The sequence below is a fragment of the Leptodactylus fuscus genome, chromosome 3 (assembly GCF_031893055.1).
Source record: "Leptodactylus fuscus isolate aLepFus1 chromosome 3, aLepFus1.hap2, whole genome shotgun sequence".
Classification (NCBI taxonomy): Eukaryota; Metazoa; Chordata; class Amphibia; order Anura; family Leptodactylidae; genus Leptodactylus; species Leptodactylus fuscus.
Window position 1 is genome coordinate 220729601 of NC_134267.1, and position 72089 is coordinate 220801689.

Below are 72089 nucleotides of genomic sequence, written 5' to 3' on the forward strand. Positions count from 1 at the left end.
AGAACCCCTGTGCAAACTCAGTTCACGCTAATAGAATGCATTGGCCAGCGCTGATTGGCCAATGCATTCTATTAGCCCGATGAAGTAGAGCTGAATGTGTGTGCTAAGCACACACATTCAGCACTGCTTCATCAAGCCAATACAATGCATTAGCCAGTGCTGATTGGCCAGAGTACGGAATTCGGCCAATCAGCGCTGGCTCTGCTGGAGGAGGCGGAGTCTAAGGTCGGACCTGAATGGAGACTGGTGTGGAGCGATCTTAGACTCCGCCTCCTCCAGCAGAGCCAGCGCTGATTGGTCGAGTTCCGTACTCTGGCCAATCAGCGCTGGCCAATGCATTCTATTAGCCCGATGAAGTAGAGCTGAATGTGTGTGCTTAGCACACACATTCAGCTCTACTTCATCAGGCTAATAGAATACATTGGCCAATCAGCGCTGGCCAATGCATTCTATTAGCTTGATGAAGCAGAGTGTGCACAAGGGTTCAAGCGCACCCTCGGCTCTGATGTAGCAGAGCTGAGGGTGCACAAGGGTTCAAGTGCACCCTCGGCTCTCCTACATCAGAGCCGAGGGTGCGCTTGAACCCTTGTGCACACTCTGCTTCATCAAGCTAATAGAATGCATTGGCCAGCACTGATTGGCCAGAGTACGGAATTCGGCCAATCAGCGCTGGCCAATGCATTCTATTAGCCCGATGAAGTAGAGCTGAATGTGTGTGCTAAGCACACACATTCAGCACTGCTTCATCACGCCAATACAATGCATTAGCCAGTGCTGATTGGCCAGAGTACGGAATTCGGCCAATCAGCGCTGGCTCTGCTGGAGGAGGCGGAGTCTAAGATCGCTCCACACCAGTCTCCATTCAGGTCCGACCTTAGACTCCGCCTCCTCCAGCAGAGCCAGCGCTGATTGGTCGAGTTCCGTACTCTGGCCAATCAGCGCTGGCCAATGCATTCTATTAGCCCGATGAAGTAGAGCTGAATGTGTGTGCTTAGCACACACATTCAGCTCTACTTCATCGGGCTAATAGAATGCATTGGCCAGCGCTGATTGGCCGAATTCCGTACTCTGGCCAATCAGCACTGGCTAATGCATTGTATTGGCTTGATGAAGCAGTGCTGAATGTGTGTGCTTAGCACACACATTCAGCTCTACTTCATCGGGCTAATAGAATGCATTGGCCAATCAGCGCTGGCCAATGCATTCTATTAGCGTGAACTGAGTTTGCACAGGGGTTCTAGTGCACCCTCGGCTCTGCTACATCAGATTGCTACATCTGATGTAGCAGTGCCGAGTGTGCATCAGATGTGTAGTTGAGCAAAACTGACTCAGCACTGCTAAGTCTGCATTCGCATAGGAATGCATTGGCCAGCCTTCGGCCAATCAGCGCTGGCTCTGCCGGAGGAGGCGGAGTCTAAGGTCGGACCTGAATGGAGACTGGTGTGGAGCGACCTTAGACTCCGCCTCCTCCAGCAGAGCCAGCGCTGATTGGCCGAATTCCGTACTCTGGCCAATCAGCACTGGCTAATGCATTGTATTGGCTTGATGAAGCAGTGCTGAATGTGTGTGCTTAGCACACACATTCAGCTCTACTTCATCGGGCTAATAGAATGCATTGGCCAGCGCTGATTGGCCGAATTCCGTACTCTGGCCAATCAGCACTGGCTAATGCATTGTATTGGCTTGATGAAGCAGTGCTGAATGTGTGTGCTTAGCACACACATTCAGCTCTACTTCATCGGGCTAATAGAATGCATTGGCCAATCAGCGCTGGCCAATGCATTCTATTAGCGTGAACTGAGTTTGCACAGGGGTTCTAGTGCACCCTCGGCTCTGCTACATCAGATTGCTACATCTGATGTAGCAGTGCCGAGTGTGCATCAGATGTGTAGTTGAGCAAAACTGACTCAGCACTGCTAAGTCTGCATTCGCATAGGAATGCATTGGCCAGCCTTCGGCCAATCAGCGCTGGCTCTGCCGGAGGAGGCGGAGTCTAAGGTCGGACCTGAATGGAGACTGGTGTGGAGCTATCTTAGACTCCGCCTCCTCCAGCAGAGCCAGCGCTGATTGGTCGAGTTCCGTACTCTGGCCAATCAGCACTGGCCAATGCATTTCTATGGGGAAAAGTTAGCTTGCGAAAATCGCAAACTGACAGGGATTTCCATGAAATAAAGTGACTTTTATGCCCCCAGACATGCTTCCCCTGCTGTCCCAGTGTCATTCCAGGGTGTTGGTATCATTTCCTGGGGTGTCATAGTGGACTTGGTGACCCTCCAGACACGAATTTGGGTTTCCCCCTTAACGAGTTTATGTTCCCCATAGACTATAATGGGGTTCGAAACCCATTCGAACACTCGAACAGTGAGCGGCTGTTCGAATCGAATTTCGAACCTCGAACATTTTAGTGTTCGCTCATCTCTAATGGGGATCCAATAATAATAATAGTAATAATAATAAATGTTATTTCTATAGCGCCAACATATTCCGCAGCGCTGTACAATTTGTAGGGTTCAAATACAGACAGATACATTACAAAGAAAGTCATTTCACATAATGGGACTGAGGGCCCTGCTCACAAGAGCTTACAATCTATGAGGTAGAGGGGGTGACACAAGAGGTAGCAGGGGCAGCATTGCTTATACAGAGGTCAGACAATGTAATAGAGGTGACTGTCATTACACAAACAACACCTGTTGCCCCTACTGATCAATGGTTCTCAGCAGAGATGACAGCAGGAAGCAGACAGCACTGTTCTCTGTGTAGTGGCTGAACTTAGTTACTGCAGCTTAGGCTCTATCCAAATAAATGGGAACTGATCTGCAGTACCTGATCTGGCCACTACACCGAGAGCAGTTTAGAACACTTTTTTTTTTTTTTGTTATAATAAAAATACTTAAATATGACAAACAATCACAAACTACAGATATTGTGTATTTCCCAATGTAGCCACTCATCCTATAAAAATAATGTGTCATATATCCTGCGTGGTATCCTAAAAAGTGACCTAGTCTTCCTATCCCAAACTGGTCTCAATAAAAACTAAAGCTCGTCCTCATACGATGTTATGGCTCTGAAAATATAGCAAAAAAACCTATATATGTGCCGTTACTGGGTGGGTAGTATTATCATTTTTATAATTTTATTAACTTTTACAATCGACTGTTACGTATTGTCTTATTGCAATAAGTACCGGAGAATAATTTACTCATCCACGCAGATTTTGACGTTTTTGACAAAATTTGCCTGCAAAAATTGCTCCCATTGGCTTCAATGGGAGCCGCTCACTTTTTTTTCCCGCTAGCAAGAAGCGAGACGTCCTATCTTGTCACAGATTGAGACACACTCCTGTTTAGGAGCCATTCATTCTGGCCTAATCAGGAGCGGGATGCCATGATGGAATGCCGATGCAATGCCGTGTGAACCATTTTCCACCGTGTGAACATAATGGAACCAGAAAGTCCACTTTTTTATGCAGATTGTGAGCCACAATGTACATTTTCCCTACCAGTATGCCTTTGGAGTATAGGAGGAAATCCACACAAACACGGGGAGAACGTACAAACTCCTTGCAGATGTTTTTCTTGGCAGGATTCAAGCCCAGGACTCCAGCGCCGCACAGCTGCAGTGCTAACCACTGAGCCACCATGTGGCCCCGAAGGTTTCACTTTGTGTGAAAAGTTTTGCGGGAAAAACCTTTGATGCATTGTCGCCAGCAGTTTTCCCATAGTGCTTTTTTGGCTGCGGGATACTACAGGGGGCATTCACCTTTGATTCACCTATCTGCGGAACTGAGCTGATATAATTAGAGATGAGCGAGTAGTTAAATACTGGATATTCGATATTTGTTTCGAGTAGCCCCTCAATATTCGACTATTTGAATTGAATATTGAATCCTATTATAGTCTATGGGGGAAAAATGCTTGTTTCAGGGGTAGGCAACATTCGATCAAACTGAACTTACCAAGTCCACGAGTGAGGGTCGGGCTGGATTCTCCGAGAAGTCTACTCCGTGCAGTGTCCCTGCGTTGTCATCCGGCAATGAATTCACTCTGCTAGGCATCGGGCCTGGGCAGAGACGACTGCGCATGCCCGCACTACAAGAAAATGGCTGCTTACAGTCAAAGCGGCCATTTTCTTGTAGCACGGACATGCGCAGTCGGCTCTGCCCAGGCCCGATGCCTAGCAGAATGAATTCAGAGCCGGAAGACTTCTAAAGGTAGTAGAAGAACCAGCCGACTGTATAGCATTCGGCCAATCAATGCTGGTTCGAACTTTTCCATTCGAATAGCAAGTGGTACTCAATCGAGTACGAGTATTTCGAATATCATAGTATTCGATCGAATACCTACTCGATCGAATACTACTCGCTCATCTCTAGATATAATGAATCCCTTTAAAAAGTTACGAGGAGTCTTCTCCAGCCCCACGTTACAATCCCATAAATAATTCTATCCTAATTCCCATCAACCATAAAACGTCTGATGGCAGAATCCTTTTAAGGTCCATTCTAGTTGAAAAGGTTTGTGATCCCTTTTAGATTTGATTCCATATTTTCCTCCAAACTCTGTAACACTTTACTTTTCTTCTTTGTATTATAAAAACCAAATGTGCGGTTATGTTCAGCGCCGTCGCTTGTTCCACCTTCCCATTATGGAAAATACTGTAAAAACCTCCTAATAAACACCGCGCGGTCCTTTTAGCCTTTACGGGAACGTAAAGCACAATAATAGCAGACAATGCTCCGCGTGCTGGAAGTTTCCGTACCTTGCCAGATGATTTCCAGGGCTCCCTATGAAAGCCTGTGTACATGCTAAGCGCAGGTTCACCCAGAGTACAGAGATTAATAAAACATTGGGAACACGTTTTTGAAAGGTTATTTCAGTATGCCATCATGTTAATCCTGGTGTGAAATGACACAAGTGACTCCATGTGCATTTACGATGAACTGAAAAACACATTTGGCTAAAAGTAACTAAAAGCCGCCCCTCTCAACTTTTAACCGCAGATTTTTTTCTATTGACGCCCCCTATACTCTGTTATATTATATCCAATACAACTGCACTGGATTTACATCATTACGGATTTATTCTACTTGTCTGTACAATATTGTACAGCATAGATGTCAAACATAAGGCCGTGTGGTTTGTTGCCCATGGCTCGGGGTCGAGACGGCAAAGAAAAGACCTCAAATGCCCCGTTATTGCATGAACTGGAGGGTCGTGGCTGATAAGTAGCGGACGACAATTTGCTCACTCATTCACGTTCTTGTCTAGGCCGGTGAGTAAATTATCGGCCACTACCTATCGAAATAATTGTATCACATACAATCCATGGAAGAGGTGTGTGGCCTGGACTCTATGTGATGTCATTTGAGGTGGGGTGGGGAGAACTATTATCTGTGGGGGTCACCAAGATCTATGTGGGGACATTTAGGACAGGATTACCTATATGTATACCTTTAATGCAGATTGAAGCTCAAGAACAGCATAGAATGAGTAATGTGAAGCGCAGCTCTGGAGTATAATACAGGATATAACTCAGGATCACTACAGGATAAGTAATGTAATGTATGTACACAGTGACTGTACCAGCAGAATAGTGAGTGCAGCTCTGGAGTATAATACAGGATATAACTCAGGATCAGTACAGGATAAGTAATGTAATGTATGTACACAGTGACTGTACCAGCAGAATAGTGAGTGCAGCTCTGGAGTATAATACAGGATATAACTCAGGATCAGTACAGGATAAGTAATGTAATGTATGTACACAGTGACTGTACCAGCAGAATAGTGAGTGCAGCTCTGGAGTACAATACAGGATGTAACTCAGGATCAGTACAGGATAAGTAATGTAATGTATGTACACAGTGACTGCACCAGCAGAATAGTGAGCACAGCTCTGGAGTATAATACAGGATGTAACTCAGGATCAGTACAGGATAAGTAATGTAATGTATGTACACAGTGACTGCACCAGCAGAATAGTGAGTGCAGCTCTGGAGTATAATACAGGATGTAACTCAGGATCAGTACAGGATAAGTAATGTAATGTATGTACACAGTGACTGTACCAGCAGAATAGTGAGTGCAGCTCTGGAGTATAATACAGGATGTAACTTAGGATCAGTACAGGATAAGTAATGTAATGTATGTACACAGTGACTGTACCAGCAGAATAGTGAGTGCAGCTCTGGAGTATAATACAGGATGTAACTCAGGATCAGTACAGGATAAGTAATGTAATGTATGTACACAGTGACTGTACCAGCAGAATAGTGAGTGCAGCTCTGGAGTATAATACAGGATGTAACTTAGGATCAGTACAGGATAAGTAATGTAATGTATGTACACAGTGACTGTACCAGCAGAATAGTGAGTGCAGCTCTGTGGTATAATACAGGATGTAACTCAGGATCAGTACAGGATAAGTAATGTAATGTATGTACACAGTGACTGCACCAGCAGAATAGTGAGTGCAGCTCTGGGGTATAATACAGGATGTATCTCAGGATCAGTACAGGATAAGTAATGTAATGTATGTACACAGTGACTGCACCAGCAGAATAGTGAGCGCAGCTCTGGAGTATAATACAGGATGTAACTCAGGATCAGTACAGGATAAGTAATGTAATGTATGTACACAGTGACTGCACCAGCAGAATAGTGAGCGCAGCTCTGGAGTATAATGCAGGATGTATCTCAGGATCAGTACAGGATAAGTAATGTAATGTATGTACACAGTGACTGCACCAGCAGAATAGTGAGTGCAGCTCTGGAGTATAATACAGGATGTAACTTAGGATCAGTACAGGATAAGTAATGTAATGTATGTACACAGTGACTGTACCAGCAGAATAGTGAGTGCAGCTCTGGAGTATAATACAGGATGTAACTCAGGATCAGTACAGGATAAGTCATGTAATGTATGTACACAGTGACTGCACCAGCAGAATAGTGAGTGCAGCTCTGGGGTATAATACAGGATGTATCTCAGGATCAGTACAGGATAAGTAATGTAATGTATGTACACAGTGACTGCACCAGCAGAATAGTGAGCGCAGCTCTGGAGTATAATACAGGATGTATCTCAGGATCAGTACAGGATAAGTAATGTAAAATATGTATACAGTGACTACACCAGCAGAATAGTGAGTGCAGCTCTGGGGTATAATACAGGATGTATCTCAGGATGAGTACAGGATAAGTAATGTAATGTATGTACACAGTGACTGCACCAGCAGAATAGTGAGCGCAGCTCTGGAGTATAATACAGGATGTAACTCAGGATCAGTACAGGATAAGTAATGTAATGTATGTACACAGTGACTATACCAGCAGAATAGTGAGCGCAGCTCTGGAGTATAATACAGGATGTATCTCAGGATCAGTACAGGATAAGTAATGTAATGTATGTACACAGTGACTGTACCAGCAGAATAGTGAGCGCAGCTCTGGAGTATAATACAGGATGTAACTCAGGATCAGTACAGGATAAGTAATGTAATGTATGTACACAGTGACTGTACCAGCAGAATAGTGAGTGCAGCTCTGGAGTATAATGCAGGATGTAACTCAGGATCAGTACAGTATAAGTAATGTAATGTATGTACACAGTGACTGTACCAGCATAATAGTGAGTGCAGCTCTGGAGTATAATACAGGATATAACTCAGGATCAGTACAGGATAAGTAATGTAATGTATGTACACAGTGACTGTACCAGCAGAATAGTGAGTGCAGCTCTGGAGTACTACACATTATATAACATGATCAGTACAAGTTAGGTAATGTATAGTATACACAGTAGGGGAACTTTATTGTTGCAAGGCACATTATATTATATTGTATTATATTATATTAACTCTGTATTTGGAATACGAAACTTCTCAGATACCAATGTCAACCTGACTCCAGCACCTAAGTGATTTTACTTAGTGTATAGGCTCATTGTGGGGTTCTAATGGGTTACCACTGTAGGTGGGAGCCTAACTGCAATTCCTATGTCTACAATGAGCCAAACCAAATAGACTACAATAACAATGACAAGCCTAATACATGGCAACTGCCAGCAAAGACTTCAGCTTCAATCGAGTGGAGGACAGGGAGTTATCTCTGAAATGGTAGAATTTACGTTAGTAAAACTTTGGGGATTCGTAGAACTGCTCTGGATTTCAATATGACCCGAGATACCATCTACCTGAAGTTCATGGGTATGCCAGAGACCTCACCAAGCAGAGCTTTTGTTATGGGTCATAACAGCTTTAAGGTACATTTGGGACTGGATATCTTCAAGTTTAGACAATACCAAGGTAATGATATAACAAACATCCATCAAAATATGTTTAATTATTACAAAGTAAGAAGCACTTTCGGAAGTACAGAACTACTCATCTATCTCTTCCTGGAATACTTATTAGAATCCGCTATCGATTATACATGAGAATGAAGCCTTTGCATATTCTATCAAAGCCTTCAGGGAATTGGAATCAGAAGTTTTACATTTCTTTTTAATTCTATCTAAAAAATTTATTATGTTAATGTTACGATAAAGAACAAATACAGATGAGAAGAACTTACCAACAGAAACAGACGAAGACAGAGAGGAAGGTCGTGAAGATCACACATGAAAGGACCTTCAATGGATGGATAAGAATCTAAACTTTCCGTGTGAGGCTATCATTTATCAATTTTACCTATTAAACTTTTAGTCTGAGTAAGTTTCCAGAGAGTCAGAAGATTTGGTAAAAAGTGGGACAATGTAATATGACATTTTAAGGTTTTATGAGCTAACAGTATATAACCAAAAGTAGGTCCTCAACATTATACCTATAGAAGATGAATATGTTAGGTACCCCCATACCAAAACTATGGACATTGTAATGGGCAGCTGATGTAGACCACTGTGCCGCCAAACCATAAAGGATTTATGTAAATCCCAGGGGTATTGCCTAAGTAACCTTCCCAATAACTCCCATACAGGGATCTACTCTCAGAATGGTCCTGGTGTATGTTTAAGATAAGACAATCCTTTAATAGTCCCACTGTGGGGAACTTTCAGTCCCGGGCTCTCACATACTGAGGTCGGTTTGTGAGGTAGTCTAGGATCCAGTTGGTAAAAAATAGAAACAAAGACACCGAGCTTTCTAAGTGTATTACCACCAAATGAATGATATAACTTATAACTTATAGAATAGATATATGACCAGTAGGCCCCTCACCTGGCAGGGTTGTGATGAAGTCACAACACCAATAACAGCATTGGTCAAATGAGTTAACTAGGTTGAGGGTGGCTGCGGTTCCGTCTGTAAACACCGGGATCCCGGGTAATAAATGTGAAAGTATCAGAGGTCAGGGATCCGCGCTCCAAAGGTCGTAGAAAAGGAAAATACCCCAAAAATAATTTCTTTGTTAAACAAAAGGAGATTTAATGAAGATAAAAACAGTAGGCACAACGCGTTTCGGATTATCCAGAATCCTTTTTCAAGTGCGTAATTCACAGATACACGTCGGGCGGGATGCAGGGATCCAGTTGGAGAGGTGATGGTCCATTCCAACAAGGTTCAGCTTCTCCCTCAGTATCTCCAGTTGAATGGTGTTGAACTGAAGAAATCAAAGAAAATTATTCTCGCAGTGTTCCCGCGTTTCTCCAGGTGAGAAAGAGCTCTGTGAAGAAGGTGGTTGATGGCATCATCCACCTAAATGCCCGGCTGGTAGGCAAACTGGAGGGGGTCCAGACTGGAGCTCACTAGAGGATGTAGGTGTGTCAGGACCAGTCTCTCTAGGACCTTCATCAGGTGGGATGTCAGTGCTCTAGGTCGGTAGCTGTTGTAGTCCATCGGGTTGGGTTTCTTTGGGACTGGTACCACACAAGATGTTTTCCACAGTTGAGGTAACAAGGACACGGAACAGAAAAAAACACTGATTCACAGCACCAAAGATTCAGACAAAATGTGGTTAGATATAAGCCAAGGAGTCAGTATCAAGTAGATGAGGATATGCAGACAAGTGCAAAGTAGAACAAGCCAAAGTCAGTAAAATATATCAGGCAGATATGGATGAGCAGACAGATACAAAGTCAGGACAAGACAAAGTCAGTAACAGGATGAACAGACAAGTGCGGAGTCAGCACAGGATTAAGTCGGTAACAAATTTCAGCCATATCTGGATGAACAGAGAGGGATAGAGTTAGGACAAGACAAAGTCGGTAGCAGGTGTCAGGCTGATCTGGATGAACAGAGAAATAATGTTTCAGACAATAGGAGAAGAATTTATGCATCAGATACCCTTTCAGAAACAAGCTAAGCTGTGAACCTATATTACTCAGATAAGGTGTGGCTGTTGAAGCAGACCTTTATAGACCCTTTAGGTTGCAGGACGGACGGGAACATCCACTCTATGAGCAGGACCAGCAGCAACAGCAACAGAATTAAGTGCACAACACTAAGGAGGGGCAGGAAACGCAGAGGGTGCAGCAAAGGTAACCTGCCAAGAAGATTTTTTACTAAATTTTGAAGTGCGTCTGTAGTAATCTGTTCTCAATAAACCTAAATCCCATTAGTATTGTAGGATAAAAGTGAAGTATATCTGGGTTGACTAAGAAATGAGAAAATAAAAATATTCACAATGGTAAAAAATGTGCACTGGAAACAAAGAGTTAATAAACCAAATAGTACTTAATGAACCGTTAACTATATGTCTATAATAAATTAATGAATGTCCAGAATAAGTTGTTCTGATCTATAAGAACATTTCCATTTTTTAGAGGCTTATGCATGAAATATAGCATGAATCTTAAATCAGAAGAATTTGCAAATTGTACTTAATGAAAGTAAGGTCAAATAAAATAATTTCATTCGGAAAGTGAAATGAAATAAACTGTCCTGACCCTAAATAAATCCATAATGCTAAAGAGTGATGGTTGTACAAATGACTTCTTAGGATGTCGGGTCCATCATGTTGAGACGTTGGGATAACAATGTACATTTTTTTTCCTATCAGTATGTCTTCGTAGAATGGGAGGAAATCCACAAAAACACGGGGAGAACATACAAACTCCTGGCAGATGTTGTTTTTGGCAGGACTTGAATCCAGGACTCCAGCACTGCAAGGCTGCAGTGCTAACCACTGAGCCACCGCATTGCCTGATTCAACAGACTACTATGTCAAGTTAATTTGGAACACTAAACTACCTATAGGTCCTGATGGGCCAGTAGTTCAATATCCAAAATAGCCCTATTTTAACCCCATTGAAAAAAAAAACAAAACCAGCCCCTGCACTCCTAGCGCTTGTATAGTTCTTCCCTGGAGACTGGTTTCAGTGCGCATGCGCTGGACCGAGGGTTCATGTGCAGTGAAACTGAGGTATACGTCTCCAATTTCATTAAAGGGGTATTCCCATGAGGCTTGTTAACTAACCTGCAGGCTGTTGTGTTCTCATCACTTCCTGCTTTTCTCGGCACATAGGTGGGCGGGGTTTCACTTGCACGGGATTGGTTGTAAATGAATTACCACAGTGTGAAGCTGATGTAGCAGAGCTGGATTTGAGTCAGTTTTCATTACATACAGAGGTAACGGACTCCCTATCTCAGCCCTTATCAACCAAATTCAATTAAACCGACTGATAAGAGCTCAGAAATCCTGGAGCTCTCACCTTCCCTATCTGAGAAGCTGAAAAGACACAAACAGCTCAGAGCTGCTCCCAGCCCTTCCCTCCCCCCCTGAGAGCAGGCAGCTACATCACTTGACAAATGAGCAGATAATCCCAAGGGCCATAGAAACTGAGTGCAAACAATGAAGTGAATATATTAAGATAGCGGCCAAACAAAGCAGTTTTGATAAAGCAATGCATTTAGGAAAAGTCTTAAATCCACATAAACTAGCAGTATACATAGGATCCTTGTGATGGGACAACCCCTTTAAATAACTGCACAGGCATCGGCAGCACAAACTATGGGATAGAGGCTGCATGGTGGCTCAGTGGTTAGCCCTGCAGCCTTGCAGCATTGGAGTCCTGGTTCCGATTCCAACCAAGGACAACATCTGCAAGGCGTGTGTATGTTCTCCCTGTGTTTGTGTGGATTTCCTCCCATACTCCAAAGACATACTGATAGGGGGTAAAAATGTGATAGGCTTATTTGGGACAATAAACCAATGTTCCATAAGGACCTGCCGGTGGTTAAGTCCCAAATAGATATGTCAGGTCCTTAAAATCAGTCTCGCGGACAGCATGGTATTCCAGACACAGTGGTGGCACATAGGTCATCTGTAGCTATGCAATATACAGATTTACAGATATGCAGCATGGCAGAAAGTTATCACGCTGCAGAAAGTCAAGATAAACAATGCTATATCTGTGCGGCCCATGTCAAAGCTCAGGAGGGAGGTTGTTCCTGCCATCTTGAAAGAACTAAGAAGAGCACAGATCTTCTGTGGATGTAGGCTTGCTCCAATCCTTCTGTCTCTTCATGTCATCCCAGACAGACTGGATGATGGTGAGATCAGGGCTCTGCAGGGGCCGGATCATCACTTCTAGGACTCCTCCTCCAAAGAGCAAAGGTCACACCAAATATTAATGGGATTTAGATACCTCTTTCCTTTATTCTGTTAGCTATATAAACTATTAACCCTTCTATTTCTGAAACCATTCTTATTAATGCAGCATTTTTCCCCGTCTGCCTAAAACTTCTGTATAGTAGTAAGACCCCCTAAGTTTTCATGATGCAAAAAACCCCAAACAGTTCATTGAGACATTCAGTTCTGCTGCATCTCCCCATTACATTATGCAGACTAACAATATCTTGAAGCCCCGTCATCACTTATCACAGCGCCCTGACTCCTTGCAATGGCTTCTCTGCATATTTAGTATAATGTATATAATTGTGTGTGATCCTACTCACGACATTAACATCTTATTGGGGATGTTTGCATTACTGAGTGTGTTATAGCGATGGCTCTGCACAGAAATTTACATCAGAATTTTATTAACATATTGTCTGGGACGTCTGTTATCGCGCTTCTATTTATTCTCTGTAATTATGTGGCACATCTCTTTACTAGAACTCAGTCGCATAGAAACCGCGCTCTTAAAAATAGTATTACCAGAACCCTGCTATTATGTAACCTTGTAAAATGTAATTCCCACTGCTTAATTGTATGAGACGCTATTTTATAAAGATGCTTCGAGCGGTGGATTTCTATTTGGCGTGGATGTGATATACAAATGACACGTCTTGCATTCCAAATCTATTTAGATATTTGTGGAAATAGTTATAATCTGGTGTACGGGTACACTGATTATGTGAAAGGGATAAGGAAATCAGGATTTTTAATTCCAGTATAATATGTGTTACTTAGATTAGAAGCTGTGACTATCTGCAATTGAAGGGTGTAACACTCTGCAAAGCATCGCAACGCATTCAATGATTGTGTTAGGGTTGTGACGTTTAGTATGGCCCCTTTAAGTCTGCCAGGTCCACAGAGTCCAGTAACTTTGCTTTAATTTATGGGCCGGTCTGGGTCTTTATAATCCGCTCCATTTCTCTCCTCAATGCCAGCTATTGGTTTCACCCTGGATTTAGCTCCCTTCCCTGTTGCTTCCTATTCCTGATTGTTGTTTGTTTTTCTCTGGCTCTGGCCATCGGACTTCTCTTTGGATTGAGACTCTGCTGAACTTACTCTCTCTGGAATTTGACTACAGCTACGTACCTCCACCTCTCTTTCTGTCACTCGCTCCTATCTCCATTTCTGACACTGCTCTGTTGTTTACTCTTTGTCTGGTGAATTGTTCTCTGGCTTCTGCTCCTGGTTAATCAATTTGTGGCACATTCCTTTGTGTTGTCAACTCTGGTCTGGGTTTCTGCCAAGTCCATCTCCACCACTAGGAGCTCTTGTGGAAAGGTCCTGGGACTGGTTTTGGCTCATACTGGGTGTGTAGCAGTTTGGTTACGGTTTCTCAATTCAATTTCTGGCTCGGACCTGTGGTTCGCCAGCCAGGAGTCTCTATATGTTCATAGTAGCGGCACATACCTTAACCACGCCCCGCCAGGCACCGCAGGACATCAAAAATGGGTGCAACCTATGAGATCGCACCAGAAAACAAAGGAGGCGGACCGGGAGCAGGAAAACACTTTGAAAGCCTTGTATTCCGCCGCGCTCATCAGCAGTACTCTATAGTACTGAGCCCTACCATCAGGGGCGCGGTTTTAACCACAAAACTTTTTTGTTTTCCACTCGGGGCATTGAGACTAATCCTCCTGATGAGCTGTACCTATCATATGTCCAGTGAAATGCGTTGAGAAGATAGACTAACCAGCTAAGGATAGGATTAGCATTCCTCTTTTGTAGTGTTAGAACACTGTAAGGCCTTGTTCACATCTGCGCCCGTACTCCGTTCTGCAGGTTTCCGTTTCCTGCACAAAACAGGGGCAGGAGACGGAAACCTGCCGACGTGTTTCAAGCCCATTCATTAGAATGGGCTTGAAAAGTCTCCGGCTGTGTGCGCCGGTGAGCGTTTTATGCGCTCCGCGGTGAAATCGTTTTTTTTAAACCGGACACAGAGTCAGACATGCAGTACTCTGTGTCCGGTTTTAAAAAAAAACAGTTTCGCCGCGGAGAGCATAAAACGCTCACCGGCGCTCACAGCCGGACTCAACATGACAGATTTCCATCATGAAAACGGAGTTCAGGCGCTGGTGTGAACCCAGCGTCAGGAATATTGTTGTATCATAGATCTGGGTCTCCCCCTATCCGCAAATAGATTCCACCCCATGACGTTTACTCTATTGGGGTTGTCAATCTGGATAGGATCAGCGCAGAGGCGTAACTAGGAATGGCGGGGCCCCGTGGAGAACCTTTGACATGTATATTGTATTGTATTGAAGGTGGTTCATTGTATTTGCTGACCTTTACACCAGTGGGCCAGTGATATATTTGGAAAACATTATATCGTTAATGGGAACGATAATAACTGAGACTGGTCAATATACTACCTCAGTTCCGTATCTAATGGATCACCCCATATTTGTATTTCTACAGTCACATGGGGCACATCAATGTTTTATTTTTCATTATTTTGCATTAATGTTCATGTACCTATGATGTATCCTACTGACCTAAAGAATAAATCTCATTTATACAACATACTATTTTTTTTCATTGGAAAAAGTCTCCAGAAACTTAAGGCTGCAAATAGATGGGTCCATAAGGGGTTAATAGGCACTGTATCCCTAATTCATACATTGAGCGTAGATCCAATACATAATGTATTGTTTGTTTTCTTTTATTTTCTTCACTTTACGCCTTTTGGAACCAAAGCAATTCCTTTAAGAATTTGACCTTTCCTGATGTTATTTTAATAAATTCTGATAATGCCTCGCAAAGCATAATTTTAAGTCTACGGGATATATTCATCATTTATTTTTCGAGTTTGTATATAATTATAAAGGATGACTTTTCGTTAGAACAATGACATTTATCGTAATACCACTTTTTTTTTTTTCCTGAGGGCTTTTTATAGTCTTAGATAGAAAGATACTTGATTTGATTTATATTCGTTTTGGCACTTGCACTGATTTATAAATTAGTTACTCTCTTTTTATGGACTGCAATATAATTTCACATTTGGAAATAAAAAAACACAACATAAAATTCTTAGATGAGCGCTGCATATAGAATAAGGGCACATATGGAGTTACTTGTTGAAAATGGAATACAACATAATAGGTCAGCACTTGTTATCCCAAGTCTCGTAAGACTAGTTCAAAGTGGCGAAATAATTTGGAAAATACTCCACGCCTAAAATAAAATAAATTGACTAATGTAGTAACTGTGGTTAGGGTTGAGCCGATCTTGACTTTTCAGGATCGATTTTAAAATCCGATTTCCGATCATTTTTCATTCGAACCCAAACTCGATCCCAATGCAAGTCAATGGGATTTTTTTATTAATCGGAGATTGGATTTTAAAAACAATCCTATTCACTATACAGCATGGAATCTAACAATTGAACGCTTTAATTGTTAGAATCCACGCTGTGTAGTGAATCACTAAGTAGCCAGAGGATTTTTTTTTAATCCTCTGGCTACTTATTCCCCCCTGGTGTCCACTTACCTGCAGAGATGGCTGCTTTGGTGCCCGGTGTTCTTCTTCGCCTCGCTGCCGCTCCACGCTGCTCTTCTCGCCTCACTGCCGCCGCCTCCCAGATTAGGAGAGTGTGGGTGGGTACTGGGAGGGGATACGTCACATCTCCCCGCCCTGTACCCGCCCACACTCTCCTAAGCCGCAAGCTCCGCCTTCCTAGCTGTTTAAACACTAACCTGGGAGGCGGCGGCAGCGAGACGAGAAGAGCAGCGTGCAGCGGCAGTGAGGCGAAGAAGAAGGAGAACACCAGGCACCAGAGCAGCCATCTCTGGAGGTAAGTAGCTACTAGAGATGTTAGTTTAGTCTCCCATTAGAATGAATGGAGGCAGCCGGCGTGCAGGGGGTTAAGGCTGTGTGCCGGCTGCTTCCATTCATTCCTATGGAACCGCAGCGGAGCCTTCACACTCAGTGTGAAGGCTAAGCAAAGCATTGTGGGAAATAGTACCGATCTCGATCCCACCTAAATAGATCGTGTTCAGAATTCCGATCACGATCGTGAAATTTTCTCGATCAACGATCGGAATCCAATCTTTTCTGAACACGATCGCTCAACCCTAACTGTGGTATAAAGAAGAGAATGTTTGTTTTTGTATCGTGTTAGCCAGTGGGTATGAAATATAAAAAACAAAAAACTTGAGAGTCTTCAGTAGGTGATACCTTTTTTAATGGTTAACTCATAATGATGACAGAATATAACGTTTCGAAGCTCTTTGGCTTCTTCTTCAGATGTAACTAAGAACAATTTCTGGCTGCATATTTATGTACAACAGGACACATAGGGATAGGATTTCAGGAGGGAGGGGGATGAGGAGAAGAGGCTTATTAGTATATACATGTAAACAATTCACAGTTCCCAGGTTCTTATCTTTATGGCTGTCTTAGTTCAATGATTTCTATAGCATGACATGAACCCATGTGAGACAGTCATTCCATTCTCCAGAGTGTTAAATAAGGTCATGCACTTGTATTCATGAATTCGTCAGAGACCCTACACTCTGGAGAATGGAATGACTGTCTCACATGGGTTCATGTCATGCTATAGAAATCACTGAACTAAGACAGCCATAAAGATAAGAACCTGGGAACTGTGAATTATTTACATGTATATACTAATAAGCCTCTTCTCCTCATCCCCCTCCCTCCTGAAATCCTATCCCTATGTGTCCTGTTGTACATAAATATGCAGCCTTCAGAAATTGTTCTTAGTTATATCTGAAGAAGAAGCCAAAGAGCTTCGAAACGTTATATTCTGTCATCATTATGAGTTAGATGTCAGCACCAGCAGTCTTCTCTGATGCTACGGCCCCGCAGCTGAAAAAATTTGATTTTTTTTCCACAGTTTTTCCATGTGATTTTGTTGCATTTCTCTTCTCTTGTTAAACACAAGCGTTTTTTCATTTATTTATTTTTTTTTTTAACGAGTGGATGGGATTAGCCAAAATCTCATTAAAGCTAAAGCCCCACAGGGGCCACACAGTGGCTCAGTGGTTGGCACTGCATCCTTGCAGCGCTGGGTTCAGGTGCTCAAATCCCACCAAGGGCAAAAAAAAACCATCTGCAAGGAGCTTGTATGTTCTCCCCATGTTTGCATGGATTTCCATCCCATATTCCAAAAAGACATACTGATAGGGAAAAAAATGTACATTGTGAGCTCTATGTGGGGCTCACAATCCACATAAAAAAAAAAAAAAAAAAAAAAGCTAAAGCTCCACATTGCGGAACTGCAGCGTTTTGTGTAGCAGATTTTGCTGTGGTTTTTTTGAGCCGAGGCCAGGAGTGGATTAATAAAAAGTAGAAGTATAAGAACTTCCTACATAATTCCTATAACTTTTGTAGCCATTCTTGCCTTTGGCTAAAAAAAAAATACAGAAAAATCTGCATCAAAAAGAGCTGCAGCTTCTCAATGTGGGTCTTCAGCCAAACTTTGTTGGTATTGTAATCTTCCATCCACTGCAGTAGCTTTTGTCTGCTGGGACAGCTGATTTGTATGGTGTCCCAATGGATAGATCACCAGTAGTGAATATGCATTTGTGGCCAGAAAACCCCTTTAGGCTAAGGCCCTACGGGACGTCCTGCAGCAGAAAAGCGCTGCGGGAAAAACTGTGGCAACGCATTGCAGTTCTTCCCGCAGCGCTTTAGACAGAAGGTTCGCAGAGTTTTCCTGTTACAATTATACCTATGGGGAAACCACTGTAGGTATAATTGACATGCTGCAATTTCCAAAACCTCACCAGATTAAGAAATCGTGGTGTGTCCGGATGGCAGTTTTTACCGCAAAGTGGGCAAAGGATTCACTTGAATTCCATTTCACTTTGCTGCAATTTTTCCCACTCAGTGTTTCTATCCAGTGGGGCCCCGGCCTTAGGCTGAGGCCTCACGTTGTGGAAATGCAGCTTCTTTTGTTGCAGATTTTGCTGCAGTTTTTTGAGCCAAACCTAGAAGAAAAAAGGAATGGGAAATATATAGGAATCTCCTATACTTCTACCATTCACTCAATCCACTCCTGGATTTGGCTAAAAAAAACCGCAACAAAATCTGCAACAAACAAAAGCTACATTTCCACATTGTGGGGCCTTAGCCTTAGAGCCCCACTCAGGACAATTTATTATAATATAGTCAATGGCAGAATAAAATCTCAATGTGTCTCGGTTTCCAATCAGGGGCTGGGGCAGGTCATTTTAAGTCTGTTGACAGAAATCAGGGAGTGTCCTGTGCAACATTGGAATGGGAGCTGCAGGGGCTCGGAGAGGTGTGTTGATATTTTTAAAAAAAATTTGAAAAAATTCATCAGGTTCCAGCTGCTCATGCAGAATAAAATCCCAATTGGGTCCCTGATGAGAGAAAGCTTTATGACACCAGGGAGTTACCAGTGCAACAATGAATGGAAGCTGCAGGTGTTTATTGCTTTTATTTTTGTTTAAAGGGATTCTACCATTAAAAAACTTTTTTTCTAGATAACACGTCGGAATAGCCTTTAGAAAGGCTATTCGTCTCCTACCTTTAGAAGTGATCTCTGCCGCGCCATTCGTTAGAAATACCGGTTTTTACCGGTATGCTAATTAGTTCTCTCTCAGCGACGGGAGCATCCCCCAGCGCTGGAAATGCGATGGAGGCGTCCCCACTGCTGCTGAAAAACCGGCTCCAGTGACGCCTCTTTCTTCTGCTGGATCCTCCCCTTCCTTCTTCGTCTTTTTTTGGCGTTACGTCGGACGCCTACACAGTTGTCTCCTGCCAGTGAGACACTAGTAGAGCCGACTGCGCATGCGCGGCCATAGTTTCGAGGCCGCAATTGCGCACATGCGCAGTTGGCTCTACTAGTGTCAGAGCCGACAGAGGTGACGCCGCCGAAGAAAGAAGGGGAGGATCCAGTAGAAGATAGAGGCAGCGCAGGATCCTGTTCTCGGGCAGCGATGGGGATGCCCCCATCGCTGCCAGAGAACTAATTTACATACCAGTAAAAACTGGTATTTCTAAGGAACAGCGCGGCGGAGATCCCATCTAAAGGTAAGAGACGAATAGCCTTTCTAAAGGCTATCCCGACGTGTTATCCACAGAAAAAAGGTTTTTAATGGTAGAATCCATTTAACCCATTATGAGTCCCCTGAAATGGGGCAATTGGTTTAAGCCTCGTGTGTTTTTTGCCTTCCTCTGGGTCAACACTGTAGGGGATTGTAGAGTTATAGGTTGGACTTGATGGACTAATATTACTAATACTATGTAACTATGAGTCCCGTGTCAATTTTTTTTTCCTCCTCGAACAATTCCACCCAGGTTATGCCTAAATTTCAATCGTTATCCATAATACAAAACTTCTCTCTAACTACCTAATAGCTCTTTCCCTATACTTCTAAGCGAAAGTCATGAAAAACAATTCAGTGCCCGTCATGTAACAAGGTGGTAGAACTGATGTGCCTCATTCCCAGGGAAAAAAAATTACATTTCATTTTCAAAAACAAAACGTAAAATTGAGGGCGTAAAAAAAACCAAAAAACCAATACAGTATTTATGAATTTTGCTAAAAAGTGTCGAAGTGAGCGATGCCAATCAAACGCGAGGGACCAATTTGTAACAGCGGCCCATTTACCAACGGAAAATGTACCGTCATCTCTGACATTTCACCGCCGAAATCGTGAGCACGAAAAGATGAAATCTATCAAGGCCAACTGAAGAGAATGAAAAATCATCGGGATCATAACAGTAACATTGTTTTATGGAAACACTCATTTCTTTTTATGCTTGTTTATTACCCGGAGCATGGAAATGATGAAAGGCTGTGTCATGCCTCCATTTCCTCCTTGCCATGGTGTGACGTTAATTCTATTTGTATGTAATATGTAATTTGTGCGTCGAGAGATGTGGCGGAATAAAATATCGGAGGCATTACCCATTATCATTTATTAAGGCTACCAGCGAAGCGTGAAAACAAATTGGAATAAAGATGTCGCTTTAATAGAAGCTTTGCCCTTGAATTCCAACCAACGTTTTAAGTTAGCCTTCTGCGAAACTTTTTGGATTGCGGACGCGTATATCATTAAAAGACACTGTTTATGTTGGGGATGTCATACTTTTATAAATGGGAGGCTATTTTCAAATGAAAAGCTTATTAAATGCGCCATTTGTATGCAGATGAAGTCTTAGTGATAGCAGGAGGAAGCTTCGCTAGAATATAGAAATGCTGCGCTTATTTGTAATCTTTTTTTTTTGTGTGTTCCCTAACGGTTGTAGGATCTATCCTGGAGTTCGTGCACACTTGCGGTAGAAGGGATCATCAATCATAGATGCTTGAAGTCGATTTCTTTCTGTTCGAGTTAAAGCAACACTCTGGCTGAAGCTTATATACTGTTTTGCCTAATGTAGGGCATGAATGGGTGGTGCATGACGCCAAAGACAACGTTGTTCCTTCATGGCACCCAAGGGACCTTCACACAGTGGAGGAGACAGAATAAAGTTAGACTAGGGGCAACATAGTGGCTCAATAGTTAGCATTTAAGCCTTGCAGTGCTGGAGTCCTGGGTTCAAATCCTGCCAGGAACAACATCTGCAAGGAGTTTGTATATTCTCCGTGTGTTTGCTTGGATTTCCTCCCATACTACAAAGACATACTGATAGGAGAGAAAACAAAAAGAAAAAAAAATTGTGTCCCTATATGGGCTAGATATCAGTCAGAGGATAAGAAAATGGAAGAGAACATGTGCGTTAAAAAGACCATGGATTTCAATGGGTTTCTTATTCACGATCAGTTCTCCTTTGTTCCTTCAGGTATGCCTACAAGTCAAACTCTGGCTGGGTTTGAAGCAGTTAGGGCCTTGAAAAACTGAGGGTTGATTCAATCTCCAATCTTGGCCTTAGGCGGGGTATTTAAGCTTTGTATTGAGACTACTCAGATTCCTGCTATTATAATTAGATTATTATTATATTATAATAATTATTATAATAATTATTATTAGATTAGTTCTCAGTTCTGACGTATCCCAGATTTCTCATTTTGGCTTGACTTTCTGGTTCTTAGTGATTTGGCTTTATCCATGAACTCCTAGACTTGACCCTGACTTGGACACTGTATCTATACTTTCGTGCTGACCTCGCTTGTATGTTTTACCCTTGATAAACCATGGAAACCCTTTAACGGACTAGCGAACGCATTTGCAAGTGCTGTGCAGTGAAAGCACACGGTCCCCATAAACTTTAATGGGTCCATGTGCTTGCCGCAAGATCTCCACACGAGTCATGCAGACAGGAAAGTAGGTTGTGAACTACTTTCCTGTCTGCATGTTCCCCGCAGAGATCTTGCGGCAGGCACACGGACCCCATTATACTGTAGTCTATGGGGATCCATGTGCTTTCACTGCACACCACTTGCAAATGCGTTTGGAAGTCCGTTCACATCTGCGTCCGGATTACCAATGGATTCTGTCTGCTGTTGATTTTCTGGCTTGGTATTTAGTCTACAAAACACCAATTTTCACCAGATTTGTTGTAGTAACCCGATTGGCAAAGCCCAAGCCATCTCCTATGGAGAATTTTGGTGAAAATGTCAGGGGTGCTTTAAACTCTACTGGCCAGAACGGTGGATTGCTATCTTTGATTGTCAGTTTCCTGTAATGTATTTGGAAATTGCTTAAACAGCAATACCAATACTAGGGAGTTACTTAAAAGGCAACTCCATTACAAGTATGCGGGTGAGTTGATAATAATTAGAGATGAGCGAGTAGTATTCGATCGAGTAGGTATTCGATTGAATACTACGGTATTCAAAATACTCGTACTCGATCGAGTACCACTCGCTATTCGAATGGAAAAGTTTGATGCAGAACCAGCATTGATTGGCTGAATGCTATACAGTTGCCCAATCAACGCTGGTTCTTCTCCTGCCTTTAGAAGTCTTCTCCGTGCAGCTTCCCCGCGGCGTCTTCCGGCTGTGAATTCACTCTGCTGGGCATCGGGCCTGGGCAGAGCCGACTGCGCATGCCCACGCTACAAGAAAATGGCCACTTTGACTGTAAGCGGCCATTTTCTTGTAGTGCGGGCATGCGCAGTCGGCTCTGCCCAGGCCTGATGCCTGGCAGAGTGAATTCAGAGCCAGAAGATGCCGCGGGGACGCTGCACAGAGAAGACTTCTTGGAGGATCCAGCCCGACCCTCACTCGTGGACTTGGCAAGCGTAATTTGATCGAATGTTGCCTACCCCTGAAACGAGCATTTTCCCCCCATAGACTATAATAGGATTCGATATTCGATTCGAGTAGTCGAATATTGAGCGGCTACTCGAAACGAATATCGAACATTTTACTGTGCTCATCTCTAATAATAATCCATGCTCCAGTTATATTAATTTGCAGCTCCTGTGCATGGAAAGGGACTGGAGTGACATGCCATCACTTTAAATATCGCCTTTAGACAATACACTTGGCGTATCATCCAAGTCAGTCTTATGCTCTCTGCAGCCTTCATTCACTTAAAGGGAAGATTTCACCAGAAAATGCCCTATTTTTGAAGTTTTAAGTTAAACATATTTTTAACAATTTTTGTTAATTTTTTTTTTTTTACATCACTATTTTTTTTTTAAGTACCGTATTTTTCGGACTATAAGACGTACTTTTTTTCCCCAAAATTTGGGGGGAAAAGAAGGGTGCGTCTTATAGTCTGAATGTGGCGCCTGGCATCCGCTGTAATAGAGAGGCGGAAGCCGGCAAGTGATAGACGTCGGGGCCTGAGACATCGCTGCGCTCCTCTGCCCTGCATGAAGTCAGCAGCGGGAGGAGTGATGCTATTCCGCTCCTCCGTCCCCCCGCCGCTGGCTTCATGCAGGGCAGAGGAGCGCAGCGATGTCTCAGGCCCCGGCACATGTGATGGAGTCTATCCCTCCCTGGCATCCGCCTCTCTAGTACAGCGGATGCCGGGTCAGTATCGGTGGTCCCTTCTCCCCCGTACCTGTGACGTTGCAGGCCGGCTCCTGCGCGGCGATATCGCAGGAGCCGACCTGTTCGGGTGACAGCCGGGAGCCTAATGAGGCTCCCCGGCCTGTCACGGCTGTATTAGTATTGCGGCTGGTCTCTATGACCAGCCGTAATACTAATAGACAGAATGTCCCATAGACGGCAATACAGTTGTATTGCCGTCTATGGGACTTGCAATCAAGCGACCGCAGGTTCAAGCCCCGGGGGGAGAATAAAATAGTAAAAAAAAAAAAAAAAAAAAAACTTTAAAAATATATAATAAAAATATAAAATAAATAAAAGTTCTAAATCACCTCCTGTTTTTTTTTCAATACAAGGTGATCTAAGAAATAGACATTCCCCAAAATGGTATAACTAAAAAGTACATCTGACCCCGCAAAAAAAAAACGCCCTATACATCCCCGTACAGCTGCAGGGTCACCTGTCAATGTGGTCTTGCAGCTGTTGCAAAACTACAACTCCCATATATTAAATATTTTACCAGTTTTTGCTTCAAATTTTTTTTTCCCTATTTTCCTCCTCTAAAACCTAGGTGCGTCTTATAGTCCGAAAAATACGGTATTTTTTTTTCTTTTTTGCAGATTGTGAGCCCCACATAGAGATCACAATGTACATTTTTTTTCCTCTATCAGTATGTCGTTTGGAATACGGGATGGAAATCCATGCAAACACAGGAAGAACATACAAACTCCTTGCAGATGTTTTTTTGCCCTTGGCAGTGATTACCACCGAGCCACCGTGTGGCCCCCCTCCCCTTTTTAAGTATTATATCCTGCAAATTTCACTCTGACCACTGAGCTTATTAATAGACTGACACTTCCCATTTCTGTAGGGATATTCTTTGCAGGGGCCACTTCACTTACATCGCAAAGAGAATTATCAAAGAAGATAAGATCTTTATAATCAAATCCATTAACCCATCTTTGCATCCATTACTGACAATAGACAGCGTACTCCCCCTCCTTGCTTAAGGAGTTGACTCCAGTCTATTGCTGCCAATGCCCATGCCTTTCCTGTAAAGTATCTCCAACAAACCAACACAAAGCCAATATCTTCAGAGCAATAACGTTCATGGAGACATACTGTGGCAGGAATTGTGCGCTCTAGCATGTAGGTAGGGCTGCTTTTCTAACATCCAGTAGGAGACACTAGAGGGCGCTTTAACTCTATTACATTTAGTTAAAAGATACCATCGCCACATATGAGCAATAAACTAAATCACCATTGAGTAGACCAATCTCTCTCCATAATACAGATACCTTCAGAAATACCAGTCCCACTATACACCTTTGTATCATCTGCAAAAACCCCAATCCATTCACTATGTCTGAAACCAATTGATCAGGAGTTAGAGCAGATTCTTGTGGTAACAACTCATCTAAAGTCTAACTGGACACTTTAAGGACCAGCCGGGACACGGTCGAATATTTCTGCCGCAGATCTTGCCACCAATCACTGCATTCTTTGACTTCAGACCCTATCCTTTTGTGTTGTTCTACGGAAACACCACCATAAAATAACCTTAAAGGGGTATTCCCATGCACATAGTTTATTAAAAAAAATTTGTAGTTAATTAAAAGTTAAACATATTTGCAAATATAAGTAATTAAACATTTTGCAGAGTTTTAAAGATTTTCTCTAAATATCTTGTGGTCATAGTCTGTTGTCTTGATCGGTTGCCAGTGGATACAACCATGAATGCAGGAACTTTCTAAGGTCAGCGCCGTAATCTGCCCCCTCTTGCCCCATGTGAACGAGCCCTAACTCAATCTCCCCTCCACCCCATCATACTTACCTGTTTTCCAGAAATCACTTCTTCTGGGCACTCCGGCTCTATTGCACAGGTGAAGTACCATCCAGAATATCCAAACCAGAAGAGTGGGGGTGGGGTGGGGAATTGGTGACGTTCCATTTTCGGAAACAGAATGCTACCAGAATATGTGCCTGGGGTGGTTGCAAGACTGCCCCCAACAATCTAGGTAATTGTAGATTTTTGGAACAGTAAGTAATTAAGAAGGTAGGTGGGGGAAGGTGGTTAGCTTAGATTTTAAAGATCAATTTATCCCGGACAACCCCTTTAACTGGAGTCTTTACAAACTTGATCATGCTTTGTTTTGTTTTGCATAATAAAAACTAAATGTCTGTAATCTTTGTTTATCGCTTAAACTTTTATTTTTACATTTGTATTATTATAGATAACCAGTAGAGATGAGCGAGTAGTGAAATATTCGAGATTCGATATTCGTTTCGAGAGGAGCCTCAATATTCGACTACTCAATTGAATATTGAATCCCATTATAGTCTAGGGGAAAAAATGCTCGTTTAAGGGGAAACCACTATTCGACTAAAGGAGAGTCACCAAGTCCACGAGTAGCAGGAGGAGGGTGTTTAGGAGGAGCGCTCTGCAGTTAAAGCGCACGGATTCCATTATAGTCTATGGGGTCCATGCGCTTTAACTGCACAGCGCTTGCAGTTGCGCTGATAAAAAGTAAGCTACCTCGTAACCGCAAGCTGCCAGCTCTCCTGACTAGCAAAGACGAGCCTGCTGCAGAACTAGTGTTGATTTGCCACCGGCCTTGTTCTTGCTAGTCACGAGAGCTGGCAGCTTGCGCCTCATCTGTGAGGAGGCGGAGTCTAAAATCGGACCACAATGGAGACTGCTGTGGTCCGATCTTAGACTCCGCCTCCTCACAGACAAGCCTCCGGCAGAACCAGCGTTGATTGGCCGAATGCTGTACACTGGCCAATCAACACTGGTCAATTCATTCCTATGAGAAAAAGTCAGCTCCCTCGTAACAGCAAGCTGCCAGCTCTCCCGACTAGCAATGACGAGCCTGCTGCAGAACCAGCGTTGATTTCATTCAACACTGGCTATGAATCGAATATTTACTGCGAATAGCTAGTATTCGATCGAATACCTACTCGATTGAATACTACTTGCTCATCTCTAATAACCAGTTGATCACGTTTATGTATTGCAGTGTATTATATTAGTCACATTTACATTGGCAGCCCATGTAGGAGATGAAGTGTCTGGCTGGGTCTAAGATACTGTCTAACCACTTAGATGCTGTGGTTGTTATTGACTGCAGCATCTAAGGGGCTACCTGTCCATGGCAGCTGTGGTAGTAACCTAGCTGTACAGCTCTCATAATGGCAGTGCGTGCACTAACTACATGGTGGAAATATAAGTCACCGAGTATAAATTCATCGTCCCTTACATATGCCACTTTTGTAGATTTGGCAAAAAGCAGTTTTGAAGTCTTGCGCAAAAAAAGCAATTGGTGCACTGGGGACGGCTCCTCAGCTTTCTCCATCACTTTTTTTTTTACAACTCAGACCCCTACTGTGTCACCCCATCACACAAGAGTTGACGCTTCCACTGATGTGACATCGTGCATCCTATCTGAGAAACAACAGCAGTGCTCCGAGGCCTGAAGATCCCGCCCCCAGTGCACCAAGTGCTTTATTTGCATAAGACTTAAAAGTTCCCCTTATCCAAATCTACAAAAGTAACATATGTAACAAAGGTATGATGTGTATCACTGTAATGCACTCAGTGTATGGAAACAAGGTCATGGCAATTGAATATGATTTCAGCAACAAATCAGTCATGTGTGAACTTATCCTAAATTGGCTGTATTGCATTGTCACTGATGGCGGCCACTAGAACATTAGCAATGGGGGAGTAGATTTAACACTATCACTATACAACAGTTTAGAATTGCATGTACTTAAGGCTTAACCTGTGACTATTAGTAAGGCCCTTTTAGTTATACCAGACCTTGTATCCATCATATGACTATAATTAATAATACAATACAGCCTTAGGGCCTCCGACATAGAACTGTACTGCCACCATGTGGTCACATCACGCATGCTGAACTCTATTTCACCCTAGTGAAAAGGACAAGAGCAATATTTGAAGTATTTTTACCATAATATGTAGACATGTAGCAGAGCGAAGGATGGAAAAGTATCTGCAAAAGGCTTTTTTCTGTTTTTTCCGATATCTCGCACTGAGATTCTTTTCTTAGACCAATATTGGTATTCTTCAAGATTTCCTGTTTCTTAATGTAAACCTGTCTACCCCCTCGGAAAAGAGTTTAGCAGCCTTCCTTTAGGGACCTGCCATGTGGCCTTTCTTTACTGCAGAACTGTATAGTGACTGGCAAATCCATTGCAAAGTCTTGTTTAACCCCTTGAGGACATTGCGATTTTCTTTCTTTTTTTTTTACTCCTCACCTTCCAAAAGCCATAACATTTCTATTTTTCCGTTCACAGATATATCAGGGCTTTTTTTTCTATTTTGCAGGAGAAATCGTGCCTCATAATGTCTCCATTTAATATTACGTACAGTGTACTGGGAAGCTGGAAAAAAATTCAAAACGGGGTTGAATTGGTAAAAAAAACTACAATTGTGCCTTATTCTTATAGGTTTTATTTTTATATCGTTCACCATGTTACAAAAAGGACTTTAGTTTTCCTCTGTGGGTCGGCGTGATCATGTGAATACCAATTTTTTTTTGATGTTTTAATACTAACAGAAACTCGCAGAGTGAAAAAATTATTTGACCATATTATGTAACCCATTACTTTTTTTTTTTTAATATTTCAATGTACAGGGTTGCATAAGGTGTCTTTTTTTGGTGTCTCCTGTAATCGTTTAGGGATATGGATCACATCTTCAGCAAATTGAGCATTTCCTTTTTCTTTTGTCCTGTCCTGAACAAATATTTTTGTATTTTAAGGATAGGTTCACATGGGGTTTTTTGGACCGGAGGCCGCCTCAGGTTCCAATCCAAAATATGGGTAGCTGTGACTGGATGCCAGTGCACTGCACCGGCATCCAGTCGTGCACTCCGCTCCAGATCAGGCCCAAATAAATGGGCCTAGCCGGGAGGAGGGAGTGTCTTTAGGTGCCTAAAAGAATGAGCACGTCGCTTCCTTTTCCGAGAGTTGGAACAAACGGTTTCCGGAAAAAAGAACTGACCAGCTCCCGTTGATTTCAATGGGAGCCGTCTTTTTGGTCAAGATTTTGAGGCAGATACAGCCTCAAAATCCTGACCAAAAAACCCCATGTAAACTTACCCTAATAGTTTGGCGCATGGGGACGCCTTCTGCTTGTTTATATGTGATCAAGGGAAAGGGGGAGAAATAAAGGGTTAGTTTTTTTTTTTTTCTTTAATGTTTTTGAAAACTTTTTACCGTTATTTTTTTATTTTTTTTTACATTAAAGCCCTCCACTGTATTCGTTGCTAACAGGTTAAGGCTGCAGATTGGGTCAAACAACATTAAAAAAACTGGGCAAGCTGTCCTGGGCTATTTTAAAAGTACAATTTAGTCATAAAGCAAGAGAAAATGGTAGACATCTTGCATGAAAGTCGAGCGTAACTTTCTTAGGCTGAGTTCAGATGGGTTTTTTTGGGCAGGATTTTGATGCGGAAACCGCATCAAAAAAGTCTGCTCAAAAAGTCACCTCCCATTGAAATGAATAGGAGCCAGTCATTTCCTTTTTCCACGAGCAGTTTGTTCCTGCTTGCAAAAAAAAGTGACCTGCCCCTTCTTCAGGCTGATTAAGCTGCGGACGTCCGCCTGAAGACACTCCCTCCCGACTAGACCCATTCATTTGGGCCTAATCCAGAGAGAAGTGCCGCGACTGGATGCCTGTGCACTGCACCAGCATCCAGTCGCGGCTAGCTGTTTTTTGGTGCGGAATCTGAGGCGGCCTCCACGTCAAAATCCGGACCAAAAAAACACCGCCTTAGAGAGAGAAAAAATTAAATTAAAAATTGAGCACAATAGGACACTAAACACAGCAAGTCACAAATAAGTAAACAAAATCTGCTTTATTGCCTGTACTGTAACTTGTTCGATCTCCAATTCCAGGTTTAATTCACAGCAGAAACAGAGAAGGCCATGGAACACGACAAAAAGAAATGACAAAAATGTCTCGTTTTCATAATTTAGATATTATTAATGTATTAATAGCAGTCTAACACCAAAAATTAACAGAAATTAATAATGCTAACTTTGCAAATATTGTAGGAAGACAATCCATTTCTTTTCCATCACCGTAGAATCCTTCCTTAAGGACAGTTCACAACAGCAAATTAATGTGGCGTGTTTCTGTCTTAGAGATCATATTGAAATTTCTGAAAAATAATCCACAAATATTACAATTACCAGAAAAAAAAGAAAGATTACAATACTAGACAAAGTTATGAAAAAAACACAAAGTACGCCCTCTTTCAACTCTATGGTTTTAGGCATTCGAACAAAATTTTAAAAATCTGATTCTTAGAAGGTCTTAAAATTCGATAAATATAACCTGAGATGAACAACTCATGAAAAATGACAAGTAAAAATTAGACCAAAATACATAAGTAATATGTGAAAAATTAAAGGGATTCAATCATTAAAAAGCAACTTTTTGTCCCTAACACGTAGGGATAGCCTTAAGAAAGGTTATTCGTCCCCTACCTTTAGATGTCTTCTCCGTACCGCCGTTCTGTAGAAATCTCGGTTTTCTTCAGTATGCAAATGAGTTCTCTCACAGCACTGGGAGCGTCCCCAATGCTGCGAGAGAACTCTCCAGTGCCGCCTACATCTTCGCCTGGAGCAGCCTCTACTTGCATATTCTTCCGATGCTGGCTTCATACTTCTAAACTTGCGCAGTCGGCTCTGCCATCGGGCCTCAGCCATTTTCTTGTGGCCGCTTACCTCAGCTTACTGTGCAAGCAGCCACAAGAAAATGGCCGCTTACGCCAGTTTACTGTATAAGCGGCCATAGAAAAATTGCCGTGGGCATGTGCAGTCGAGTCAGCCCGAGGCCTGATGGCAGAGCCAACTGCACATGCCTAGAAGTTTGAAGCCAGCGTCGGAAAAAGACATAGGGAGGGGCTGTTCCAGGTGAAGAGAGAGGCAGCGCTGGAGAGTTCTCTCGCAGCATTGGGGACACCCCAGTGCTGTTGGAGCGCCCCCCGTGCTGCGAGAGAACATAGTTGCATACAGAAGAAACCGGGATTTCTATTGAACAGTGGGGCAGAGAAGAAATCTAAGGGTCAGAGAAGAATAACCTTTCTTAAGGCTATTCCTACATGTTAGGGACAAAAATGCTTTTTAATGATTGAATCCCTTTAAGTACACGCTTATTGCTTCCATAAAATCTATGAGGGTAAGTAGGCAGCAGAAGGTCCATCAAATGTTCTTGATTAACATCGCTAGAAAGGCCTCCTGCACATGACCGTAGTGGTTTTTACTGTCCACAAAAACATGTTAGGTCCGGTTTACATCTGCGTTTGGGGTTTCCATTCCCCTATCCACATGAAAAATGCGGAGAGAAAAGTGCTACAAGCAGCACTTTTTCTCTCCGCATTTTTCGTTGGAAACCACAGGGACCCCATTATACTCTATGGGGTCTGCAGGTGTCCTAAGGTAACCGCTTTTTTATGTGGATTAGGTTTCAGTTAGGAGGCCTCAGTATATCATCCACAAATGCTGAACTGCAAAAAAGACTTGTATGATATGCCTAATGTGCTAAAATAAAGCTCTGTAATGTAAGATGGGCGGTGTCAGGCAGGGGGTGTGATTCAGAGCTCCAATCAGAGGCAGCCAGTGTCAGAGCTCAGAGTCACACTCCCTTGTCTGCTCCTGCCTGACCCCGCCCTCCTGACAGTACAGACGCTAAATAGCATATCGGTCACCACAACTAACAGCATTGATTGCTCAGGAATGGTGGGGGCTACAGAAAAAATTCAAACTATTCCGAATCAGTGGGGGAGTACCTAATGATGTAAAGAGCTGAACTTGTTCTAGCTGGTGAAAGGTTCTCTATAAAGGTACATTCACATGTAACAGAAAATGCAGCAGAAATGTGTTGCAATCTGGAGCAAAATTTTGATGCTTAATACAAAGATTTGGACACAAGTTTGTACATATTTAAACTCCACACACTGTACAGGCTGGTCTGTAAAATGCAATTTTTCATCTGCAAATTCTGACGTATATAACGCGCATTTATAAGCTTGAAGGTGTGGTCTACATAGAAAAATGTTTGCTAAATAGCTCAGAGTGAATAAAAAAAAAACAAAAAAAAACAAAACAAGGTTTACTGGGTCTCTGTGTATCTCTACTAAGGGCGGGTTCACACTTGCGCCCGGTCTCCGCTTTCAGGTTTCCATCTTCTGCCCGAGAAACAGGACAGGAGACAGAAACCGGTAGTCAGTTTTCAAATCCATTCACTTGAATAGGTTTGCAAAGTGACCGCCCGTGAGCGTCTTCTGCCTCTCCGTGTCGAAACATGTCTGACTTGGGTCTGGTTAAAAAAAACGGTTTCGCCGCAGAGAGGAAGACGACGCTCACAGGCGGACACTTTGCAAACCCATTGAAATCAATGGGTTTGCAAACTGACTGCCGGTTTCCGTCTCCTGTTCAGTTTCTCGGGCAGAAGACGGAAACCTGCAAAGCAAAGACCGGCCGCAGGTGTGACCCCGCCCTCATAGTGTTTCTGCAATATTTACTGAATACTTACCACTTTTTTTTTTTATTTTGACGGTAAGCTCATAGTTCTGTTAAACTGGATATCCAGCCTCACAATCCTGTCTACCATTTCCATGTATGTTCAGGCCCATTTTTTCTTTGCAGGACGGTATAGTATTCGTTGAACTCCCATTGTAACAAACACTCTCTAAATGCCGATTAGTTTTCGAGGGAAGCGAGGGGAAACTATACATCATGTCTAATTTTCCCACGTCTTCCATCTTCTTCGCGAGACCTTTTTTAAGTAACCCAAGGGTCAGATTTCCTTCGCCATAAATAGAAACTTCCAAAATGTTGTTAGCACTATTTTTAATAGGCAATATCATCAACTCATGGTTTTGGATAAAATGGATACAATAGCTAATGGCATCTTTAGACCATGAGTTTCCATTATCCGGTATTACGCCATGTAGTGTGCAATGGTAGGTTAGGGCTGGAAAGGAAGAAAGTTTGGCTGGGATCATCTTCAGCTCCTTGTAATCTGAGTAAGGAATGATTTTGTCAACTCCATAGTCAAGCAAATACAATAAAATTAGGTTCTTGTTGATGCTCATTATTTCTGCCCGGCACCACTCTTGTTCGTTAAAAGACTGTATAAGACATGGGTAACCAGGTTTTAGCGAATCCCCGACGACAGGGCAAAGGTCTCCCGGTATTTGCATCAATTGTGATAAAGCATCCATCATATCAACAGAGTCTGCCAGCTGAACAAAGAAACTGGAGGGGTCATGAAACAAGGTGACAAATCCGGGATAAACTTGTAAAGAGTTAAGCGGCTTACGTGGAATTTGGGATAATGAAACACTGGCCTTTGAGTGATTCTTTGTACTATCAAGCTTTCTATCTGCCAAGCGCTGTACACTATGAAAGTAATGCAATAGAAGAAGACCATTAACTAATATCTCAACTTTCCATGCTCTTATAGGTTCCAAAAATTCAATAAAAAGTATTTGAATCCGTTTCTGTAAAATCGATTTCAATTGTGCCGTCAGAACATGTTCGCCAACTTCTTCGATCCCAGGCCATTGACAAAGAACTGCTTGTTTAGGAATAGAAAGGGCTTCAGATGAAAGTTTTTTAGCATTGTGCATGCTTATAGTTTCACGTGCACCATGGTCAATGAAAAATACTACCATCTTTATAGTACCTGGCATGAGCTTTTCAACAGAGGCGCGGAGCCAAACTTGCATCTTTTCAGATTTTGCCAAACAAACCATTCCCTCTGATATTTCCTTAACCAAAACTCGGTTGGAGACCTGTAGGACAGTGTCCGCAATTTGTGAATTTAACTCGGACTCTTCAGAAGAATTGGCCAAAGTGGCAAAAAACGTTCCACCATCCGAAAGACAAATGTTTTTAACTTCTTCTATTAAACCAGGCTTTAATGCTTTGGTCCTAAGACGATGAATGTTTTTATCATCAGCGTTATGATCTGAGATATCAATATAGCTAGGGTCTGATTTTGGAAGACAGTCCTTGGTATCTGCTGCAGGTAGTTTGGAGGAACTCTCGAAGATTTGAAGGAGCTCTTCTGAAATTGACTGACCTTCTACGGTCACATCGACCTCCCACTGAGAACCACATTCGCACACAAACTTGCAATTCATTTGCGCACTTTTAACCTTCTCCGAAAACATTTTTGTAATATTTTTACTCCACTCGGTATGGCTCTGAAGTTTTTGAACCCCCGTGAGAAAAACTGGTATGCTTAACCTTGGTATACTTAAGAACTTTTCTGGAAGAGTAAAAACACATGAAAAATCCACGTTTGCTTTGTTGCCATAATCAATAAACTCAACACACAAGCAGTCTTTAAGAATGTCTTTAATTTCGGCTCGATAGTAGGCCTCGTCTTCTGGATACTGGGCGGTGACTACAAGACCTCTCTCGAAATCCTTTTCCTCAATAATCTGGAATGTTATTTTATTGAGATCTTCGACTAGCTGAAGAATTTCTTCTTCTTGTTTGGCAAATTGCACAAAAAAACTAGAAGGACTGTCTATATGGGAAGCATAAACGGGACACACGGTGCCTGCCTCTAGAAATATTTGAGGAAGGTCAACCAACGTAATACGCTTTTGACTGCAAGAAAACATCTTGTTGTTATTGTGGTCTATAGAGTTCGGAAGACGCGTTGAATCTGTTTCTCTTTGAAATATGTTTATTGGTAAGGAATCGAGAGGTTCCGAACTACGCTGCTCGATAGCGCTGTACTCTTTGCAAACATTCGGTTTATCGTTGGTCATCATTGGTTTCATCCCAAACAATTTTTCAATTTCTTGGTTTATGGAGAGATTTTCACTATACAATTCCAACTCAAGCTGTCCTTCCAAGTCTCTAGCCACCACAACAGCACTTAAGAGCTTTCCAAGGCACTGCTCTTCAAACCAGGCTTTGGCCTCTACCGTAAAAAATAATTCTTTCATACCGGCGAGATAACATGGAATAGCTTGCATTGGTTCAAATAATATGTCAACAGCATCCTCCGGAATGGGAAGCAAATCACTTTTTTGTACCATCTGGCCATCTCCGAAATCTACAAAAAAGGCCAGGAACAGAGATGAGGATTCCATGGGGCACGTCAATGCCCTGTAAAAATTGCCATCTTCAATGTATTTAACAATACAAAGCTCTTTCGATTTCCCAGTTGGCATCACCTTCTCACCAATCTTAGCTACTTTCTTCATCAAAGTGTCAAAGATCTTGTCATTTCTTGCAAGATGGCAGTAAAATCTTCCAGTATTATATACGAAGGTGACGAACACGTCTTCTCGACTTCCCACCTCGATGTTGAAACTGGAGTAGCAAAATGTATGCAAATGAAGTGATGAAATGTTTTTTCTTAATACCAGATGACCCTTATTAGTTAATATCTTGTTTGCGTTACCAACGGAAGTTTCCAGATTTACAGCGTTACACAGATCCTCAGAACCATTACTAAACAAGGCAACGACAGTGCATTTCATCCCATCAGGAGTAGATTGAACAAGACTCTTAAAATCTTCACATGCTTTCTCAGACCATTCGCAGTGAACATATGAAGGAGAAAACACCGGACTCAAACAGCATCGAAAAGCTTGGCCTTCTAATTTGAGGAATTGTGGTTCCATTTCACGAAGGTCTGAAATGAGCACCCTTTCAGTATTCCCATAGTCGATGAAAATAACCTCAACGTCATGGGCGGAAACGTATTTCACAACGGCCGCTCGATAATACTTTCCAGTGAACGACGACTTTGCAGCGCAAGCAACTTGTCCATGTTGGTATCTGGTGTTGTGACCGCTATAAAATTTTTGCATTTCGTTCATTAAGGCAGATAGTTTGTGAGCATTGCCTGAAATGTGACACCAGAAACTGGCTGGCGAGTCCACATGAGAACATTTCACATAAATGACCTCCCCCGGTTTGAACATATGTTGTTTATAACAAATTGCAAAATTTCCAGGTGGTCGTAAGCGGTCGGATGAACAAAACGAAGACTTTGGTTCAGTTGGTTTTACTTTCAAGGTCAAGCTAGCTAATGATATATGTGGGTCGTTAGATACGCCACTGCTAGTAGCTATGGTTCCTTTAGGTTTGCCATAGATTTTGCTATATCTTGTTTTGTAGTCAGAGGGCTGGCAGTTCCGGTTCAGCAAATTTGCGTTTAAATCAACTTTCCAGAACTCTGCAAATCCACCTTGAACCAAAAGTGTAACGATATCTGAAGAGTCGGAGCTCTCTGAAAGTCGCATTTCCACCACATACTTGGATTTTTGTCTTGCAAGAACATGGCAAAGAAGAGCTTTTCCGTTCACAGTTTGTTTAAAAAAGTCATTTGCAGTCTTAATCCACACGTCATCCACGGGATAGGCATGTGCTATAGAGCAGCACATCGCTAAGGCAGGAATTACGCTGAACTGTGGCAACAACACCTTCACATCGTAGAACGGAATGGTCTCTGTATTCCCAAAGTCGATGAAATAAACCGAAACTTGTGGACTAAACACCTCTATAACAACCGCTCTGTAATAATGTCCATCCAATGCATAAAGCGCACAGCAAAGTTGACCGGGTTTAGGATTTTCCAAAACCATATCCATAAGCTCACATTTACTGTACTTTTCCGCAATCTCCGTCATCATCTCTGTAAAGTCCTTTTGGCTCTCATCGATTCTTATCCAAAAATTTGAAGGGTTTACCACATATTCAACATAAACCACATGGACTGACTCTAAGTCCATCTTCACTGACTTATAAGACACTGTTTCATTGTAATTCATCTCTACGAAGGATGTCTCAGGCAAAGAGAGGACTTGACATTTTTCATCGATGACAGACTCTGCAATGGCCGTAAAAGGATGTCGAGAAAATAACGGAATTTTCTGGTTGGTCAGATGACAATCGGCGCTGAATTCAAACTCTTTAGGGTACAATGTTAGGTAATACAAGCCCTCTTCACTGCAGAAGTCTTTTATGCGACCGATGACAACACGTCCCGCCAAGCCCTCTTTAAACAGAGCTAGCTGCTCGCTTTCTATATGGCCGTAGTTCCGAGATAACGCACATGGGATAGCCATCATAGGTAAGGACAAGAATTCGGGTTGCAGCCTCTGCACACTGTTGGACGGTATGGCTTCACTACTACCAATATCAATAAACCAGACCTTGACATCATTATAAGAGATTAATTTCTGGATGACTCCTCTATACCACAAGCCATCTTTCCGTTTGGCTGCGCAGAGTACACCGAAACTACCGAGGCTGGAATTCGGTCCCGTTACAGTAGTTTCATAATGAGAACACATAGCAGCTGTCAGTTTACCCAACTCTATCTCCCATGACAGTACATGACAGAAAAAACGATCTTGGCTTATGGCGGAAGAAATTTTCATTTTTTCCATGGTGTAGACACCAAATTCAGGTCTTAGATGATCTAGTATCTTCTGGAAACGGGGAAGACTTTCAGGGACGGCTAGAGCATCATCAGAATGGATTTTCTTTGGCTGAAGCAAGTCTGGCATTTGTTTGCAATGAGAGTTTGCAGGGAACTTGTGTAGGATCTCTACGAGAAGGCAAAACGACTGTGAATCGATATACTTTGCCACGCTGAGCTCGATGGCATAGCTTATGACTTTCGGGATCTCTAAAAGAGCAACTTGATGGGGTAAGAAGTTTTTCACATTTCCATGAATCTGTTGACCAACTAAGGTTGTAAAAAAATTTATGGCTCTCGAGGTCCACTTCTCTTCAAGTGGAAGTAAATCAGAAATGATCCCGTTGACCACCATCGGAGGGAGACTAAACAATTCACCGGTAGCGCTAGCAATTTGCGGAAGGGGAACTTTGATGACATCGCCTTGATCTATTAGAGCGACTTCAAATTTCTGATCCGTTTTATCCAAAATTTTTCCCCTGTGCCACTTCCCGTAGGGTGCATCTTGGACCAAGCAGAACTGCCCAATATCAATGTCCTCGTTGTTTTTGGCAACAAGTTGTATTTCTCTCTGTAGTATATGATAGTCAAATTCCGAATCAGAAATATATTTGCCTTGAAATTTTATTAGAAGGTCTTTGGGATGACAGGTGATATTGAGGATCTTCAAGTCCATTTGTAAGTTGGACTTTTCTGTTAGTGACGTATCGTCCATTACATCTGAAAAAGAAAAATATAAAAATTTGTCTAATGTAAAACAAAAAAAAATAGACACGTAAAAAGTGGTTTCACATTGCGTTATGAAAGCTCTCACATTTTCTTTTTAGTCTTTATTAGACTTTAATAGGCAATGACTTCTACCATAAACTGCAATTCTGTTTATAGCAGTGTGTTTGGGTCTGCTCTATCTCTCGCATTACTAATGTGCCAGACCCTTGGTAACCCACAATGGCACTGTGATGTCTGACCAGGTGACAGAGGGATTACTCAAAAATTTTCAAATAAATAAAAAAAACTTTAAAAAATTGGAATGGACAAAACAAAACGCAACAAAGGACCCTGTGTGAAACTGATCAAAAAGTCTCTCATCCCAAAATCTCATTTGGACTGAGAACTGCATTTGGGCATGATGACTTTTGAGGATATTTTACAAATCCATTTCTATATACTAGTCATTTTCTGAACAGGTTTAGAAACCACAGAAAATGTTTGTCCGCTTGTACTTTGCACCTATTTGCCCGAGATGTTGGAAAGTTTCCACATGAAGTAACATTTGTTCCCAAGTGTTTGAAAACAGGCTAGCAGACAGATTAGTTCCATGTTTAGCCGAATATTACATCAGGAAGGGCTTTATAGTTAAAGGGGTTGGCCACTTTCAGACCAATATTGACAAACAAATGTACAATAAAAACATATACAATTTTCCAATATATTTTCTGTATCAATTCCTCACGGTTTTCTAGATCTCCGCTTGCTGTCATTCATTCTGTTACTTCTAGAGGATAAAAGTCTGACCATGGTCATGTGATTAACGATCCATGGTCATGTGATATATGATATATGGTCCATGGTCATGTGATATATGGTCCATGGTCATGTGATGAGCACACAGGTGCACAGATGATTACCAGACAGCTGTCTAATCATTGTGCTGTGATTATAACGAGTGGCACCTGTGTGCTCATCACATGACCATGGACCGTAAATCACATGACCATGGACCGTAAATCACATGACCATGGTCAGACTTTTATCCTTTAGAAGTAACAGAATGAATGACAGCAAGCCGAGATCTAGAAAACCGTAAGGAATTGATAAAGAAAATATATTGGAAAATTGTATATCTTTCTATTGTACATTTGTTTGTCAATATTGGTCTGAAAGTGGCCAACCCCTTTAACCCCTTCCCGCCGATGGCATTTTTTGATTTTCGTTTTTGACTCCCCTCCTTCTAAACCCCATAACTTTTTTATTTCTCCGCTCCCAGAGCCATATGAGGTCTTAATTTTTGCGGGACAAATTTTTCTTCATGATGCTACCATTAATTATTCTATATAATGTACTGGGAAGCAGGAAAAAAATTCAGAATGGGGTGGATTTGAAGAAAAAATGCATTTCTGCGACTTTCTTACAGGCTTTGGTTTTACGGCGTTCACTGTGCAGCCAAAATGACATGTCCCCTGTATTCTGTGTTTCGGTACGGTTCCAGGGATACCAAGTTTATATGGTTTTATTTACATTTTGACCCCTAAAAAAAATTCCAAAACGGTGTTAAAAAATTTTTTTTCTAAAAGTCGCCATATTCCGACGGCCGTAACTTTTTTTATACATAGGTGTACGGGGATGCATAGGGCGTCTTTTTTTGCGGGGCCGGGTGTACTTTTTAGTTCTACCATTTTCGGGAAATGTTATTGCTTTGATCACTTTTTATTCAAATTTTTATCAGAATCAAAACAGTGAAAAAACGGCAGTTTGGCACTTTTGACTATTTTTCCTGCTACGGCGTTTACCGAATAGGAAAAATATTTTTATAGATTTGTAGTGTGGGCGATTTCGGACGCGGGGATACCTAACATGTATATGTTTCACAGTTTTTAACTACTTTTATATTTGTTCTAGGGAAAGGGGGGTGATTTGAACTTTTAATACTTTTTATATTTTTTTTATATTTTTTTTACTTTTTTTTTTTTATTTCTTTTTTTGCATTTATTAGACCCCCTAGGGGTGTTGAACCCCAGGGGGTCTGATCACTAATGCAATGCATTACAATGCTAATGCATTGCAATGCATTGCAAAAAATCATCATCTCTTTTGCAGGCTGCATACACCAGCCTGCAAAAGAGAGAATTTGCAGACCGGCTGGGAGCCTTTAACAAGGCTCCCGGCTGTCATGGCAACATGACGGCGATCGCAGCTAAAATGGCGGCGCCCATGCGCCGCCGGGAAAATGGTGCCTCCGGCGCCTTTGACAGCAGCGCCGGAGGGGTTAATGCCTCCGATCGGTCCGGGGACCGATCGAATGCATTAGAGCCGGTTGTCTACTGCTTAAAGCAGTAGACACCCGGCGGCTATGACGGCCGCCCGGCTCCCGGGCGGTCGCCATAGTTACAGACCCGACACGCGCCGTACTATTACGGCGCATGTCGGGAAGGGGTTAATATTGGTCTGAAAGTGGCCAATCCCTTTAATGCTGTGTCACATTTTATTAGCTATAACCAATGTCTACATTCAAAAATACCATAATAGAAGAGGTAATAGTTTCACTGGTTAAGGCCGCAGGTATTTTGGGTCTTCAGCACCATGTACAATTTGGAAGTTGCTGCATGTGGCTATAACTTCCATTTTTATAGGGCTAAATGATTTTTTTTTTTCTTTTGGGTGTCTGTCGGATGTCAGTTTTATTTAACTGAAATCGATGTATGAAAAAGTTGGATTTGTAGAAGTTTTTCATCTGGCGGTTTTAGAAGGCCGCTGCAATGAAGTCTCTGGAGACTTTGACGCAAATTTGAACACAGCCTTAACTTTGGTGGTGATAACATAATGTTACCCCATTAGGACCCCACCAATCAGACAATTACACCCATCATGTGGAGAGAAGGTGTAAGATGTTATTTTGGAACCACTCCTTTAGGCCAGGGCACCACGTGGTGGAAACGCTGCAGGAAAAATGGAAGTGTTTACAGTCAGAGCTAAGTGGATGAGATTCTAGCAAATCCAGAGCCAACTTTGTGGTAAAAACCGCACTGTGGACATGGCGCGGTTTTGGAAATTGCAGCATGTGGAAATGCCAGCGGTTTCCCCATAGGTATAATTGAAACAGAAAGTCCGCAGAGGAAACATCTGCAAACTTTCTGTCTAAAGAACTGCAGGAAGAACCATGATGTGTTGCCGCAGCAGTTTTTCCCGCAGCGCTTTGTTGCTGCGGGACGCCCCGTGGGGCCTTAGCCTTAAGCAGGTTATCCAGGATATGTTTTTTTAAATTAGGCTGCGAGTCCTGCTGCTCAGGTGAAGATAGGTGAGTCTTTAAGGCCCCACCTTACAGAAATGCAGCTTTTTTTGTTGCAGATTTTGCTGCAGTTTTTTGTTCCGAAACCAGGAGAGAATTAGCAGAGAGTAGAAGTAGAAGAGCTTCCTATATATTTACCAATGCATTCTTGGCTTAGTTTAAAAAAAAACTGCAGCGAAATCTGCAACAAAAAAATAAATAAATCTGTGTTTCTGCCTAAAGGTGTTTTAATTGATGACCTATGCTTAGATCTGACACTAAAGACCCCCATAGACCAGCTGGTTGAAGGGGTTAGCGGCGCTCTGAGTACAGAGTCTGCTTTACAGGCTCATCGATCATATGACCTGCTAGCAGCTCAGTCCTATTCAAGTTAATGGGCTGAGCTACGATACCAAACACATCCGCTGTACCAATATATTGCACTGTGCTTTGGCCTCTTCAAACAGCTAAATAGCAGGGTCCCCAGGTGTCAGATCCCTGCCAATCTTCAACTGATGATGTATCATAAGCCTGGAACCCTCCTTTAATCCTTACGCACACCAGGACATGTACGTAAGTATGGTGATTGCTCTGAAACAGGGTGGCCACACTAGCTGCCGGGTCTCTGCTGTTTCATACAGCAGGAACCCAGCAGCGTTGCCTGTGATCAGAGATAACTCTGATGACAGACATTTAACCACTCAGGTGCTGTGGTCAAATGCGGCTACAGCATCTGAATGGTTACCTTCACTTTCCATCTCATGTTCAGTAACGGGGCGGCACGATCGCGGGAGCTGTCCCATTACCATGGCAGCCATAAGCCTTCTGGAGGCTTCCAGCCCTGCCATAGTATTGCAACTACTGAAGCCTGCCCGCAGTACAGTACAATAATATTGCAGTCTATGGCACCGGTAATCTAAAGATCCCATATTCAAGCCCTTGAGAAAAAGTTTTTTTAAAATACCCCTTGGTATCACTGTGATCGTACTGGCTTGCAGAATAAAGATAGCATAGTATTTTTAGCACAGAGTTGAAGCCGTAAAAATAAAAAAATGTCTGTACTGCGTTTTTTTTCTTAATTCCACCTCATTCTAAATTTTTTCCTGCTTTTCAGTACGTTACAAAATAATAAATGTTTTCATTTTGAAGTACAACTTGTCACGCAAAAACGACGAGATAACTACATAAACAGAAAATTTAGAAAGTTATGGCTTTTGGAATGCAGGGAGTAAAAAAAACAATAACACAAAAATGAGAATGTCTCCATCACGTAAGGGTTAAAAGGCATTGCCCAGTAACTGGACAAATCAGAGAGGAGGCCGGGGAATGTGTAACAAAAAAAAAATATATATATATATTCATACTGTCCCCGGTGTCCGCTCTGACAGGCACTGTGCCCTCACTGCCAGAAGCCCTGTGTCCCATGCCTCAGTGGCTCCAGAAGAGGGCCTGGCGACATAGGTGAGTGATGTCACTGGGTCCTTTCGAGGCCACTGTTTGGCCTCAGCAGTCATGTGGGGTTCAGGCAGTGGCAAAAACACGGTATAAGCCTAAATGGACAGTGCTTGCTGACTACAGAATGCTGGGAAACAGGCGAGTATGAGGGGCTGGCCACATCCATAAAAAAAATTTAAAAAAATTAAAAAATACAGTTCGCTATACAAGTAAAACTTCTCACCTACTCTGTAGTTGTTGCAGCGGTGATGGCGACACAGGATACAATCAAATGCTTCAAATTTGATGTGGCAGAAAGTAGCACTAGAATTAAAAAAAAAAAAAAAAAAAAATACAATAAAACATTTTTATTAGAATGTTTTAGTTCACACGTAAATAACGTGTGGCTTATTTTGGCACCGGAAAAAAAAGCTTCCTAATTAGAAAGCTTTTTTTGGACCTTACCAAGCTTTTTTTTGTAAAAACAGCTTTAAAAAAAAAAAAAAAAAAAAAAAAAAAAAAAGCCAGGCTGTTTTCCCCTCCTGTAAAGTGAATGGGCTGAAAAAAAAATCACGTTGCGTTTTTTTCCGTGCGGTTTTCGCCTTCCATTCACTTACATTGCTTTCTTCAGGCAAAAAATGCCTGAAGAAAGGTCATGTCGCTTCTTTTTCTCTGCTAGCAGAAAAAAAAAACAGCTAGCAGTCTACATAGACTACATTGTATGGAGGAGGATTATGACGTAGATTCCGCTGTCAAAATCCTCCTCCATATCCCCGTGTGTACTAGCCCTTAGGGTGGGTGCAGACTTCTGTGATGATAGTCCATTGCTCTCATCCATCTTAAAATGAGAGCAACCAACTTCTAAGGCAATAGAGCACACAGAGCACCATCCGTCTACATTCACTGTAATGTCTTCTTCCATCATATTTGTTTTATTTTGTAGAGAAAGTTTTATTACATTAGGGTAAATGGGGGGTGGTCTATCTGCATCCATTACTCTATTGCCATTACAGTCCTTTGCTCTCAGCTTATGAGGGATAAGAGCAATGGACTATACTAACAGTAGTGTGAAAGCCCTTTTAGTGAATCTGATTGAACTGCAGCATAATTATAAATAATAGACACATTAAAGGTACTGAAAATGCTCTAATATGTCCTCACAAACTGCCATATATAGGCTTAACCCCACAAATAACTCTTCTCCACAGGTCTGTGCTCCTTAGCAGTGCATGGGCGTGGCTTATAAGAAAAGGGGCGCAGCGTAAGATGCATCAAAATCTTGCTTCAAAGTATAAAGTTATACCGTATTTTTCGGACTATAAGACGCACCCAGGTTTTAGAGGAGAAAAATAGGGAAAAAAAATTTTCAGGCAAAAAATGGTAAAATATTTAATATATGGGAGTTGTAGTTTTGGAACAGCTGCAAGGCCACATTGACAGGTGACCCTGCAGCTGTACGGGGATGTATAGGGCGTTTTTTTTGTGGGGCCAGGTGTACTTTTTAGATATACCATTTTGGGAAATGTTTATTGCTTAGATCACCTTTTATTTAATTCAGAGGCAAAACAGAGAGAAAAACCCGGCAGTTTAGCACTTTTGATTTTGACGTTCACTGTACATAAAAATATTAGTAGACCGGGCATTTTCAGACACAGGGATACCTAATGTGTATGTTTCACAGTAATGTTATACTTTTATATGTATTCTAGGGAAAGGAGGTGAACTTCTATTTATTTTATTTTTTATTATATTTTTTTTAAGTGTTTTTTTTTTTTATTTTTACTATTTTATTATCCCCCGCCTAGGGGGCTTGAACCTGCAATCATTTGATTGCAAGTCCCATAGAAGTGTCCCATACAAGTGTATTGCCGTCTATGGGAGATTCTATACATTACTATCGCGGAGGGTCATAGACCAGCCGCGATAGTAATATATATCTATGACAAGCCTCGGAGCCTTCATTAGGCTCCCAGCTGTCATCGGAACAGGTCGGCTCCTGCGGCCTCGCCGTGCAGAAGCCGGCCTGCATCACTAAAGGTATGGGGCCGGTGGGGGGGGGCTAACTGACTGCCGGGACCTGTGGAGGAGGAGAGGATTTGCAGCATGGCCGCGCTTCCACCGCTGGTTTTCTTCAGCGGCAGTAGCGCGGCAATCTGCAGGCCCCGGCAGCTAAGACACTCCCCGGCATCCGCCGGTCTATTACAGCAGATGCCGGGGAGTGTCTTAGCTGCCGGGGCCTGCAGATTGCCGCGCTACTGCTGCTGAAGAAAACCAGCGGTGGCAGTAGCGCGGCCATGCTGCAAACCCACATTCAGACTATAAGACGCACCCTCATTTTCCTCCGAAATTTGGGGGAAAAAAAGTGCGTCTTATAGTCCGAAAAATACGGTATATAAAATGTCTATCATGGTAAATTTGGCACATCTTTAGATTGTATGGTCTAAGCAATAGGCAATATTAGTACATTTGTCCCACAGTTTAGAAAGCGTGCCCACTAATACTGCATGCTTCTCTCACATAGGGCAGCCTGAGGGGCCACTCACCACAATGCTTTGCCTCGCGCAGGGGCACCAATAGACACCCTGTTAACCTAGCCTAACATTAAAAGAGTTTTGTGAACATTGAAGAGGACGTGTCACGTCCTCATCGATATGCGGTAGTATATATGGCTAGAAAGCTGGTATGTGCCCCAGTGCTGGAGATATTGGTGCAGTTAATTTTGTCACCGATGTCTAACCACTGTCATAAGGGTGGGCCTTATACCCTAACATGATCTCTAGGCTGTGAGGAACGCCCCCCCCCCCCCCCCACACACACACACCCCTGGACTCTCTATATAGCCATGTACTGTCAGAGGGGGGTTCCTCACCACCTAGCCAAGATGCTAGGCTGTACGGTCTGTACTTCTGAATGGGGAAATATGGGTACTGAAATTAATGGCACTGTTATCTGCAGCACCGAGGCACATACTGAGAAAGCCGACGGTGTGGGGGGGCTTTCTAGCAGTATTAAATAGAGCACATTGATGAGGACCTCTCAAGGCTTCTAACATGTGCCATGTTATAGCTGCAAAGCTGAGAGTACCCTGAATTTAGTACACTGACAATTCTGCCAGTATGTACCTGTAGGTCACAGCCTCACAGCTCAGTGTCGTCATCATCAGAGGGCAGTGAGGAACATTCCCCTTCACTGTGCCAGCCTATAGAAGTGTACTGTAAGGGGGGGCATTACTGTCTAGTGATGAGTGAGATGGGAGGCCGGCTCCTCCAAAAGTGCACCAATATCAGTACTGAACCTAACAGCACCGGGACATATACCAGCAACATTTTGCTGCAGTCTGTAAGGCCCAGTTCACATCTATGTTCAGGCCATTCCATTCAACTCTCTGCATGAAATATGCAGACAGAAAAAGTCCACTTTTCTCTCAGCATTTTTCATGTGGAAACCACACAGACCCCATTACAGTCTATGGGGTCTGTAGGTTTCCTTAGGTAACCGCTTTTTATGAGGATAGCTTTCCGTTCGTGTGGTCCTCAAGCGGATTCCCCGAACGCAGATGTGAACTGAGCCTAACATGGCACATGTTAAAGGTGTTTTTTAAAAAAATTGACCTGTCCACAGGATAAGTCATCAGCATCTTATCAGTGGGGTCTGTCACCCGAATTGCTAACTGGTCAACTAATCCAGAAACTACTGCACCGGACATCCAGAGGGCAGCTCAACTCCTATTCAAAGTAAGGCCGCGTTCACACAGGGTTTTTTTGGGCCGGATTTTGACACGGAATCCACGTCAGAATCCGGCTCAAAAAACCTCCTCCCACTGAAATCAATGGGAGCCGGTCATTTCTTCAGGCTCCCGCCTTGTGCCACCTCCCTTCTGACTAGGCCCATTCATTTGGGCCTAATCCGGATTGGAATGCCGCGACTGGATGCCGATGCACTGGAATCTGAGACCGCCTCCGCCTCAAATTCCAGTCCAAAAAACTCACACGTGAACTTACCGTAATAGGTGCAGAGCAGCAGAACCCAGACACCACCGCTATACAGTAGATGGGGCTAACTATTACTTGCTCAGGAACAAAGCTACTTAATGGCCCAGTCCTGTTCCAGAAATCAGTTGATCAGTATGGATTCTGGATGGCGGACCGATCGGATTCTGATCCTGTGGAGATGGGGTTAAAAAAAGAAATAAAGAGTTTATTTATCTCATGTTGGGTACATTCTGGATATGCACCATACTCCGTGTATTTTCTCTGTTACTAGATTCTATTTCTCTAAATAAATAGTCGGAATTAATGGTTAATCTTTTGCCGGTAAATCTTTAACACCAGGCCTCTGTTTATAAACACAGAGAGTGACCTAGACCTGTCCACTACCATCGGTCAGTCCACAGAACCCTCACCGTGCACAAAAAACCCAGTTCAATGCCCCAGCTTTATATTGAGAAGGTGCCAATATGGTCCCGGTGTCGAAAGGTCGTCCTTGCTGGTCTGTTTCAATCTGTATTCACTGCAGACCGTCTCTACCTGGAAATGTTTGATACAAACTCCCAAAATGATTATTTATTAACAAAGGACAACTGCTGAAATCTTGGCGCTCGGCGTCCCAACAACTACTATGTTAGGCTGCGCGTGGTTAAATAAAGTTTGAAATTTAGGCCCGTTCTGCACCCAAATTCCAAGAAATGTTTGTGGGCGGAACTGAGGTGAAGGATTTATTAAAATTAGGACAAGTAAGGGTTAGTTCACACGGAGCTTTTGAAGATGGATTTTTGAGGCAGAAAAAATGAGCTAAAGTAAAAATAAAAAATTTGCTAGACTCCCGAAGAAGTGAATGGGAGAGATGGGACAACGTGTTTCAGGGATAACTCCTCTTTTTCAAATGCAAGATGGAAACTCAGCAAGTCACGGAAATCGTTGTAATTTTCCTATAGATTTAATAAGGGAAGAAAAACTGCAGTTTTTAGATCCATTCTGCAACATGGAGCCTTAGGGCTCGTTCACACGGAGCAAGAGGGGGCGGATTATGGCGCTGTATCCACCTCAGAATCCGCCCCCTCACAATAGAGGTCTATGTAGACCGCCAGCTTCCATACCACTCACGGAAAAAAGAAACGAGCTGCCCTTTCTTCAGGCGGATTCCGCGGCTGATTCAGTCTCGGCATCCGCCTCGCGACAGCACCCTCCGGACTAGGCCCACATCAAAATCAGAAGCAAAATACGTGGTCACTAGCCCTGTGTGGAGTAGCCTTTAGCCTAAAGTCCCTTGCAAACGACCGTGTACTGTCCGGGGTTTTCCTGCACAGCACACTAACCCATTCCTTTCTGTCAGCCCATGCATATGGATGTGTATTACAGTCGGGCCCACAACACTCCTATTCCTATCTGACCTTACTCCTGTCTGGTTTTGCGGTTATACTTCAACATTCTTCATTCATTGCATGAACTGGCCACCGAAGCACGGCAGGTACATGGATGACATCCTTTGTATTTCCCATTCCTTTTGTAGCTTTTCTGCCACGTGGGGCCTCAGCCATATTCATATTTCAGTCGGGAGGGATGTGCTATGTAAGGCCCGCTTCACATCTGCGTTCGGGTTTCCTTTCGAGGAGTCCGCTTGGGGACCTCTGAACGGAAACCTATCTGCATAAAAAAGTGGTTACCTTAGGAAAGCAGCTGACCCCATAGACTATAATGGGGTCCGTGTGGTTTCCGCACAAAAAATACAGAGAGAAAAGTGCTGCTTGTAGGAGTTTTCTCTCCACATATTTCATGTGGATAGGGGGAAGGAATGGCCCAAACGCAGATCTGAACTGGGCCTAACACAGTCTGTAGTTACTTGTCTGATAACTTTACTCCAATATCAAAGACACCTCCTCGATAATAAACCTGCAGGGGTCTGACCTATATGGAGGCAAGTTATATATCATTCTCTAAAGACCCCAGACATGGCCAGTTAACATATGGACCCTCATCTCCTGGTGGTGTACTGACCCCAAAGCTGGTGACGGGTTCACTTTTGATGACAAGTTTTAGCAGTTTTCCCCTCTGCAGTCTCTAACAGTAGTTCGCAGTAATTGATATTTTTGCAACTAGAAGTTGGACCATCTGAGTCATAATACGACGCCATCCACTTAAATCAGTGAAGGCACTGTGCCGGGTCTGTAACTATAATGGCACCACTCTGCTCCAGAGCCATAGCAACTGGCACCTCCACTGTAACTCTTACAGCGGTAATGCCTGAGCTCATGCTGGCGATCAGAGATCGCCAGAATGGGCTCCAGCATCTTCGCTGTAAGAGTTACACCGGAGATGCCCTCCGGTGTTCCTCCCGCGGGTGGGACTTGAAGCCTCCATCAGCAAGCGCCGAGGGGAACCACTGCAGGGAAGCCCCTGGAGGCGCCGCCATGCCCCTGGAGGGAGCGACCGCTCAACAAGGGCGGATGTGAAGGAGAACCTTGGCAGCAGAAGCGCCGAGGGAGATCCTTTGCCGATGGCAGAAGCGCTGAGGGCGGACCTGAAGGAGGACCTCGGCCACTGGACCTGAAGGGGAACTGCGGCCGGCCGCCGGCAGAAGCGCTGAAGGGTATCCCTGGCAGCCAAGATTCCCCTTCAGGTCCATCCTCGGCGCTTCTGCCATCGGCAGAGGATCTCCCTCAGCGCTTCTGTAAAGGCGCCCCTGCAGTGCTTTTCTTTTGCAGGCTGCAAAAGAAATGACGATTTTTTACAATGTATTACAAAGCATTAGCATTGTAATGCATTGCATTGGTCTAATAAATGCAAAAAAAAAAAGTAAAAAAATAAATAAAAATTAAGTGTTAAAAATTCAAATACCCCCTTTCCCTAGAACACATATAAAACTAATACTGTGAAACACCTACGTGTTAGGTAACCCTGTGTCTGAAAACTCCCGCTCTACAAATCTATAAAAATATTTTTCCTGTACGGTAAACGCCGTAGCGGGAAAATAAAAGTTATCTAACTACCCCTTCCCTGAGACTGGATTTTTTCCCCCCACTTGGTATTCAGCCTGACTATAGCCAGGCTGAATATAGGGTATCTGCAGTGCTCCTGTTCCGTCGGGATGGGGTTAATAGGAGCACTGCAGATACCCTATATTCAGCTATTCCAAGGGGGGGGGGGGGACCCTAGTCCTCAAGCTCAGGAAAGTGGCAGACAGACAACCAAAACACCCCCCTCCCCTTCCCCAGTGACTACTACACCCAAAAACTCCATTTTAATTTTTTTAAATTTTCCAGTACCAGCTGCATTCCCCCCCCCAAGCTTATACTCGTGTCAATGAGTTTTCCCAGTTTTTTTGTGGTAAAATTAGGGGTATTGGCTTATATTCGGGTCAGCTTATATTCGAGTATATACGGGTAACTAATTTTATTTAATTTTTTTCTGGCAGAGTATGTCTATATACAAAAACTTAAACGGTGCTCAAAAACTGGACAGCCGCTTTAAGGAAACTTTGTATTTTGGGTCTGCAGAGCGTAATCCATTACCCCTGATGTGAAAAAGCAAACTGGATGCGACTACACCAGAAGTCATTAGCAAAAAAACACATCCCATTGTTTCCAAAGCACTTAATGTTTGTAAGAAAGCGCTGGTAATTTACTGCACTCGCTGAAGGGCCTGACATTCAAGAGAATTACCCCGGAAAAAAAAAAATCCACAACAACATTTCTATTTATTGTTAAATATCCATGAATCATGAGCGCGCCGGCACCTGCTTTGGTTAAAATAGTCAATGAGTAATTGCCGTGTCACAATGTAAAGGTTCGGGCATACATCCTCCGGTTGCGCCGCTGTACATTAGTGACCTGGATAAAAATGTATATAAATCTAAAAGGCGGCTGCAGACCACAAACCAAAATAGCACGGATACAAATGTTGCCTGCTTCAGCTCTCCTCAGGTACAATACAGAGAGCGGCAAGAATTTATCACATTCACAACATACAGTAAGAGTCTTGTCAGACAGAACCTCTTAAAGTTTACCATCACCTACACGCAGCTTAATCATAATGTCTAGGAGCGGCCGCCAGCTCGCTGTATTGATGTATATCTCCGACTGAGCTGTTAGGTGCCAGACACTTAGTAAACCATACATAGAGTGATAGCGGAGATGGCGGATACCCTGCTATAAGGTATGGGAACTGACATATTAGGAGGAGAAAGAAAAGCTGCATGCACACAATACAGTGTCTAAAGGGTTATAGGCCAACTAGAGATGAGCGAACACTATACGAGACAGCCGTTTTGAATAGCACGCTCCCATAGAAATGAATGGAAGCGGCCGGCACGCAGACTTTGCCGGCGGCCGGTCGCTTAACCCCCCGCATGCCGGCTACGTCCATTCATTTATATGGGAGCGAGCTATTCGAAATGGCTGTCTCAAGTAGTGTTCACTCATCTCTAGTTGGCCAATACTGAGAGACAAATCTTACTGAAAAGTTATAGAATTTTGCAATATACTTTCTGTATCAATTCCTCCCGGTTTTCTAGATTTTTGCATTCTGCTGACTCCCTTACGATGTACAGTCCATGGTCATGTGATATATGGTCTATGGTCGTGTGATCAACACATGGGTGCACAGCTCGTTACAGTCACAGCAATCCAAGCTGTGCACCTTTGTGTTGATCACATGACCTTGGATAACATGCGCCCCTTCGGCCTCCTATAATAATAGATTTATGGTCTACCTTGAGGACAGGCCAGAAAATAAAATAAGCCCCAACAACCCCTTTAAAGCGTAACTACACTGACAACTTTTGATTTTCCGGCAGTATTTGAGTCAAACAATTTTGTGACAAATTTTGGCTCCTTTCTGAGAAATCCCACATTTTTTTAATGTAGGTTGTGAGCCCCATTTAGGGATCACAATGTATATTTTTTCCTATCAGGGTGCATGCACACTACGTAACGCCGGGCGTGTATGAGAGCCGTACACGCCGGCATTACAGCAGACTGCCGAACACTTCCCATTCACTTCAATGGGAGCGCTCGTAACAGCGGCGTTTACGAGCGCTCCCATTGAAGTGAATGGGAAGTGCTCGGCAGCCCTGCTGTAACGCCGGCGTGTACGGCTCTCATACACGCCCGGCGTTACGTAGTGTGCATGCACCCTTAGTGTGTCTTTGTAGAAAGGGAGAAAATCCACACAAACACGGGGAGAACATCCAAACTCCTTGCAGATGTTGTTCCTGGCAGGATTCGTACCCAGGACTCCAGCGCTGCTAGGCACCACCGTGTTGCCCCTAATCCTGCATTTTTCACTCACTTCTGTACTATGATCTGTTCCTGCTTCTTACTGTAGGACATTATAATATGTACAAACTTGGTTTTGGTGTCATGAAAAAGGAGATTGTCTTCTTTCATATGACACTAAGGTTGCAGTAGAATCTAACTTATCTCCAGAAATATGAATGATTGAAAAACTTTGTGTAATAGGAAAGAAGAGAATCTGCGTTTTCGTATGACACCAAAACCAAGTTTGTAAATTTTATAATGCTTGAGATACAACAGTTTGAAGGGACCCTCCCCCTCATTCTCTCTACATATTACACAGCCCCATACACTCCATACACCGTAACATTCAGTGAGAGGCAGGAACAGCACTCAATAAAGAAACCAGGAGAGAATAGAGAGTTGCAGGATTTCACAGAAAGGAGGCAACATTTGTTAACAAAGTATCTTACAAAATGTATTGTATGAAATCTATCTCCTCCCCCAGTCACTATAAACTAGTGTTATAGTACTGTACAAATTATGACTATACTGTAAGTCCAACCATAGCTTTGAAATGTTGATGAGGCCCAGGGATGCATGCAAGGAGCAGCTTTAAAGGGGTTGTCCCATCACAAGGATCCTATCTATACTGCTAGTTTATGTGGATTTAAGACTTTTCCTAAATGCATTGCTTTATCAAAACTGCTTTGTTTGGCCACTATCTTAATTTATTCACTTCATTGTTTACACTCCGTTTCTATGGCCCTTGGGATTATCTGCTTATTTGTCAAGAGATATAGCTGCCTGCTCTCAGAGGGGGGATGGGAGGGGCTGGGAGCAGCTCTGAGCTGTTTGTGTCTGATACATAGCGGAGCTTCTCAGATAGGGGAGGTGAGAGCTCCGGGATTTCTGAGCTCTTATCAGTCGGTTTAATTGAATTTGGCTGATAAGGCTGAGATAGGGAGTCTGTTACCTCTGTATGTAATGCAAACTGACTCATATCCAGCTCTGCTACATCAGCTTCACACTGTGGTAATTCATTTACAACCAATCCCGTGCAAGTGAAACCCCGCCCACCTATGTGCTGAGAAAAGCAAGAAGTGAAGAGAGCACAACAGCCTGCAGGTTAGTGAACAAGCATCATGGGAATACCCCTTTAAAGAGGACCTTTCACCACCTGGGGAACATGTGGTTTTATATACAGATAGAAAGCCGACAGTGCGCAAATTCAGCGCACTGTTGGCTTTCACGATCTGTGCCCCTGGTTCCTCACCACTCTTACAGTACAATGCTATAGACGCTGCTGTGAGGAAGGACTTACCTAACTGTCTGTCAGAAACGCTCTTCTGACTGTAAAGAGCTACGGAACCGGCACCGCTAGCTCTTTACCCAGGACACAGATCGTGAAAGCCTAAATTCAGCACACTGTTGGCTTTCTAGTGGTATATAAAACCGCATGTGCCCAAACTGATGAAAGGTCCTCTTTAACAAATATGTAAGCGAGGATGACAGAGCACAGGAAGCGTTGTCATCAATCCCCAAGCACAGTTGCATTATCACTAAACAAACCTATCCAGTCTTATTTTCCGGCCCCCTGGGCTGTGGAAGAGCCTCCATTATTCAGCCTGATGTCAGTGAGTGCTGCCGAAATCCTGCGCATGTGCAATACACTTCTAAAGTACTAAGGCTAGGTCACACAGGGGTTTTCCAGACCAGATTTTAACGCGAGTTCCGCCTAGTCCAAAAAAACAGCTAGCCGCCACTGCATGTCGCTGCAGTGCATCCAGTCGCAGCATTTCACTCCGGATTAGGCCCTAATGAGTCCGCCTGAAGAAAGCGCATGTCGCTTCTTTCTTCAGCTCGTGTAAAAAGGAACCCATTGAATTTAAACTGTGGTGTTTTTTTGAGACGGATTTTGACACAGATTCCACATCAAAATCCTGACCAAAAAACCCCATGTGAACCCAGCCTGAAGATGTTTCCAAGCGTACTGCACATGTGCTGCTTTCAACTTGTGCCCTGCAACGGGAAAGAAAGAAGAGGAGGCCTCAGTGTGATACAGACAGGGGGAGGTGATACGTCCCTTTAAAGAGGTATGCCCATGACGCTTGTTCACTAACCTGCAGGCTGTTGTGCTCTCTTCACTTCCAGCTTCTCTCAACACATAGGTGGGCGGGGTTTCACTTGCACGGGATTGGTTGTAAATGAATTACCACAGTGTGAAGCTGATGTAGCAGAGCTGGATTTCAGCCAGCTTGCATTACATACAGAGGTAAGGGACTCCCTATCTCAGCCCTTATCATCCAAATTCAATTAAACCGACTGATAAGAGCTCAGAAATCCCAGAGCTCTCCCCTCCCCTATCTGAGAAGCTCCGCTACGTATCAGACACAAACAGCTCAGAGCTGCTCCCAGCCCCTCCCTCTCCCCCTGAGAGCAGGCAGCTACATTACTTGACAAATGAGCAGATAATCCCAAGGGCCATAGAAACGGAGTGTAAACAATGAAGTGAATAAATTAAGAAGCAGTTTTGATAAAGCAATGTATTTAGGAAAAGTCTTAAATCCACATAAACTAGCAGTATAGATAGGATCCTTGTGATGGGACAACCCCTTTAATGACACAAATACTGCCAGAAAATCAAAAGTTGTCAAAGTTTAGCTATGCTTAAATGACCCATTAGTATATCCTTGAACAACCTCCGGACTAGGCTACAGCCACATGACAGTGTACAGACCATGTGTGTTCTGATGTTCTGTCCCATTATTTATAGAGCAGGTCCGATCCTGCTCTGGTGAAATGGATCAGAACAGAACAGAGCCCCGCTGCATTAAATTGGAGTGTCATCCTAAGGGCTAGTTCACACGTGAGTATAAGGAGAGGTTTTTGACAGCGGATTTCGCGTCCAAAACCTCCCCTTATAATGGTGGTCTATGGAGACCGCCGGGCTTCTGTTCTCCGCTAGCGGCGAGCTGCTGCTAGCGGAGAAAAGAAAGGACATGTCCTTTCTTCAGGCGGAAGCCGCGCAGGCTCAGCCGCGCGGCTTCCGCCCCCGGCAGCTCCCTTCTATGTCGGCTCATTCATTTGAGCCGACAGCAGAGGGTTAAGCCGCGACAGCGATGGTCGCGGCGGGCGGGTTTTGACAAGAGAGAGACGCGGCTCGCCGCGTCTCTCTCTGTGTCAAAACCCGCGCGGACAGTTCACGTGTGAACTAGCCCTAATGAGTTCTGGTAAAAAATAAATAAGTCAGTCTACACACTCAGTCATGTGTACGAGGCCTTAGATTTGTATTCCTAAATAATATCGGTGAACGCCATTGATGAGGAGAATCCAAACTGTCTGCGCAGAACTGGTGTAATAGCTCATGATCTGGAGATCAATATTGATCTGATTTAGATATAGGGACTTACATACAACTGAATATGTAATTATTTCTTCTGCGCATTCCCATGGCCGCTTACACAGTAAGTAAGCGGCCATTTTCTTGTGGCCTGTGGGCCTGCGCAGTCGGCTCTGCCCGAGGCCTAGAAGTTTGACCCCCAGCGCCGGAAGAAGACATGTGACGAGGACATTCCTGAAGATAGAGACGGTGCTGGAGGTCTCTCTCGCAGCATTGGGGACACCCCCAGTCCTGTTTGAGTGCCGGGGACCGCCCCCAGTGCTGCGAGAGAACTCATTTGCATACCGTCGAAAACTGGGATTCCATGGAACGGTGGTGCGGAGAAGACATCTAAAGGTAGGAGAAGAATAGCTTTTCTTAAGGCTATTCCTACGTGTGACCAACAAAAAAAATTTGATGTTAACAGTAGAATCCCTTTAATAAAAAAACAGCGATTAATGGGGCATTTTAGCTTGACTACCATTACGGAATGATTATTTAGGCCACACCCCTAGCGGTGGATTATAATAAGGGCGAAATGGGTTGTAGTTCCAGGGCCTTATTATAATCCAACCCCATAACCAATTGTATTGACAAACTGTGTTATGGTTTTCTGCCACAAGACAAGGTTTTAGGCTAAGGCCCCACAGGACGTAATCGCAGCGCTAAAGCACTGCAGAAAGAACCGCGACGTGAACGCATTGCGGTTCTTTCCGCAGCGCTTTTAAGAGAAAGTTCAGAGTTTTCCTCTGCGGACGTTCTCTTAACATTATATCTACGGGAAAGTCGCCGGCGCTTCCGTAGATATAATTGTATAATTACAGAGAGAGAGGGGCACCGAGCCGACCAATGTGTAGAAATGATGGGTAAAAAGTAGGTAAGCAAAAAGTTTGTCCGCTCACCTGGAAGAGTTGTGTGTGACACAACAACTCTATGACGTATAATATTGGAAGCAATAGGGACACGGGCAGCCGCTGGAAGGAACGCCTGCAAGACGTCAAGGCACTAACCCTCAACTAGGGAAGGTTGATCATATGCACTTGAGAAAGAGCAGTATGCTCGAAACGCGTTGTGCAAAATAAAGTCTTTTCATTGTACCTGGGCGAGCGCGGTTTTCCTTTCATCTTCCACAAGGAGGACGGTCCCTCTTTCGCTTCATAATTGTATAATTGACATGCTGCGATTTACAAAGCCGCAACGGCTTTACAAATCACAGCACGATTTCTTCCACAAAGTGGACTGGTAGGTTTCGCATGAATCCCATCCACTTTACCTGCACCGTACAACGCCGCGATTTTTCCCACAGCGGGCAAATCGTGGCGTTTACATCTTGTGGGGCCCTGATCTTAGAGGTGATTTTGGGCGTGAAAGACAGTCTCAAAATCTGCCATGTGAACATGGAGTCACGCAAAAAACACCACATAAATCGGTACTATTCCGTTATCGGGCCAGCAGCGGAATAGTACCAAATCGGTACTATTCCGTTATCGGGCCAGCAGCAGCGCAGTTCAGCAGCAGCTTTCGGGACAGCAGTTCAGCAGCGGGAATTACAATGACATCCGAGGACTGCTGGCCCGATGCTTGTGCCCAGTAACCAGTACATCGATGACCCCCCTCCCCCATCCTTCTCCTCCTGCCAGTGCTGCCCCCCAGCTCTCCTTACATCTTTCCCGTACCCTCTCCCCGCCACACGACTAGGCCTCACCTCAGCGCTAGTACCGAGACCGAAAGGAAAGACACCGGGGCTCAATCCAGGCCCTGACAAGAAACACGCCGACTATAGGAACGGTGAGCTACAGCGAGCCGGAGGGACAAACTTTCTGCAGCGTCCGGCGGCTATCTAGTAGCATTCATTGCTCAAGATTTACGGTGAGGCCTATTACAGGGAGAGGGTACGGGGCAGATGTAAGAAGAGCTGGGGGGCAGCACTGGAAGGAAGAGGAGGATGAGGGCATCGATCGATGTACTGCCTACTACACACAAGCACGGCCTCTATCATCGGGCCAGCATCGGCTTAGTCATGTGGCGGGGAGAGGGTACGGGGTAGATGTAAGGAGAGCTGGGGGGCAGCACTGGAAGGAGGAGGAGATGGAGGGGGGGTCATTGATGTACTGGCTACTGGGCACAAGCATCGGGCCAGCAGTCCTCGGATGTCATTGTAATTCCCGCTGCTGAACTGAACTGCTGTCCCGAAAGCTGGTGCTGAAATGCGCTGCTGCTGGCCCGATAACGGAATAGTACCCATAAATCTTCCCATCAATGGCAGAGATTCACTCCCCCAAAGGTGGCTTTGCACATCATCCCCTTTGTGGTGAAGCAGCCGGTTAGTTTTTCTCTCAGCAATGAAATACATGGTCGGTAACAGATTTTTTGGCCATTTTTTCCACCATAAAAAGTCAACTTTGTGAGCAATGTCACATCTGTCTGTTGCCCATAACAGACAGCAAGGGGACGTCCGCCGCAGAGTGTACTACATGGCAGCCACCACCGCCATAGCGCCCCCCGCCTCCAGTCACACGGCCAGCACCCGCACTACTTACTTCCACGCACTAGAAAGCCTCTCTTCCAGTCACGTGTCCGCACACAAGAGTGACGTCACTTCACAGGCCCCGGCGCGCTCAGCGCGGGAGCGGAGTCACCTGATGGGACGTCCCAGGCCACGTGACTCGCTTGCAGCCAATGAGCGTGAGGCGCGGGCCTATGCGTGGCGTGCGGTGTTGTCTGAGGTAAAGTAAAATGGCGCCTCCCGAAGCTGTGGTCACCATTAGTTATGTCATATTGAAATGGAAGAGAAATGGCCGTAGGACGAGTTTAACTATTGAGTAGAATGTGTTTGAGATCCGTGGTAGAAAGTCTTGAACATATAATTATAATATATAGTATTGGTAGAAGTCTTGAATATCTGCAGTAAAGTGCATGGAGGAGACTGGTGCTTTGTCTGTGAGCCAAAAATATTTGGTCAGGACTGGTAGAGCCCTTAGTGGTCAGGTCCCTGACAATGGCGGTGTGCTGTGTTACACTGGAACACCAACAGGTAACCTTGAATTGCCCTCACAATGTTATATATACCTTCCATGTGTACAAGGGCTGAACGAGAGAGAGATTTTACGGCAAATTTAGATCCACCCCAGCCCCGCCCACTTACAATTTCGGCTACTGCATTTCCAGTAGCGTCTCTTTGTGCCCCCACACAATATAACAACCCCACACATGCCCCTGACCTGCCCTAAAATATAACATCCCCCTCTAGTTACCCCCACAGTATACAGTCCTCTTCCATTGCCCCCACGGTATACAGGACCCATCTATTTGCTCCCATAGTATACAGTCCAACGTCCAGTTTCCCACAGCATAATAGAAAAAAAATCATACCTCGCCCCATTCCCCTGCTGTTTTATTCAGTCTCTGCTCTGAGGTTTCAGGGAGCAGCAGTCGCCATTTAAGGGGGCGTTCACACTTTCACTGATCTCTGCCCGCCGTGATTCCACCAAAATTTCAGGAAAAACAGCTTGGGGACGGCTTGCATTCAGTCAGTTTATAAACCCATTCATTTCAATGGGCTTTTAAAGCAAACCGCCAGTGTCCGTATACAGCCTCTCTGCCATGTAACCGTTTTTTTTGCACGGACACAAAGTCAGACAAGAAAAAGCGGTTTCACGGCAGAGAGGCTGTATACGGACACCGGTGGTTTTTCCTGGAGTTTCAGCAGAATCACAGCGGGCGGACAGCGGTGTAAGTGTGAACGCCCCTTAAGTAACATCTCCACATTGTGCCTGCTGCTCCCAAGAGACCTGAGATAAATGGTGAACAGGTAATTTATAGCTCCATGCTTCATCGCTGTACTCACCTCATCTACGGTGAGGATGCAGATGAGTCTGAAGTCGGACATACCTCCCGTTGACCAGAATCTGGGACTGTCCTGCTGAATCTGGGATAGTTAGGTGATGTGATGTTTTGTGACAACAAATTAGCTACAAAATCGAAGTGTCTTACATTCTGATTTTGATGTAGAGCTGTAGCAGATTTCATTAAAGAGGACCTTTCATGGTTTGGGGCACAGGCAGGTCTATATACTGCTGGAAAGCTGGATTTCCCGATCTGTGCCCCGGGTAAAGCGCTATCGGTCCCGGTACCGTAGCTCTTTATAGTCAGAAGGGCGTTTCTGACAGTCAGTCATGTATGTCCTTCTCCACAGCAGCGCCTATCACGCTGTACAGTGTGAGCAGGGAGGAACGACCCCTCCCCTCCTGATAATACTCGTCTATGGACGAGCACTGTGAGCAGAGGGAGGGGGCGTTCCTCCCCGCTCACACTGTACAGCGCTATAGGCGCTGCTGTGGAGAAGGACATACATGACTGACTGTCAGGAACGCCCTTCTGACTGTAAAGAGCTACGGTACTGGGACCGATAGCTCTTCACTCGGGGCACAGATCGGGAAAGCAGATGGTGCGCTGAATTCAGCGCACTGTCGGCTTTCCAGCAGTATATAGAACTGCCTGTGCCCCAGACCATGAAAGGTCCTCTTTAAATATATAAATCTAATAGTGGAGTAAGCTGCAGATTTGTCTATTATATGTGAGTGCACACATAATGAGGGAGGGGTATTATCATGTTCATGCCAGAAAAGCATAGAAGTGTTTTGTCTTTGGCTTGCTGACGAGATTTGTGCTAGAGATGCGGCATTTTCTTGTCTCTGCACCCCATTAGCCCCTTTTTAAGAAGGTGATCGGAGATTTCTTGCCCGTTTTAATAACCTATACCATGTCTGGTTTTTTTTTTTTCCCACAGGCGTAAAAATACTGACATGCTCTATCTTTGTCCCTTTTGATAGGCATAGAAGTAGCTGTGTACATAGACTTTTATACATTCATGGGCCATTGCATAGCTGTTATTCACTGTTTTGTGAATAAGCCCCTTCAGTGGATCAACAAGGCCATTATTCACAGATATTAGATCCGCAAAAAAGGGCACTGTCTTGTGGATAAGGCCTTGCTATAAAACCTGCCAGGAGTTATACCAGAAATCTAAGCAAGTCCCTGAGTAGTATCGTTTTCAATTGTGGTGCATGGGACTTCCAGAGATGATCCAGATTTATTAAAGGATTGTCCAGGAATTACGGATCTCTGGCAGGAGGCCGGGGAAGGCAAAGAACTCACGTGTCCCTGGCGATCTGGTGTTCTCTGCATCTGGACCAGACACCTTGTTCCAGCAGAAGTCCTCGCCACATGTGACTATTGCGGTCAGTCAGTGAAAAGGACACAGGACATCAACAACGACGTATTCAAGTGAAGTCCAGTGCCCTTTCCTTTCCTCTGATTGGCCGCAGCGGTCATGTGGTGCAAGGACATGCAACGGAGCGACAAGGACTGGTAAGCATGTTGTTTATTATTATTGTTATTGTTTTCACCTTCCCCGGCCTACTGCCAGAGTTCTGTAATTCCTGGACATCCCCTTTAAGTCAAGGCGCCTTTATACGGCAGTCACTAAGAGGCTTTATTTTGATATGCCTTGTTGCTGTGTATGTATTGAAGACCAGTATGAGACTAAAAAAAATATATAAAAAGGTAAATAAAAGTTTTTTATTATTACAAATATTTATTCTCTATCCTAGAGGATACATTGCAGATAGTTGTGGGTGAGACCCTCACCGATCTTGTGACTGGGGGGTTACTCCCTTTGTGAATGTAGTTACTGCGAATGCAGGTGCACTCCTGTTCCCCATCATTTTATTGGGGGCACCAGAAATAGCTGTAATACAACAATTCTACAACGTTCCCATTAAAGTGAACAACAGTAGGGGTGCAACAGTGGTAAAACACCCCCCAATCAATGGGGTTCTCAGCAGTCAGACCCCCCCAATCAGCAATTTATCCTCTATTTTTCATGTCATAGCCATAACCCCTACAAAAAAATATTTAAAATTTCATATTGCCCCCATTTTCATAAAATTTAGCACATTAGGAATCCTGTGTCTGAAATGCTTAAATGATAAAAATGTTTATCCGATACGATGAACACCATAGCAGTAAAAAACAGAAATATCAAAATCATCATTCTTTTGTTGTTTTGTTTCTCCCCATAAAAATCAAATAAACAGTGATCAAAACAACAGACGTTCCCCAAAACGGTGCAAATTAAAACAAAAGACGCCTTACACAGCTCTGTGCAGGATCAGAAACATAAAAAAGTTCCAGGTGTCAGAGTTTGCCAACTAAAATTATTCTTTTGCCTTTTGCAAAGTTTTCAAAAATAATGTTATGCAGTTATGATGGGCAATGCAGCATGTCAGTCAGCAGCTGATTATTTCCATGTACGTGGGCTATACTGTATACTGCCAAACATTTGTTATACTAGGTTTGTACTAGCATCAGTCTATCAGTCTATCTGAAAATTTCAGCATGTTACAGCAGCATAGTAATACAGATACAGGATAATACACAGTAATATATTACAGATGTAGACACACATAAGCTGAGAGGAGAAGATATACTAGGAGTCCATAGCAGCTAAGGAAAAACGGAAGAGAAAGAAGGAGGACCTCATGGTCATCGTCATAATCATTAGTTCTCTGTGCGGAGTGATCTTCGCTTGGTCTGATGTAGATTATACAGCCTGGTCGCGGTTGGACGGAAGGACCTGTGATAGCTCCTTCTCACACTTGGGGTGAAGCAGTCGGTCACTTACAGTGCTGCCAAGTGCCATCAGGGTCCCATACATGTGGTGGGATTTGTTCTCCCGCATGGAGGTCACCACAGACAGTATCCTTCTGTCACCCACCACCTGTACTGGGTCCAAGGGGCTCCCCAGGACAGAGCTGACCCTCCTGATCAGCCTGTCAAGTCTGTTTCTGTCCCTGGTTGATATATTGCTCCCCCAGCAGGCCACACCGAAAAAGATGGCTGAAGCAACCACAGAGTTGAAGAAGGCCCTAAGAAGTGTCCCCCGGACTCCGAAGGCCCTCAGCCTCCTGAGCAGGTAGAGTCTGCTGTGACCCTTTCTGTGCAGCGCCTCCAAGTGATCAGCCCAGTCTAGTTTATTGTTGAGGATCACGCCCAGATACTTATAGGTCCTGACTATCTCAATACATGTCCCTTGGATCTCCACCGGGGTCGGAGCAACTCTCCGTTTACTAAAGTCCACCACCATCTCCTTGGTCTCCCCAGCATTAATCCTGAGATGGTTCTGCTGGCACCATTCAACAAAATCCCGGTTTAAGTCTCTGTATTCCCTTTCGTCGCCATCAGTGATAAGGCCTACTATAGCAGAGTCATCGGAGTACTTCTGTAAGCAACAGCTGGAGGAGTTGTGCCTAAAGTCAGCAGTGTACAGTGTGAAGAGGAATGGGGCAAGAACTGTACCTTGTGGTGCCCCCGTACTACAGATCACAGTGTCAGACACACCGTCTTGGGCTCTCACATACTGAGGGCGGTTTGTCAGGTAGTCTAGTATCCAGTTAGACAGGTGATGGTCCACTCCACCAAGGTTCGGCTTCTCCCTCAGTAGCCCTGGCTGAATGGTGTTGAACGCACTGGAGAGATCAAAGAACATGATTCTCACACTGTTCCCGGGTTTCTCTAGGTGAGAGAGAGCTCTATGAAGCAGGTGGATGATGGCGTCATCCACCCCAATGCCCGGCCGGTAGGCAAACTGGAGCGGGTCCAGAGCGGAGCTCACTAAGGGGACGTAGGTGTGTCAGGACCCCTCAGGTTTCCATCCATTTGATATGAAACCGCCAGATGCAAAAAGTTGGATTTGCAAGGTTTTTTGCGCCCATCGTTTTTGGACATACACTGCGACAGAACGTAGGCCCACATGCAAGTACAATCTGGAGAATCCAGACTATATAGCCCATATTTCATGGGCTGAATCTGTTCTGGAGATCAGGACTCCTTGCTTCATAGTGATCTATGATACTTGGAGTGCCTGCCTTTCTGCAGCTCTACTGGGATATACTGTGTGGGAGATGGATCTTCCAGACCGTATGTCACAGTGTACAGAAGGCCTTCTTGTGTAGTGACAACTCCATCATTGTTGTCAGATGCAATGAGCCGACAAAGCAGCCATTGCTAGATCCTCAGCTGATAAGCAGCTCGTGTACATGGACCCAATATTGGGGTGACCATTCCTAGGAATAGTAGCTCTTGATAACTGGCCCCATGTTTCGTAGGTCCTTAAAGAGGACCTTTCATGACTTTGGGCACAGGCAGATCTATATACTGCTGGAAAGCTGACAGTGCACTGAATTCAGCACACTGTTGGCTTTCCCGATCTGTGCCCCGGATAAAGCAGTATCGGTCCCGGTACCGTAGCGCTTTGCAGTCAGAAGGGCGTTTCTGTCATTCTGTCAGGAACGTCCTTCTCCACAGCAGCGCTTATCGCTCTGTACAGTGTGAGCGGGGAGGAACGCCATCTCCCCTCCTGATAATACTCGTCTATGGGCGAGCACTGTAAGCAGAGGGAGGGGGCATTGCTCCCCGCTCACACTGTACAGTGCTATAGGCGCTGCTGGGAAGAAGGACGTACCTGACTGTCAGGAATGCCCTTCTGACTGTAAAGAGCTACAGTACCGGCACCGATAGCTCTTTACCCGAGGCACAGATCGGGAAAGCCGACAGTGCGCTGAATTGAGAGCACTGTCGGCTTTCTAGCAGTATGTAGAACTGCCTGTGTCCAATATGATGAAAGGTCCTCTTTAAGTGTGTATATATATATATATATATATATATAGTGGATGTGTAAATATATATATATATATATATATATATATATATATATATATTGTGTGTGTGTTTGCACATGTGTCTAATTAGCCCTGTTTTGAGCCCCATGATTCCTTGCTGTGCCCCTGACACCAGTAGTCATTCCGTTCATTACATTTCCATAATAAAGGAGGTGTAGAAGAGGACACTTTTTTTTTTTTACACTATTAAATGTTCATTAATTTACTAATTAAAATGAAACAGTCTGTAGTTTACGATGTAATTACCAAAGTATGAAACCCACGACTTCACCTCAGTGTGATGGTACATTGCTTAGACATGTAGAAAAACAAGTATGTGGGATCACAGGAGGACACAGCGCAGCAAATATTTAAGGGTTATTGTCTATATAGTAAGTGTGTCCTGCCAGCTCTTGGCTAACATTGCCCTACTACTGTGTTTTCCTTCCCATTTCCATTGTTAATGATTAGCAGTTGGATGTATTACATCCCATGTTATATAGATGGCGGGTATTGTAAGGAAGATCAGAGGAGTCTTGTGATGGCTGAAAAACAACACCACCGTTCTGACACATGTTCTCCTATTGACCCATAAACAATAACAGCGCTTTACAGCCTTGCTTTTTAGAGGTCAGGGCATATGCAATAAGGATACGGACATTGCTTCCCTGCCGCATATACTGTGATATACCTCAAATACACTTAATGCGGTTGTCCGGGAATTACAGTATTTGGGGAGGAGGCCGGGGCAGCTAAACATTAAAAAAAAAAACATAATACACTCACCTGTCCCTCGCACTTCGGTGTCCCCCTGCCCAAGTATTGCTATTCCTGGACAAACCCCTTTAAGGAATTTCCCAAAAATTTATGGCACATCCACAGAATATAAACAGCAGACAGGTATAATTTGTCTCTCCTTTAGGACCTTTGCCTGTCTGTTCTCCTGAGAGGTGACCATCAGACATTCGTGGCATGGCCTTTGGATGTGTCAGTCAAGTGGAAATATCCATATACAGGAAACTTCTTTTAACACTTTACAACTTTTAGGCAATTCATGGGATTGGAGGGCATTTATTAAAGGGAGAGAAAACATTTCTTCTCCTGCCAGGTCTTTCCTCTCCATTTTAGGAGGCCATCTCTTACTCCAGACTGGAGCCATCAGGAGCTGCGGCCGCCCGCTGGTATAGGTACTATCACTCAGGGGGTCCCATTTTGCACATTTCATTGTGGCTACTTGGTGGGTTCATGTACCAAGTGAGGTATTTTATTGTTTATGCCGGCATTTTTGCATGGGTATTGTATTTACCTACTGATTCGGCTGTATATGCAGCTTATATTGGGACTCTGATATACGAATGCTTATTACTCTGTACCCCCAGCCATTGGCTTTGGCTATAGTCTAGTTTCCCCTTACTCATTTTTGTATTCTTTGTTACTTTTGCTTTATTCTATTTTAATGTCGTTAATACAAATCACTGTTTTATTACAATGGCTGGGTGTTTTTCCCTTTGTTGATATGATAAGTGCAACTACACATTGGCGCACCCGTATTTGGTTTGTGTTATATAATACAGAATAAGAAAGACATCTTTAGAAAGTGTAGCGGTCGCCCTACAAAATACTGTCATTAGTTTGATACCAAGTTTCTCTCTGACAGACTCCCTTTAAAATGACATCTGTAGTTTTGTGTCGCAAAAGTTTGTCATCTGCACTAAAAATCTGCCGCTTTTTCCATTTTACAATCTTGAGTAAAGTGGTTGAATAGGTCATATGATTACTGAGCTCTTTAATTGGCTGTAATGGTCATGTGCCCAAAACCGCTAGGGGCCCCCGAAACATCTACAGTGCATTGGTTGGGGAGTGACGTTGAGTTGTGTTTTTTCTTGTTGATTTATAATATTTGCAGCTCTTTTTTTTTTTTTTTTTTTTTTCACCAGCCACACAGGACCGATCTAACCAACACTTCCATGTTCCCCTGCTGTGGATGTCCCACTGTCCTCTGCCTACTTGATGCAAGCTACAGTGATGTCCCTATGGTCATAATGTATTGCTGTAAGGTACGGAAAGTATCCTGGAAAGGTTTTTATTTTTGTATTTTGCCGCACGGTAAAAATTGTTTAAATTGTGGGAGAGTTTAAAAGTGGATCTGTCAGGTTAATATGGGGCCCTATATAAAGGTAACATTGCATAGCTACAGGTTAGTTCTAGTAGTAGCCAAAGTGGTACAAATACTCTGTCTGTAGCTATAATATGCCGGCCTTATATAGGGTCACATATTAACCTGAGAGGTCCACTCTAAACTGAAAAGATATATAATTCGTTTAAAGAGGACCTTTCATGGTTTGGGGCACAGGCAGTTCTATATACTGCTGGAAAGCCGACAGTGCGCTGAATTCAGCGCACTGTCGGCTTTCCCGATCTGTGCCCTGGGTGAAGAGCTAGCGGTGCCGGTACCGTAGCTCTTTACAGTCAGAAGGGTGTTCCTGACAGTCAGTCAGGTATGTCCTTCTCCACAGCAGCGCCTATAGCGCTGTACAGTGTGAGCGGGGAGGAACGCCCCCTCCCTCTGCTCACAGTGCTCGTCCATAGACGAGTATTATCAGGAGGGGAGAGGGCGTTCCTCCCCACTCACACTGTACAGTGCTATAGGCGCTGCTGTGAAGAAGGACGTACCTGACAGCCTGTCAGAAACGCCGTTCTGACTGTAAAGAGCTACGGTACCGGCACCATTAGCTCTTTAGCCGGGGCACAGATCGGGAAAGCCGACAGTGCGCTGAATTCAGCACACTTTCGACTTTCCAGCAGTATATAGAACTGCCTGTGAAAGGTCCTCTTTAAACAGTGAACAATTTTTACATGCCCCTTTAACCTAGGTAGTTGTTCATATTATGTTGCATCTAAATAGCAGATGGATGCAGATGGTGGTTAACCCCTTCCCGACATGCGCCGTAATAGTACGGCGCGTGTCGGGTCTGTAACTATGGCGACCGCCCGGGAGCCGGGCGGCCGCCATAGCCGCCGGGTGTCTACTGCTTTAAGCAGTAGACAACCGGCTCTAATGCCTTAACCCCTCCGGCGCTGCTGTCAAAGGCGCCGGAGGCGCCATTTTCCCGGCGGCGCATGGGCGCCGCCATTTTGGCAAGGATCGCCGGCTCCTGGAGCATGCTCCAGGGCCGACCCCCCGTTGCCATGACAGCCGGGAGCCTTGTTAAAGGCTCTCAGCTGGTCTGCAAATTCTCTCTTTTGCAGGCTGGTGTATACAGCCTGCAAAAGAGATGATGCTTTTTTGCAATGCATTAGCATTGTAATGCATTGCATTAGTGATCAGACCCCCTGGGGTTCAACACCCCTAGGGGGTCTAATAAATGCAAAAAAAAAAATAAAAAAATATATAAAAAGTATTAAAAGTTCAAATCACCCCCCTTTCCCTAGAACAGATATAAAAGTAGTTAAAAACTGTGAAACATATACATGTTAGGTATCCCCGCGTCCGAAATCGCCCACTCTACAAATCTATACAAATATTTTTCCTGTTCAGTAAACGCCGTAGCAGGAAAAATAGTCAAAAGTGCCAAACTGCCGTTTTTTTCACTGTTTTAATTCTGATAAAAATTTGAATAAAAAGTGATCAAAGCAATAACATTTCCTGAAAATGGTAGAACTAAAAAGTACACCCGTCCCCGCAAAAAAAGACGCCCTATACATCCCCGTACACTTACGTATAAAAAAGTTACGGCCGTCGGAATATGGCGACTTTTAGAAAAAAAAATTTTTAACACCGTTTTGGAATTTTTTTTAGGGGTCAAAATGTAAATAAAACCATATAAGTTTGGTATCCCTGGAACCGTACCGAAACACAGAATACAGGGGACATGTCATTTTGGCTGCACAGTGAACGCCGTAAAACCAAAGCCCGTAAGAAAGTCTCAGAAATGCATTTTTTCTTCAAATCCACCCCATTCTGAATTTTTTTCCTGCTTCCCAGTACATTATATAGAATAATTAATGGTGGCATCATGAAGAAAAAATTGTCCCGCAAAAATTAAGACCTCATATGACTCTGGGAGCGGAGAAATAAAAAAGTTATGGGGTTTAGAAGGAGGGGAGTCAAAAACGAAAATCAAAAAATGCCATCGGCGGGAAGGGGTTAAAGGGGTTATCCCACAAAAAGCAAACTGCAGGACCTTTCTCTCTGTGTGTCTGTTCCATGACCATGACTGTATGTCACATGATTATGGGTTGATTTTTAGATTTATTTTTTTTTAGATCAAGAAAAAAAAACACTGATAAGGCCAGGGTGTCAAAAATGAGGAAGAATCCGATGCCCACCTCAAATTCCTTTCATTCTGGAGGGGCCTTTATGGTATGTAGTAGGTATAGTATAGTATGAGCATTATAATACGGAGCTTCTACTGTTTGTATTCCAACATGGCTTCAGGTTTGTGGCCATAGATCTCAGGACGTCACAAGACAACCAATTTTTATTGACTATTAAAGGGGTTGCAACTATTCTGTGACATCATCTGCCAACTACAGGATTGTACAAAAGTTATAGGCATGTGAGAGAAAAATGGTTATAAAGTAATAATGCTTTCAGAAATAGAAGGGGTAATAGTTTATTTTTGTTAACTAACAAAATGAAATGAAAGATTAAAAAAGAAATGTAAATCCCATCAATATTTGGTGTGACCTTTGCCCTTTGGAGGAGGAGTTCTGGAAGTGATGATACAGCCCCCGCAGAGCCCTGATCCCAACATCATCCAGTCTGTCTGGGAGGACATGAAGACACAGAAGGATTGGAGCAAGCCGACATCTACAGAAGATCTGTGCTTAGTTCAACAAGATGGTGGGAACAACCTCCCTGCCAAAAACTGTCTGCAAGAACAGAGAAGAACTGATGGAAGGCAAAGGTCACACCAAATATTGATAGGATTTACATTTCACATTTTAGTAATTGACTAAAAATAAACTATTATCCCTGAAGACGGAACCCATTGAACTCAATGGGAGTCTTTTTATCAGTGCTGATTCTGCCACGAGTTATTGTTCCACTTTACTCTGTGTGAATGACCCTTTACTATGTAGCATTTTCCCTATACCTGCCTAAAATATTTGCTTCTGCTTTGTAACAATGTAAAAGTTGTTGTCTCCACTCATCCTGACTCTATCTAATGCTCTATTGATTCTTAGCCGTGGCCGGAGCACATGATACCTACTGGTGGTTAAAAGTCGTAGAATATCGCTGACTCAGACGTCATTTATCAGTAATGCATACAGGTTAAGGCTATCGGGGAAGAGCCGGAGCAAGTGGACAAGCTGTTTTAGTCAGATTTATCTAAGAAGCTGTAAAGAAGCTATGTTATCTCATCAGTCAGGGATTATAAAGAAACTGGGGGAAATCAGCCTTTATTACTTAAGATGAACTTTGGCCCAAACAAGTCTGTTGGCTTCGACCTTTGTTCGCTGCCATAAATATATGAGCTGCGTGGCAGTGATTTTCTTCTTAGCAGCGAGCGAACAAAGAACACTTAGTCATGCAAAGTGCTCATCTAAGTAGGAAAACAAGCTGGATGTTTCCTGGGGAATTATTGGAGACCTGACTAAGGCAAGTCTCCCTTCAGTACCAAAACATTACTTAGGACCGTCCTACAGGGCTACACATCCCCTGACCTCTGGGCTTCTGCTAGTGTGACTCTACAAACCTTAGGGAATATGTCACGTTGATGCAGAGAAGATTAGCTGAGGCTTCTAGTTCTACAGGATTTCTACAAACATTTCACCTTATAACACAGGGGCCGATTTATTGAAGTGGTTTTCCGCTTCAAGGGAATTGGAGTTGGTTTGCACCAACCCAGCACAGATACATCAAACAGCTTCGTCCACTGCCACACCCACGCCAAATTGATCCTAAGGAATACCTCGTTAGACTGAGGTCCCACTTTGTGGAAACAACTTTTTTTGTTGCAGATTTTGCTATAGTTTTTTGAGCCCGAAAAATATTTATCCTCTATTCATAGGATAGAGAATAAATTCCTGATCAGTTGGGGTCTAATTAATCAGACCCCTAATGATTCCGTTGCAAATTCAGCCTGATGGTAGCCAGGCCGAATGTAGGCATGTCACTTGGTGGACAGTGCTTCCATTGACTTCAGTGGGAGTGCTCGAGATAGCTGAAGTAAAGCCCTGAGCTATCTCTGGTGCTCCTATAGAAGTGAATGGGACTGCATGTTCACCCATCCATACTGCCGCCGTCAGGAGATAAACCCCTTCATTCTCAGGATCAGTGGGGGTCTCAGTAGTCAAATCCCCATGGGTCAGGTATTTATCCTTTCGTGGTTTAACCCCTTTAAGGCTGAGAGCACATGTAATGCATTTTTTATTGCAGATTTTGCTTTGTTTTGTTCAAGCTAATGCCAGAATCGGCTTCAAAAGGAATGAGAAATAAAAAGAACCTACTTATACTTCTTCTGGCCTCTGCCTAATACTTAAATCAGGACCAGGAAACAAAAGATATATGATAAATTAGGTGCACCTCAGTAGTCGTGCTTTTCCATATGCCACCTTTCCGTTGGCTTACTTTTAGCGAACTGGTCACATGGGCTGGAGTACCTAAAGCCGCCACTATACTTTATACCATGAGTCCGACATTCGGCACCCCCGTGGTCAGCTATTTGGCGCACAGTCTACGGAGCTGCAGATGACAGTAGTGTATACTTATATACACTGCATAGTGTCAGTACTGCAATGTGATGGCTCAGCAACCATCTACTTGAATGGGCGCTTAGCCTCAACTTTGTAAATAGGGGAATGGGACTCCTGTTTGATACCTAGAGACTCCTCTCCAGTGCTCCCGGCACCTGCGCCTGTTTTACTTCTCTGGCTTCAGTGAAGAACTGCAATGGTGCAAAAAATACATCAGCAGGGTGACTAGAAAGCAGTTTTATTTTTATTGCAGGCATGGCTGGCTTTATAGTTGGGCGATTAGGGACACTAAACCACCGGTCTATAAGGACCTGTTTAGTGTCCCAAATCGCCCTGACAAATTCCTTTAAAGGGATTCTACCATTAAAAAACTTTTTTTTACTAGGTAACACGTCAGAATAGCCTTTAGAAAGGCTATTCGTCTCCTACCTTTAGATGTGATCTCCACCGCGCCTTTCGTTCGAAATACCGGTTTGTACCGGTGTGCTAATTAGTTCTCTCGCAGCGATGGGGGCGGGCTCCAGCGCAGGAGATGCGATGGGGGCGTCCCCATTGCTGCTCGAAAACCGACTCCAGTGCCGTCTCTGTCTTCTTCTGCATTCGCCCCTTCCTTCTTCGGCTTGACGTCGGACGCCTGCGCAGTATGCTTTGTTCGGCGAAGTTTGCCAAACGTACTGCGCATGCGCGAAATTGCGGTGTCAGCACTATGTGACTAAATCGCAAATAGCATTAAAATGTCCCAAACCGTCACTTTTTTTTACATGAAAACAGTAAAATAGTAATGAATTTCCCCCAAAGCCGATTAGCAAGTTGCAGAACTTTTCATAATCCATTTTGACTAACTTCTAAATTGCAGTTCCACACGTTTACCTGGGTCGCTGTTCCACCAATATTTTATGCCATTTTCTATAGATTCCTCCATAATTTGTATTTTTTTAATTTTGCTTTATTACGTCGAGAGCGTTTTCCATCAATGAAGGAGACATAACTGCAATTGAAATGGAAAGATTGTCTGGAAGAAATTATAAGAATGTTCATTTCCGAATCTGTAATTGCCATAAATTTGCAAACCCAGGGAATAAAATAATGCGGCGCTATAAAATACATATTGCAAAAGAAGTAGAGTAGAACGTATCCAATGTAAGAAATGTGTTTAATCAAAACCATAATGTGTCAATATCATGAGGAACATTAGTAGGAATCCGAGCAGAAATGATGGATGTTGTATCCTGTAGTCATAGCTGATGGAGAAATGTCCCCAAGAGGAGCAATGTTTATTGACTGCCAGTAGTGGGAGCCGATGAGACTGCTAATCAGGATGACACTTTGACCCCTCCAGTGTTAGGATATCAGGTAAGATTGCAGGACGTTGCGACACTGCTCTGTAAGCTGAAATTTGCAACACTGAAGCAGAGGAGTAAGTGAATGCTGGAGATTGGAGTGTACAAGCTGTACAATATTATAACCCCCCAAGATGTTCCGGCAGTTTAGCTCTTCTATACTTCATGGATACGAGAAACATATGAGCTGCTCATATACAAGCTCATGGTGGGAATATTCCCTCACCTCAATGACTTGACATTCTT

At 43.6% G+C, this 72089-nt stretch overlaps 1 protein-coding gene across 1 annotated transcript; it reads right to left on the minus strand.

Moving 5' to 3' along the window:
• Window positions 1-32168: 32168 nt before the first annotated feature.
• Window positions 32169-37766, minus strand: TDRD15 (tudor domain containing 15). Its single transcript, XM_075266912.1, has one exon. It carries the CDS (start codon window positions 37764-37766, stop codon window positions 32169-32171), a length of 5598 nt encoding a protein of 1865 aa, XP_075123013.1.
• Between the last annotated feature and the right edge of the window lie 34323 nt (window positions 37767-72089).

Bases quoted from the DNA above. Each gene is read 5' to 3' on its own strand.
- TDRD15 (XM_075266912.1), bottom strand. From the start codon at position 37,766: ATGGACGATACGTCACTAACAGAAAAGTCCAACTTACAAATGGACTTG.